This window comes from Nannobrachium achirus (genome assembly GCF_963921795.1).
Source record: "Nannobrachium achirus genome assembly, chromosome: 4".
NCBI lineage: Eukaryota > Metazoa > Chordata > Actinopteri > Myctophiformes > Myctophidae > Nannobrachium > Nannobrachium achirus.
The window spans coordinates 24,097,602-24,169,690 of NC_137813.1; the positions used below are offsets into that span (position 1 = coordinate 24,097,602).

The 72,089-nt window shown below is 41.0% G+C and overlaps 2 protein-coding genes across 4 annotated transcripts; one reads left to right on the top strand and one right to left on the bottom strand.

Annotated features, from left to right (window-relative positions):
- Positions 1-8,319: 8,319 nt before the first annotated feature.
- Positions 8,320-28,200, top strand: LOC308284372 (phosphoribosyl pyrophosphate synthase-associated protein 1). Of its 3 annotated transcripts, XM_080724969.1 has the most exons (12): positions 8,320-8,707; positions 9,301-9,353; positions 11,386-11,452; positions 11,598-11,770; positions 13,242-13,357; positions 14,432-14,487; positions 15,574-15,722; positions 17,090-17,131; positions 20,617-20,687; positions 21,695-21,841; positions 24,490-25,484; positions 27,199-28,200. In XM_080724969.1, exons 1-11 carry the CDS (start codon positions 8,625-8,627, stop codon positions 24,646-24,648), a joined length of 1,116 nt encoding a protein of 371 aa, XP_080581095.1. In that variant the 5' UTR covers positions 8,320-8,624; the 3' UTR covers positions 24,649-25,484; positions 27,199-28,200. The 3 variants fall into 3 exon arrangements, with proteins under 3 accessions (XP_080581095.1, XP_080581096.1, XP_080581097.1); XM_080724970.1 differs by lacking the exon at positions 27,199-28,200 and having other exon boundaries at positions 24,526-25,808; XM_080724971.1 differs by lacking the exons at positions 17,090-17,131; positions 27,199-28,200 and having other exon boundaries at positions 24,490-25,808.
- A 6,536-nt stretch (positions 28,201-34,736) lies between these two features.
- Positions 34,737-35,363, bottom strand: LOC308283688 (ras-related protein Rap-1b-like; the record flags this gene model as incomplete). Its single annotated transcript, XM_080724157.1, has 1 exon — positions 34,737-35,363. One exon carries the CDS (start codon positions 35,361-35,363, stop codon positions 34,737-34,739), a length of 627 nt encoding a protein of 208 aa, XP_080580283.1.
- Positions 35,364-72,089: the final 36,726 nt, after the last annotated feature.

Here is a 72,089-nt window from a genome sequence, read left to right on the forward strand (position 1 = left end):
TTTTGACCTCTGACCTTTAGGTCTCCCACAATTCGTAATTATATGAAAAACAGTAAAAATCTATCTCCTCCTGGGATTTTCGCGTCAAGTGCACAAAACTTTTTTCACATGAACTTTGGACCAATACGGTCAGATTGATCAACCAGATTTTTTTAAAAGTGAAATATAATTTTGTAATAATTCAATCAATATTGCGGTTTTATGCAAATTATTCTTCGGCCTCTAAATCATACATGCAAAGTTACACGTTCATGGCATTTGGCAAAGATGTGGAGGGTTAGTCAAAGTATCACTGAAACCAATTTTATTCCAATCGGCCAAAGGGGGGCGCTATACGAAGCGTTTGAAAATTCAAACTTCAAACGGGCATAAGTCATGACTCGTTTCGTTTGAAGACATGCAACTTGTTACACGCGTGCTTTGACTCAAGCGGAAGACATCTGTGTCGTTGTTAAGTAAGCTCCGCCCTTTGATTTTCCGCCATTTTGAGCAGTTTGTAAAACGCGTAAACCCGCTTTTATTCTGGAATTTTCGCTCCACGTGCACAAAACTTTTTTTACGTGAACTTTGGACCGATATCTAAAGATCTGTCAGATCGGATTTCTTTAAAATTGAAACATGCTTTTTTAAATTAATTCAATGAATATTGCAGTTTTATGCAAATTATTATTCTGCCTCTAAATCATACATGCAAAGTAACATGTTCATGGCATTTGGCAAAGATGTAGTGTGTTAGTCCAAATATCACTAAAACCAATCTTACCCCAATTGGCCAAAGGGGGGCGCTATATCATTTTGAGCAGTTTGTGAAACGCTTAAACCCGTTTTTTTTTTTGCAATTTGCATGAAACATTCTACACACAATCTAAGGACCTTTATCTAATATGCCTATGAAGTGCACACACACAAAAAAAAAGAAATGAATATAGCTGCAAGCAGCGATAAAGTGGCCAAAGGCAAAAACACCTCAAATCATGAACACAGCCTGCAATGTGCGTGAAATCTTGCAAGCACATTCCCAATAGGTCAAGGAACAGATACCACCCTTCTTACATTGGCCTGTTATAGCGCCACCAGCAGGTCAACTTTTGCACAACACATTTTTGGAACAAAATGGACCAATCTTTGACGTCAGTAACGTCAAAGAGAGCACTGCCTGCGATCTTGACGTTTTGTACTTTTATAGCCATTGTTTTCTGGCTTGAAGCGAGCCCACAATTGTTTCGAAGGAACAATATTTTTCTAGTTGTTTTTCTTTCTGTATGTATTTAAGGTTATTTTTCGGTCATTTGGTATCTTGCATTGTTGTTGTGTGTAATTTGTAAAAAAAAAAAAAAAGTCTAAGTATACATAAAAACATGTTCATGATAGGTAGCTCACATCACATACCTAAATGTGTTTAATTTAAAATAAATTGTTTTGAAAAAGAAAACAGAAAGAAAAAAGACCCATTTTCCATGGGTCTAACATGGAGTTTAAAGTTACAATGGCTAGCCTATACGTTTCTGATAAAAAATAAAGAGATGCTCATAAATAAGATCATTAATGGAAAGTCATTAACAATGAATTCATCAATAGTTGCTTAAGAAAATACATACATGGGATGTTTGCTGTGTGACCTGTTAAAACACGACAAATGCAAATGTCCTTTCCATAACAAAGTTTATTTTTCAATGCGCAATACCCTGCAGCACTACAAGTGAAACAAAATACATAACTTAAACCAATATTTAGCAAATAATAGCCTTTGTATACTTAAAATAACAACATTAAATGGAACCAAAATAAATTCATCAAGAGAAAAAGCTGTTCAACCGCCCTCCTCTGCTTCTAAATGGGCACTGGCAGCACGGAGGAGGTTGACTATGGTCAGCTGCATCTCTCTTCTCTTCTGCAGGGGAAGGCGGCGCAGGCTACGGCCCACAAACAGGAGAAAATCATCCAAATCATCATACACAGCCTCAGGTCTAGGGGTCACATTTAACCCAGTTTGTTCAAATAACTCCTGCTCCTCATTGCTGGGTTCTTCTTCCCCAGCTCTCATTATTGCTGGCTGCTGACTGGGTCCCCTGGCTGGTAGGTGTATCGGCTGCAGCGGCTCCTGGTGGGACCCCTCCGTCAGTGAGTCGTGCTGACTGGTCCCTATTAGGCAAGTTTCAGCCATGTATTACATTGAGCTTTATTTGGTTCTTTGTTGGAATTGTAAACACAAATGACTTGTTTTACTATCTTACCACTTTCAGCAGCTGCTGGCCCCACAGGCGGCTGACCAGACACTCTTGCTGGTAAGGGTCTCGGTCTCTGGGCAGCTGACAGCAACCCCTGACTGGGTCCTCCTGTCCCTGCCAGTGTTTGCTGCTGAATGGTCGCTATGAAGCATAAATAGTAAATACAGGTATACTATATATAGACTATATTCTTGTGTTTAAAAACACAAAACACATACATAACTAATGACATAATCAACCACAAATCACTGTTATTATATTTGCCTAGCTGGCCATTTATGTTCATGAAACTTGTGAACCCAACCAGCCAAAATAACATAGTTAAACTAAACAATGCGCGCGCGCGCGCACACACACACACACACACACACACACACACACACACACACACACACACACACACACACACACACACACACACACACACACACACACACACACACACACACACACACACACAGTCTGCACAAGGTGGGTAAGCATCTCAAATTAAACAACAAACCAGTAGGCTACTTACAACAAAAAGAATGCACACTGTGACTGGGGTGTGGAGTGGAGACTGTGGACTGAGAACTGAACAGTAGCCTACTGGTAGATTCAACAGGTGTTGTAGATTGCCCTGTATTAAGCTGACTGCTGAGTGGCTGCCCTTAATAAGCAATCTAGTCATTTCCCTGTGATAGTTAGGCAGAATGCCCCATTGCCAATTAACTGACCATCAGCTTATTTGGCTGTATGTCAGTCTCTTTTCCCAGGGGTCATATGGCACATTATGAGTCCACTAGTACAGTGGACAGTGGTTAGCCTACTGTTTTATTTATAAAGGACCGCTGTTCACTCGAACAGTGGACAATGTGTACACTCGAGTTAAAGACATGTATGGTCATTCATTCAGGGCTAGCTCTTTGTGTGTTTCTGTTAATGTTGTTATGCTCATTTGCTTGTCCATTGCATGTCCATGGCAAAAAATGTTTTTTTCCCAAAATGTCCACCACAAGCCAGATAAGACGACGACCCCTGCCCTTTACACAGCCCATTCAGGGATACTTGCATTCAGGAGCTGCAGGATGGAAGCCAAAGTAAAAACTATTCGCAGTACCTAGACACCAACAGCGGGAGGCAGCAATACGCCGACGGTCGTCTAGTCTGAAAGAAGAAGATCTGTTGTTGTTGTTCTGAGGTCCGTGAAGTCAGCTGCATTAGCGTTTCCGGCCTGCCAGCTGGCTGCATTAAGCGAAGCTCCAGCCTTCAAAATAAAAGTCAACTAAATAATGTTTATTTAAAAGACACAAATGTATTTAAGAAGTACGTGTATGATGTATGTCTCTATACTAGTGTACTTCTAATTGTCCTAACACATTTTCCAGGTTCTTTCAGATTGAAATTCGTGGTATGCGAGCCATTAAAGGCCACTTAACAAGTTAATTCCATTATTTCTATTGTAATCCATAGAAGAGCTTCAATTGGTTGTTGACACAAGTAGGCTACATCTAATGAGGTCCAGTTACTTAATTATCAATTTTACTTTATCTGTTTATTTAGATTGGGCAGATGTAATGTATGGTAGGCTATATGGGCTATATTAATGTAAGTAATGAAAATACACCGTGTGTGCATGTACACCAGGGGTCTTCAACAGGGGGTCCAGGACCCCTATCGGGTCCTCAGAATTACTACAGGGAAAGGCACCAAATCTATGTGTGATAGGACCATTCTTTTAGAATAAATGGACAACCCTCTCATCCCTTTTCTGAGGAGAACTTTAGCCAAAAATAGAAGATCTATAAGCTTGTAGATCTGCTATTTTTGGCAATAGGTTTGGTGTTGAAGTGAAAAAGCCGGAGACCAAGTACAGAGTGAAAGGTAAAATGTACTAAGTAAAAGATGGAACAAGGATGTAAGGAGTTCAATGTATAAAAAAAAGAAAATGCCCCCAAAAGCTCTAGTGGGCACTAGACAGGAGGCGGCTTTTTGTGTTGGCACTTTGAACACACGCAAAATAGTGACATTTTCAGACATTTTCAAACTCTAGTTGGCGCTGGAGAGCAGACGGCTCTTTGCGTCGGCACTTTGGAGACACGCACGCGTTCGGGGAGACCTCCTCTATCACTCCACACTCTCCGCTAAGCAGGAGAGGTGTAAAATCAATTTCTGTTGGCTGTCCAGTGCAGCCACTCGCTCAAAATAGTGGCATTTTCAGGCATTTTCAAACTCTAGTTGGCGCTGGAGAGCAGACGGCTCTTTGCGTCGGCACTTTGGAGACACGTACGCGTTCGGGGAGACCTCCTCTATCACTCCACACTCTCCGCTAAGCAGGAGAGGTGTAAAATCAATTTCTGTTGGCTGTCCAGTGCAGCCACTCGCTCAAAATAGTGACATTTTCAGACATTTTCAAACTCTAGTTGGCGCTGGAGAGCAGACGGCTCTTTGCGTCGGCACTTTGGAGACACGCACGCGTTCGGGGAGACCTCCTCTATCACTCCACACTCTCCGCTAAGCAGGAGAGGTGTAAAATCAATTTCTGTTGGTTGTCCAGTGCAGCCACTCGCTCAAAATAGTGACATTTTCAGACATTTTCAAACTCTAGTTGGCGCTGGAGAGCAGACGGCTCTTTGCGTCGGCACTTTGGAGACACGCACACGTTCAGGGAGACCTCCTCTATCACTCCACACTCTCCGCTAAGCAGTAGAGGTGTAAAATCAATTTCTGTTGGCTTTCCAGTGCAGCCACTCGCTCAAAATAGTGACATTTTCAGGCATTTTCAAACTCTAGTTGGCGCTGGAGAGCAGACGGCTCTTTGCGTCGGCACTTTGGAGACACGCACACGTTCAGGGAGACCTCCTCTATCACTCCACACTCTCCGCTAAGCAGGAGAGGTGTAAAATCAATTTCTGTTGGCTTTCCAGTGCAGCCACTCGCTCAAAATAGTGACATTTTCAGACATTTTCAAACTGTAGTTGGCTCAACTAGTAAGTAAGGCACAGGCCACCACCACAGATACAGCGTGTCCTTCCCCCACCACCTGAGGAGGGGTGGGATAAACCAGCACAAGTGCCGAAACAACTTAGAAAGTCTTTTCAAGTACGGCCATTTTCACGTTCAAAGATGTTCTCACAAAATGATGTCCCAGAAAGTGTGCCAGATAAATCAAAGGCACAAAACAGAGACACAAACATTGAAATATGCAATAGAATATGCAGGTTTGAGAATAATGAAAATAACTGCTGGCTCAATGCTACATTACAATCCATCCTACATCTGCAAGTAGTGCAAGATAAATTGAAACACTTGACAGCTGCTTCTATGGTTCAGATGTCATCTATGCCTGCGAATTTAGCAATTCTCATCCAGGAGTTTTTACAAGATCCAGGGCACACATTTGATGCTACAACAATCCATGGTGTCACTGAAGAATTAGTCAAGAGCATCTCAGCATTGTCCTTGTTAAGGCACAATGATCCACTAGATTTGATACAAAACCTATTAACCTGGTTGGATTTGTGTTCTGTCAAAGTAACTGTTAATGCAGAACATACAGACATCTGTAAAAAATGTGGCTCAAAAGATGAAAGCACACGCACTTCTGAAAGGACTACATTTTCATTACCGCTGCCACAGAAAGATGAATCCCTCACTTCTCTTTTCGAACAATCAATCATGGAAGGTGTAAAGAGATGTAGATGTGGTGCAGAAATGATGAGACAAACATGTTGGATTGAAGCACCTGATGTCATTACTATTTCTGTGTCCCGTGTTAATAATCAAGGGTTTGTACTCCACATCCCTATAGTCCCATCTGATATAATCGAAGTTCCCATTCATGACGGCAGTAAAAATAAGTATAAGTTAAGCTTCTTCCTTTGGGGTTTGTTTTAGTCAGATTTTTGTCAGTCTTACTGTGCTTACTGTGATTATCTAAAACAAATGTTAGATCACAGGACTATGTATTCGATGTTTGGACTGAGCTGCATGCTTTATATACTGTACGTACATCTATCTTTTGATCAATTTGTGTGTGTTTGTGTGTGTGTGTACTTTATTTATACATTTATTGCATGTTCTATGCCTTTTTACATTTGAGTGATTTTTGCACTTTGGTACAAAGAATGTTGTACTTTATTTATACATTTATTGCATGTTCTATGCCTTTTTACATTTGAGTGATGTTTGCACTTTGGTACAAAGCATGTCGCACTTCATATATTTATTGCTTTTTACATTTGAGTGTGTTTGCACTTGTTGGTACATTGCATGTTGCACCATTTTTGTGTGATTTGTGTTTGAATAATGTTTGCCATTATTAGCGCGCACACACACACATAGTAAATTGATCAAAACTGTGATTACTAAACTATTAAAGTAACCTTTCAGTCCAAATGTTATGTTTTCATTTCCAGTGAAAGTGTACACTGTTATTAACAATGAGTAATAAAAGGGTATTTTTTTAACTTTAAATCGTCTGTATTTGTTTATTCTCTGCTAAGCCGTATAAAGAAGCGTGGTGTATAAAAATGACTAGAATCTGAAAATGTCACTATTTTGAGCGAGTGGCTGCACTGGACAGCCAACAGAAATTGATTTTACACCTCTCCTGCTTAGCGGAGAGTGTGGAGTGATAGAGGAGGTCTCCCTGAACGCGTGCGTGTCTCCAAAGTGCCGACGCAAAGAGCCGTCTGCTCTCCAGCGCCAACTAGAGTTTGAAAATGCCTGAAAATGTCACTATTTTGAGCGAGTGGCTGCACTGGACAGCCAACAGAAATTGATTTTACACCTCTCCTGCTTAGCGGAGAGTGTGGAGTGATAGAGGAGGTCTCCCTAAACGCGTGCGTGTCTCCAAAGTGCCGACGCAAAGAGCCGTCTGCTCTCCAGCGCCAACTAGAGTTTGAAAATGCCTGAAAATGCCACTATTTTGAGCGAGTGGCTGCACTGGACAGCCAACAGAAATTGATTTTACACCTCTCCTGCTTAGCGGAGAGTGTGGAGTGATAGAGGAGGTCTCCCCGAACGCGTGCGTGTCTCCAAAGTGCCGACGCAAAGAGCCGTCTGCTCTCCAGCGCCAACTAGAGTTTGAAAATGCCTGAAAATGCCACTATTTTGAGCGAGTGGCTGCACTGGACAGCCAACAGAAATTGATTTTACACCTCTCCTGCTTAGCGGAGAGTGTGGAGTGATAGAGGAGGTCTCCCCGAACGCGTGCGTGTCTCCAAAGTGCCGACGCAAAGAGCCGTCTGCTCTCCAGCGCCAACTAGAGTTTGAAAATGCCTGAAAATGCCACTATTTTGAGCGAGTGGCTGCACTGGACAGCCAACAGAAATTGATTTTACACCTCTCCTGCTTAGCGGAGAGTGTGGAGTGATAGAGGAGGTCTCCCCGAACGCGTGCGTGTCTCCAAAGTGCCGACGCAAAGAGCCGTCTGCTCTCCAGCGCCAACTAGAGTTTGAAAATGTCTGAAAATGTCACTATTTTGAGCGAGTGGCTGCACTGGACAACCAACAGAAATTGATTTTACACCTCTCCTGCTTAGCGGAGAGTGTGGAGTGATAGAGGAGGTCTCCCCGAACGCGTGCGTGTCTCCAAAGTGCCGACGCAAAGAGCCGTCTGCTCTCCAGCGCCAACTAGAGTTTGAAAATGTCTGAAAATGTCACTATTTTGAGCGAGTGGCTGCACTGGACAGCCAACAGAAATTGATTTTACACCTCTCCTGCTTAGCGGAGAGTGTGGAGTGATAGAGGAGGTCTCCCCGAACGCGTGCGTGTCTCCAAAGTGCCGACGCAAAGAGCCGCCTCCTGTCCAGTGCCCAATTTGTAAAGGCTATGCACTCCAGTGAACTGCATTTATCCATTTATAATGTTTTTCTAATGTTAATAAAACTTTTTTTTTACCCAGAAACACAATTAGCATTGTGTGTGTTCGTTTTAATGCTTAATCTATATTTTGAATGTGCATATCATGGGACAATTACTCGTTTTTCAACATTTTTCAATTGCCTCAGGGGTACTCTTATTCTGAAGAGATCGGCACCGGAAGTCTTATTGCAGCTAACGCTAATGCAGCTGACTTCACATAGGCGTTGTTCTGCAATGAAGCAGACTAGCCGATTAGCAAGTTTGGCAGGTGTCGTGACTCGTGAAGCGTGTTGTTTTTAAGTCGTCTGTTTGGGGGGCAGCAAACGTATTATATATTATATATTAGCATTAAAAATTCACCTCATAAAAAAAGCCGTTCTCCTGTTTCTTCTAGCGTCACAGGTGTGAGGTGTCACACACAGACACACTTGTAAGCCACAGATAGGTTGTGTGCTAACGACGTTAGCTAACGTTGACACAGCTTCTTGTTGTCAGTGTCTGTCAAGCTCTCTCCGAAGTTATCTTTTAGAAACTCCCTTCAAGATCCAGAATGAATGTCGCTAAAAGTGGTTATCGTGTCTTCTCTGCAAATTCCTCGGCAGCCTGCACAGAATTGGCCAAGAGAATAACAGAGTAACGTACACATTATCATTATATTAATCATATACCCTACTATTCATTTATACATCATATCTTGTGACTGATGTCGCTTGGCGAAATGGAACAGATCAGCTATAACAACGAATGAATTGAATATACAGGACCCGAAATACCAGTGAGAGAGCGTGAACCGGAAGAGTGGGCCAGCACCTAAACATTGTAGTCAACACAGTGTCAAATTAGCTATTTTGGCAGAATTTAACACATTATAATAATTAGAAAAATGGTCTGAAATTGGGTAAAGTATTACATGATTTGAACACGCACGTTACACAATTATAAGCCCTAAATGTACCCTTCAAGGTCTTGTCTATGATCATAATGACTGGCTAGTGGCTATAGGAGCCCGGCCATCAGGCCATGGCATGGGTTTTGTAGCAACATTTGTTGACATATTAGGCCTTAGATGTCAAGCATGTATTCTTTACATTCCTTTTTTCTTTTTCTTTTTACATTTAGGGGGGAAAAGGCCAATTTAATATTGAGGTGCCCACAATGGTTACACTGTCACCAGAATTAGAGCTAATGTGTCACTGACTTGTTTCAATGTTTTTGTCATATCACAGGCGGTTGGGTGTGGAGTTGGGGAAATCTGTGGTCTATCAAGAATCTAACAGAGGTGAGGAGAACCTATGGCTTTTCTGTGGTTATCAGGTACTCTTAAAGGCTCATTCATAGTCCATGGTGGAGTGACATTACGTCACTAGAAAATATTGTTCCTTCGAAACAATTGTGGGCTCGCTTCAAGCCAGAAAACAATGGCTATAAAAGTACACAATGTCAAGATCGCAGGCAGTGCTCTCTTTGACGTTACTGACGTCAAAGATTGGTCCATTTTGTTCCAAAAATGTGTTGTGCAAAAGTTGACCTGCTGGTGGCGCTATAACAGGCCAATGTGAGAAGGGTGGTATCTGTTCCTTGACCTATTGGGAATGTGCTTGCAAGATGATTTAGAGGCAGAAGAATAATTTGCATAAAACTGCAATATTCATTGAATTATTAAAAAAGCATGTTTACATTTTAAAGAAATCCGATCTGACAGATCTTTAGATATCGGTCCAAAGTTCACGTAAAAAAAGTTTTGTGCACGTGGAGCGAAAATTCCAGAATAAAAGCGGGTTTACGCGTTTTACAAACTGCTCAAAATGGCGGAAAATCGAAGGGCGGCGCTTACTTAACAATGACACAGATGTCTTCCGCTCGAGTCAAAGCACGCGTGTAAGCAAGTTGCATGACTTCAAACGAAACGAGTCATGACTTATGCCCGTTTGAAGTTTGAAATTTCAAACGCTTCGTATAGCGCCCCCCTTTGGCCGATTGGAATAAAATTGGTTTCAGTGATACTTTGACTAACCCTCTACATCTTTGCCAAATGCCATGAACGTGTAACTTTGCATGTATGATTTAGAGGCCGAAGAATAATTTGCATAAAACCGCAATATACATTGAATTATTAAAAAATTATATTTCACTTTAAAAGAAATCCGCCGAGATAAATCTGACCGTATTGGTCCAAAGTTCATGTAAAAAAAAGTTTCGTGCGCGTAACGAAAAAAACCCAGGAGGAGATAGATTTTTACTGTTTTTCATATAATTCCGAATTGTGGGAGACCTAAAGGTCAGAGGTCAAAAGTTAGAGGGTAAAAGTTGTTCGGCATGAGGAGACGCATAAGTGTATACAGGTTTCATGGCTGTATGTATAACACAGCATGAGCTATACCTGTTCAAAGATCGCACTTTCGAAGGCTTCCTACAGCGCCACCATTTGGCCGATTGCTATAGAAAATAATAGCACACTTCGCCACTGTAAACTGAACACATTGATGTTTTTATTTTCATTTTCTCACTAAGTATGTAGGAGTAGAACGGAACCGAAGTTCCCGTCTACAGTATGCATGATAGATAAATAATGACAAGAACTAAAGTGTGCTCGCCTATAGGCGAGCCCACAATTAGCAGCGGTGAAGAGGCTTCGGCCCAAAACCAGACACATCTCCTCTTGTACTTTCAGACATCACCTAAAAAGGTGATAGCTCATCACCTAAAAAAGTGAAGAGCTATCACTTCACCTCTAGAGCATGCATGAGCCTTCAGTATTGTGATTAAGTAGTAGTACTACTATTATTGCCTCATATATATTATATTATGCTCACCTATTATGTCATGTTTAGTGAGACGCAAAAGCATCAAACTCCAAGCTTTGCACACACACACACACACACACACACACACACACACACACACACACACAGACACAAAATGCCGTACAACCGTTACTACAGTAAAATACTTTTATAGTTTGGACATTTAAGATTTTCTATTTTGACTTTATGTTTTGGAGCTCCACTTGAGTTATGTGCATTCATTCATTCATTCATTCATTCATTCATTCATACTAGTAGTAATAACTAATGCAAGTAAGCAAGTGTAAAAACAACACTAATGAATGACCATAGACCAGGATATAATATGAGATTATAGCTTTCTATCGATATAAAACCTTAGATATTTTGTTAATCTGCACAATGGCAGCTGCTGAGTAGTCAACCACGATCACTCTTTTCAACTAAACTGTTTTATCAACATGACAAGCTGTAAAAAAGTTATGATTAAAAAGCTAATTTGCTCATAAATTATCCTATGTATGACAGAGACTAGAGTGGATGTAAAGGAATCTGTACGTGGCCAAACTATCTTCATCATCCAAACCATACAGAGGTGAGTTAAGGAATGTTTGTATTCAATTCAATAAATGTTTGAACACCTTTCCTATGATACCATACATTTTTTACACCCTTTTACGAGTATACCGTTTAATCAAAGCATTAATGATTCTTGTGCAACTTTTGTTCTCTACATCCAGAGATGTCAACACGGCCATCATGGAACTCTTGGTCATGGCTTATGCCCTCAAGACTGCATGTGCAAAGAACATCATCGGGGTCATTCCTTACTTTCCGTACAGCAAGCAGTGCAAGATGAGGAAGAGGGGCTCCATAGTGTGCAAGCTGCTCGCTTCAATGTTGGCCAAAGCAGGTAAAGACTATGCCACACCACCACGTGCATCTCTGTTTCACGTCTCCTCATTTATTTGAATGGGAGAAAATTATCAATGCTGTTAAAGATAGAAAGTAACAAAGTAAGAGTTGTCCAGACTCCAGATAAGGCTTAATGATTTTTAAGCCATATATAGCCCAGTGAATGATGAAATTATTGTACCAAACAGGGGCTAAGATATCATACGTACAATCAAACTAAATAGTAGGTTGACCCAAAATCATTTACTGAAGCAGAAACAGCTGTGTAGGGTAAATAAACCTGGTGAGGGGTTGTGTTTAAAGTTGGAGTGTGTGGGTCTCTCTGCCATGTCTGTTGATATTTTTAGTCCCGCCGCTTCCTCAATCTCTATTGAAACTTTTGTAGAGGAAAAAGTAATTTATGTGCGACACTCAAAACATGAGGTACAGATCTGGGTGGCAAGAGGAGTTCAGCTTAAAATAGCTTGTCTTTACCATAGAAATACACGGCAGAAAGACGCAGGCAGCTTAAAAAATGCTTTCTGTACTGTGGACACAACCCTTGAGGAACAGCTATAATAAAGAATTAAGTCATTTTAATTTAAAAGTTAAATCTTAGTTACACCATGTGAGCATTGAAAAAAAAAAACACAATAAAACTGGGTGTTCCAGATGTGCAGAAGCACAAAGAAAGAAATGGGCAGGGTTCCAGATGAGCGGAAGGAAGCACACTGGGAAGGGTTGAAGATATGCATGGAAATGCAGGGGTCAGCCAAGGAAATTGAGTACTGTAATAAGCTGACTTCTCTTCACAACAAAAGATGTCCAGCAGCACCATCTGCATAGAACTGGCAGAAACCAGTGGGACCCTGGTGCACCCATCTACACTATACCAGGGTTTTCCAACGTTTTCAGGCCAAGGACCCCTTAGTTGAGAGAGAGATGAAGCAGGGACCCCCACAACCTGTTCATAGATTCCATATAGTTTCATCGTTTGACAGCACAATCATCAGTGTATTTTGGATTCATGTCAATTTGTGTTTTCAGATATTTAACAGCTTGAACCGTCAATACTTAATAAACTTGACCTTTCACTCTGTACTAAGTCTGCTCTTTTTACCCTCTACACCAAACCTCTTTGCCGAAAATAGCCGATCTACATGCTCATAACGCCTTGCAGCGCGAGGCGTTGTGAGCTTATAGATCTGCTATTTTTGGCTACAGTTCTCAGAATATGGACACTAGGGTTCAAGTTGTTAATATAAAAAGGATTGGAAGATTTGGAGGACCCCCTGTAGTAACTCTGAGGACCCCTTAGGGGTCCCGGACCCCCTGTTGAAGACCCCTGCCATGGGACGAGTTTGACTAGTTATGTTTTTTTGGCGCTGGATATCTTAATTGGCAGAAATATTGCACAGCTTACTGTTGCCAAAATCAACCACTGTACGTTTTAGAAAAGATTGGCCCACAACGTGTGTTTTCTTCACAAGGTTTAACACACATCATCACCATGGACCTGCATCAGAAGGAGATCCAGGGTTTCTTCAGCTTTCCAGTGGACAATCTGCGAGCCTCACCATTCTTACTTCAGTACATACAAGAAGAGGTGAGTCCCTGTCCCATTCTAGTGTCTACTCTGCTAGGCTAATCCACATGTTTTCAAAGTGAGGGCTAGCCATGGGGGCCAGAGAGAGGGGGGGGCACAATTGGAAAGAAGGCGTAAAGAAAAAAATCAATTAAAATAATAGCGGGAAAAAAGACAATTTTAGATTTACAAGAGCAGCTCTACAAGCCCATAACATACAGTATTGTAATGTGACCTGTTGACCATATTCACACTGTGGCCATCTTGGATCACATGACCACAGATATGAAAAGCTAGATACCTCCTCCGCCGCTGCAGTTCATTGGAGCGATGCGTCAAACTGGATAGGCAGAAGTACGGAAGTGCCAAAAGCACACTGCCACTCAAAGTGACTACTGGCCAATCGCAACGCATGTTTTCTGGGACTTCATTGGTGACTCCATGCCTCCAGCCATACAGTCTTGTACAAATTGCCTATCCTCCAAGACGCGCGCCCCAGAGCCGAAGGAGGCGTCTACCTTTTTATGTCTATGCACATGACCACATGGGGTGGCAACGCAGCCAATCATAAGCTTCCGCGGGCGGAAGCTTGCTTTACCCAAGAGCTTCTGATTGGCTGCGTTGCCACCCCATGTGGTCATGTGATCCAATGTGTGGTGATCCTTGCGTATAATATGTATGATCTGCAAGCTCATCATTACACATAAAACTAAATGACATCACGGACTGAACAGCCCATACAGGGAGATATGCACGTGTGTCGTGTTTGCACCGCTCACGTCGCACTGGTGCGATTTTTACTTTAACTTTATAATGAAAGTTAGGGCTCTGATCAGGTTGAAACCTTACCCTGATTTGGGGGAATACATGTGATAGATGACTGACATCACAGGCTGGCCACATGATATCGAGATCCACATTAAAGCGTTAATTGCCTTCCCAATTTCCATGTGGGTCCCGAGATCCACATGATTAGATTTTTCCTTTAAAGCCAATAAAAACAACACCAACGTTCTCACACGCACACACGCATTATGTCAGTATAGTGCAAGTATTTAAATCCACTAAATATGTTTTTTCTTTTTTTTTCTTCAGATTCCTGATTATAGAAATGCCATCATCGTGGCAAAGTCCCCTTCAGCAGCTAAAAGGTAACTTATGGAGAATACATTACTTCAATCTTTTTTGAAGTAATGCCTTATTTAATGGTACAAACAACTTTAGGCTTGCATATTCTTTGATACGTATTGAAGTTGTTCGATTATTTTATTAGAGAAGGTAAACATTAATGGCTGTAAATGTCTCCCATTTTTCACTGAATTGCATTTATTGAGGCCACAGTATCAGCAGATCTATCAATATCAGTATCTGTGTGTGTGTGTGTGTGTGTGTGTGTGTGTGTGTGTGTGTGTGTGTGTGTGTGTGTGTGTGTGTGTGTGTGTGTGTGTGTGTGTGTGTGTGTGTGTGTGTGTGTGTGTGTGTGTGTGTGCATATATTTATATGGGTAAGATAAAGACCATGTCTTTATGTAGTATTATGCCAAGTTACTTTTTTGTAGTCAGGAAACATCTGATTACACGTTGATGACTGAGTTCTGGTCAAGTGCTTTTTACTTTGATAACATAACCTTGTTTGGAAGGGCCGGTAACAACATGGCAGTTGCAGAGATTGAGTACACAATCGTTACCATTCATTAATGTTTTGAGGCAGGGGAAAAAAATAGATTGATTTATTTTCTTTAATTTCTTCTTTCGTGCCATAACTTGACTAAATGACAAGACTTATCTACTCAATCTCTGCAGCTGGAATGTTGTAACCGACCCACCAAGCAACGTTGTTGGCCTTTGAACCAACTAGTATATGAGATAATGGGGCTCAAGAAACACTATTGTAGCCGTACTTGGCGAGACAATTTCACAAAAAAACATTGACAAAACACCAGTATCGCTGGAGAATAATGTGAAATTAGGTGTCTTTACGACAATATTTTTACTGGCCCGAGCAGCGTTTAATGTGGCGGTCTGCTGGCCCAGAGTGTTAAAATAGCGCTTCTGGGCCAGTAAGGAATTTATAATGTCAATCCACGACTGAGGGAGAATCTCTTACATTTTTTACTGGCTCTCAATAATATCGTCACCAAGTAGGCGTCATTATATGATGCCACATATCCTTTTAAAATTGGAAGATATGAGGCAATGCCTTTACCTTTCTGGGTTTCTTATTATTGTAATTCACAGAGCTCAGTCTTATGCGGAGCGTCTGCGTCTGGGTCTGGCTGTGATGCATGGCGAGGCCCATTCCTCCGAGTCCGACATGGCTGATGGAAGACACTCACCACCCTGCGTGCGTAACAGTTCTTCAGGACACCCAGGCTTGGAGTTGCCTAGTAAGACCACCCATAGATCCTTACTAGAGCACTGTAGATGTGCTTTTAGGTTTGCCTCACAGCTTTGGTACATGCAGCAGACAGTAAATGCTTGGCCAGTTTTAAGTATTATTAGTAATATGTCTGTAGTAGAGGGTAGCACGGGTCTTCCAGGACCCGATAACCCGAGACCCGAACCGAGAACCGAGCCGCTTCGGGTCTAAAATATTCACTTGTCCCTCGGGTCAGGGTCCATGCCATACCTGAAGGCTGCATTCAAGAGAATTGTCCACCAAAAGGCCCTTTTAGAAATGTCAGCCCCTGCCTCTCTAACATTCTCTGCACATCCCTGCTGAAGTGAAAATCATGGATTGTTTTTTGCGAGGTTAAACGCAAACAAAGGCCACCTGGAAGATGCAGGTTGGAACGTCATTTAGCCTATATGGACTGGAGCATGTTTCTGGACATCATCTGCGGGGACAGGCGACATAAAGTCGGCGAAAATCTGTCTATCTGCAACACAAATGCACCGACGCACGCAAGCCGGTCCGGTCCAAATTCCCGCGGTTCCATTTCGGCTCAGCTCCCATTTTTTGGAAACGTGCTACCCTCTAGTCTGTAGTTCTTCGTTTTGGTTAGTTGAAATTGATTATCTTTTAAAGGAATTGTGTTTATGATTTAAGTAATTTTTAACCCTTCTGAACATTCTCTTATAGGTCCTAATTCCTCCTGTAAATCCTCCCTTATCGGTTGGGTATTTGCACTAACCTCCTTGAGCTGCAGTTTTTCTCACTTTAACACCCAGTGTTTTTGTTTTAGTAAAATCTCTCAGATTGTTGTGACTGCACAGATATACTGTCTCTACTAACACTGCAAGCCAAACCTAAAAAAGGTGAAACTCTTGACTTATCAAACAATTGCAGTGGGCATGAAATCAGCTTTCTCTTAAATATATATTAGCCCAGCTTGAATGTTAAGGTTTGTATTTTGAGTGAGGAATACTAATACGACCCTGGCTAATGGATTTCAACATAATACCTCCTCCAATCCTGGTAAGGCTGAATTTTAAAGTCAGACATGTGATCAAATGCTTGTGTCATTGGCAAATGACTCCAGAATATTATGTCCAATATTTGCTTTACCCCATATTATTTGATAACATGAATATTTCTTCTTACTTCATTTGGTACCATTGACTTAAAAAATCCTCTCATTTAAAAATATTAAAACCGTACTGCCAAATGTTTAACATTAACAGCCACAGAGTGACTTAGGTTAGACAAATCAATCGATGATGATAGAGGATTTTACAAGTCTTGGCATCATGTCTCTGTCATGTCAAGTATTTGTGTATTTCTGTTAACGTGGTGTTTATTTGTTGGTAATAGCAGGCAAACAACAAGCTCCATTCCCAGGCATTGAGCTCCCAAGTACGACCATAAACATAATCTACCTCTTTACTATGAATGAAATGACTTATTCTCCAAACGGTTCCTCAATGCGTGCATGTAATACCGGAAGGGTTTTGGAATGCATCCAGTGCAGATACAGTCTGGAGTCAAATGGGCTCAAGTGGCTTGTTAAAACCCCACCCAATGCTCAGATAAAACCATTGAAACACAGAAGAAAAATTCAACAGTATTTTCACAAGTCAATTAGGGCTGAAGTTAGTTCTATACAGCCATTGTTATTACTGTATCTGTGCTGATGAGCAAAAGCCCTCCTGTAAGTTGCTTTTATTTCAGGAATATATAAATCATTCAAAATGTTTTATCAATGTTTTATTTTAGTCCGGACTCATCTTGCCAATCAACACATCATTCTCCATTATTGTACAGTACCTGCTCTCAGAGTACCCTAATTAACAATTGGTCTTCATAATTGCATGTCATAACAATTAAGCACGTTTTTTTAAAACCTAGTATCTAATCTTAAGAAGAGATAATGTATGTACTAGGCTTTCTTCTTATTTTTTACAAGTGCTATGTGCGCTGTGGTTGGTCTGTTTGTGACAATGCACACAGCCGAACAGTAGCTATGCTTCCCTGCAGAAGGCATTCTGCTGCATTTTGCTTTTAGCCTCCTACGCTAGCTTTCCTCACTGATAGTTGTGTGCTTTTCTTCGTACCAAAAATAGTTATGTTAATAGTTAATTCAGTGTTGCAGATGTATACCATACCTACGATGTTTCTCTGCAATCAATGCAAGCAATATTGTTCGGTGAGGTCTGCCAACAAAGTTGTTAAAGTTTTAATTGAGCATTTCATGGAACAGGCTATATGAACAGCAGCCATTTTGGGGAGAAGTTGGGTCTCTTCTCTCACTTCCCTCACATGTTATATGTGTTACCAATAATACAAATGAAGGCTCTGTTCCATTCTGGTCAAACAGAGTCAGGGTGCTGATAATTGTGCATGTTGGCTCAGTGGAAACACTGCTACACCAGGGGGTCTCAAACTGTGGTCCAGGGACCCTCATGGTTCCTTGGGGGTTCCAAATTACCCCTTAAAGGTGTGTAACTCTGAGTGTGTACAAATGGAACCAAATGTATGTATTTATACACTCTCAGAGTTATGTGGGGTCCTTGAAATAAAAGGTTTGAGAACCACTGTACTACATGAAATGGAACAGACCCTTTATTAGTATCATTGGTAACACCTTTGAAGGAAGTGAGAGAAGAGACCCAAGTTCTCTCCAATATGGCTGCTGTGCACATGGCGTATTTGAGGCAGAACAGAGAACACACGCGGTGGAGATAACTTTTGTGAGAAGCGGGTATGCTGCTTTGCTAGCTACAGTCCATTGGCATACTGTATATGTGAGACTGACATGCTTTTGAATGCTGTGCAAAACAATGACATTCAGCAAAATGTTGAGCAAGGCATACCTCTGTTCTCTGCTGCTTCCCCTCCCAGTCAGCTTGGCTGGCTGATTGCTTCTTTTGCTGAGCGTGTCAGTGTTAATACCTTCCCCAGAGTGACAACCTTTACATGCACACCACTCTTCTTAATGCTAATACGTCTATCATTAATGCTTGTAATTACACTGAATGTAATTGTTATTTTGAATGAGGTCATGACAGAGTGCCAAGGACTATAATAGTTGCATTATTGGCAAATGTCTTTGAGATTCAGTCCCTGTAAGCCTATCTATCCTTAATTACATCCAAAAAAAAAACCATAGACATGGAAAAAAATCATGGCACTCCATCTTTAATAAAAGTTACATTTATGTTAATAAATAATTTGGGGAACCCCGCAGTTTGGGAACTACAGACCCCATCTTCAAAGGGTCACTTCATAGCCTCAACCGTATCATTCTATTCTGAGGAGGACTCGCTCTCAGAGCTGCTGGAGAATCTCCACCATCCTGTGAAGAAACGTCGTCATGTTTTGACGTGTTTTATAATTATATACAGTAGACTAGTTTTTCCAGTGGTTTTGAGATCTTTAACACACAGATACTCTACATTGGGAAGTGTTATGTCAGATTGACACTTATACCAAAATAAAACCATAGGATTCAGTTATATATATATATATATATATTAAGGCTGGGACTTTAACTGATTAATTGCGATTAATTAATTACAGAAAATTCACGCGATTAAAAAAATTAACGCATTTTAATCGCACTTAGTTTTTGCACCACAGAACCTTCTGTTTCGGGCATACCGATCATATCGATGCACCAACCAAGAAGAGACAACAAACACAAAGGGAGAAGTAGCCGATCAGAGCGCTTTGCTTGGCCCAGTGGATGCGAAATTTAGATTTAAAAAACAAACTTGTTGATTCACTCGTACAACAAAATGTGTTTTACTTGGAAAAAAAATGCTTCTCAGGTCAAATATCGATGTGCGATTAAAATGTGATTAATTGCGATTAATTAATCACAGAGCCTGTAATTAATTAGATTAAAATTTGTAATCGCATCCCAGCCCTAATATATATATATATATATATATACACTCACTGTATATATAAATGCATTTTTACAACTGCATTTTTCTCATACTGCAAGTGAATCAGACAATTGTATTTTTGTTATTTTATTAAAGTTATTTTTAAGGCCACATTCTTTGTCACAATATATGTAAACAAATCAATTGAATTGCCATAACTGAAACCAAAACAAGATAACTGGGTGTATGTAAAAGTAGTCACAGGCAGCAGTAATTGTCCATTTTCACACGGTGGGGGGACCCCTGTAACCCAGGTAACATGATGTAAATGTGTGACGAAAACCTCATCAGTGTTGGTCAGCCTTCGATGTTGTCTCCTGATGGTTTTGACATGAGATTAGATGGTTCATATTGTTCCTGATTTATACTTGCAGTGCGGTGTGTGGCACAAAGCGCTGCATCGCGATACGTGTGGACTTGTAGAGCTGCTGTTTTCGATGCGCGATACCAGTGCACAACTCAAGTATAAATCGAGGCTCCTACAGTATGGCTCCATGTGCCTGCAACAGCCCTAGGCACAGATTGTGTTGTGTTGGGGGGCAGTCACACGCTGGCCTCTGATTGGGTATGCTGGGTAAATGAAACCCTGTTGTTTTGGTTTTGCATGGCATGTGGTGTAATGCATTTGGCATTTCAGTTTAATTTCCTTGGGATAGGTGGGGTAGAATGGGGGGTGAAAATAAATACCCAAACACACCTCTTCCTTTTAATTGGCAGATTCAATTATACAAATATTATATTACTTGACGTTTTAATACTTTTTAATGGGAATAATTTAGTTGGTTTTCATCATTTGGGTCGCATATCCACAAACAACTTGGACTTACTTTAATTTTTTCAACCCATCTTACCCAATCTACTCAAAATGTGTACTGATTGGTTGACTTCGATTCTGTTCTGCATTCTCTCTGGGATGCTCCAGTAGGTAATCTGATCTCTGTTCCTTTCCAGTAATGATGGCCAAAGAGAAACCTCCTATTACTGTAGTTGGAGACGTAGGAGGAAGGATCGCCATTATTGTGGTAAAGACACTGGATGTCTCGAAGCTTTCCCTTAACCCTTAAATATTCGTCTTCTGATTCCAAGTACCCCCTTAACACGACTGCAACATTTGACTTAGATAGCTGCAAGAGAAACTCATGGCTATGTATCACTTGATGCTATGAATGAATAATAACCGACCTTTGGAAGAATATGACATTACAAATTATCAGTGGAGTGAAAGAGTTGCAATGGATCAGATCAGAAAGTGTGTCACTGTCAAAGCCATGAACCTTCTCAGGGGGAATTATCTGCTTTGCAAGCCTATGCTATTGGAATCATTGGATGTACACTTGCTTATATAATTTGACTATAAAACACCATCCAGTCTTTTTTGGGGATTATATCTCCGACAAACTGGAAATATTCTGAGCATTTTCATACTAAGCTGACATTTTGTCGATAAGTATAGCTTTTAATAACGAAGGCTTTGTGCAACTACAATGTATCTGCTAACGTCAAGTCAGATTACTTACCCATTCTGCATTTCTTGTTGACATTTCTCTTCCATTGGATTTATTGATAGAATGATTGATAGACAAGCACACTGCGATAGATACTGTAGATAGATGGATAGATATAAATACCTTGCTCTATTAATGCAACCTGAGTATATTATTTTCATCTTGTATATTGATATACGATTGCCGCGCTATGAGCTTGTAGATCTGCTATTTTTTTTAATCACGAAAATGTGTACCAATCTTTGAATATATATATATTTTTAAAGTTAACATTTTTAACTCAAATCTCAAATTGGTTCTGGGCGTCCCTGGAACAAAATATTTTGTGATGGGTGTCCACGGCCAAAAACATCATTCTAGGGGTCCTTGATTTTAAAAACGTTGAGAACCACTAATACAGAAACACAGGTTTTTCAGAAAACTGTTAGGATTTAGAAGACATTTTATGGAATCAGGTCCTCGGGTCTAAATGAGTTAATATTGTGTATTTGACCAATGAAAATGTCAACTGATTGTGCACACAGGATGACATCATAGATGACGTGGAGGACTTTGTGGCGGCGGCAGAGACTCTTAAGGAGAGAGGAGCGTATAAGATCTACGTCATGGCCACACACGGCCTGCTGTCTGGAGATGCCCCACGCCTCCTAGAGGAGTCTAAAATTGACGAGGTGAGGTCGGCCTTTGAATGGACTTTATCCTTTTCTCTTCTTTTTCTTTGTTGGGACCATTTCACCATACAGCTGATTTAATGTCTAAAGCATGGGTCTTCAACAGGGGGTCCTCAGAGTTACTACAGGGGGTCCTCCAAATCTTTGAGTGATAGAATTTTTTTTTTCTTTCAGTTTTTTATATTAACCACTTGAACCCTAGTCTCGAGAAAATAGCAGATCTACAAGCTCACAACGCCTCGCAGCGTGAGGCGCTAGGAGCTTGTAGATCGGCTGAAAAAAGAATTACAGACTAAGTACAGAGTGAAAGATCAAGTTTAAAGTATTGTTAAATATCTGAAAACACAAATTGACATGAATCCAAAATACACTGATGATTGTGCTGTCAAACGATGAAACTATATGGAATCTATGATAAGGTTGTGGGGGTTCCGCTTCATCTCTCTCTCAACTAAGGGGTTCCTTGGCCTGAAAACGTTGAAGACCCCTGGTCTAAAGGAGAAAAGGTTTACTCAGTAATTCAGCCAAAATGATTTGAAGGTAAACAGCAATACAATAAATTGCATTCTATAGATTATTCATCAGTGTATCATCTTAAGCAAGTGGCTTTTCCTCATGATCAGGGCTTTTATAAGAGCTTTTTTTTTTTTTTTTAGACATTCAGAAACTGTAATTGAATGGTGATTACATCGTTATTTATGTTATTATAGATACAAGTTTTGTTTCCCCAGTCCTGAGAAAATATCCAGGAAATGGTAAGATTTCGTTTGCAGTCCAAATATGGAAAATTCTATTCATGACCTCAGCCAACGTAGTTGAATGCGGGTTTATTTGTCTGTTCCCAGGATATCCCAAAAATTTTTTGAATGGATTTTCATGAAACTTAGTGGAAAGGTTCGTCATTAGTCATTGAACTGATTAACCTGATTTGCCAAAAGGAGGTTGTTGTAGAGGTGGGCATGCATCTAAAAAAATGTAACTTCCAAACAGATACGTACATGTAACACCACAAAACCTTGAAGAAAGGTTTGTCATTGGACAAGGAAGAACAAATTAATATGTCAGGCCAATTGGCAAAATGGGGGTGTGGGCATAAAACCAGAAAACTTTGAGGAAAGGTTTGTCATTTGGATAAAGGAAAAACAGAATACATTTCCACATCGATTGGCAGATCATATCCTTGGGCTATGCGCACTTTCAGTTTTTGGAAAGTCTGAAGGGGTCATCGTGAGGTCTCTGCTCATAGATACCAAATAGAAGGGTGACCTCACAAGGCCATGCCCATTTACAGTTTTTTCAAATGATAATTATAACACTAATCATGGTACATAGAGTGCATTCCTATAAGAAAAAATACTAACCCTTTTATGGAATAACCTAGTTTTGACACCAGTCCACACCAATGATTCGCAATGCAACAAGCTACAGTGACCACTTGCAACTATTATCTAACATATAATTTTCCGAATGTCTGTCTGTCTGTCTGAGTGTCTGTCTGAAACCGCGTTTCTCCTCAGTGGCTGGAGCAATTGTTCTGAAATCGCATCACCATCAGCATATGAACACACCTGACATAACTGTGAAGCCCGTTTGTCACTTTCACAAATCGTATGCTGTATAATTGCATTTTTATGGTGTATCTATATCTATTTAGCCTACAGTACCTTTTGTGACCACACATGTTAAGGGAGGGGCGCTGTTGTTCAGGCCATGCACAATCACACACAAACCCACCCACCCACACACACACACACACACACACGGGGGGGGGGGGGGGGGGGGGGGGGGAGTGTGTGTGTGTGTGTGTGCAGGCGGGCGGGCGGGGGGGGGGGGGGGGGGGGGTTCTGGCCCTGTTACAGATGTTGTCCAAAATCATGCAGATCGGTACACAGTATCTCTGTAGCCGTTAAATGGAACGGGTATTTCTTACATTGATGCTCCTACATATTAGCATGCAAGCACCAGTTAAAGTTACTTTCCATCCCTCATATACTGTGTGCACAGTGCACATCCCATAATCCACACACTGCACATCATTTCGGAGCTCATATCTTTGAACGGGTAAGGGCTAGTTGTTATTAACACATGGGCTGCCATTGTTTTGGTAATTCTATGTGCTGTAGAGCGCCGTCATTCACTTACGCTTTATTTTGAAGAGCCCTGGAAGCCATGTGCATGTTGTGTAATCGGTTTGTTTACATTCGGTAGCGAAATTAAAATCCTAACCGCGGCCTACTGTCACGGACCAGTGTCGCTGTGAAAAAGAGCGTCCCTCGGTCCTTGGCATTTTGGAAGTAGATTCCGAGATAGAGCCTTTTCTTTGCATCAGCAATGAACCGGAGCCTATGGAGAATAGACGTTCCATGATGCTGCCGGCCGAGTTGCATGATGGGATATGTAGTGTTTTCGCTCACCAGCAGCTACCGCGCCACCTGTTTAGCTGATAACCATGGCAACAGATATCTCGTCTGTGGACGAGATAACGGGGCCCTGACACAGCGACCCCCCTGCCCCCTTATATCCTGGATGTGTTAGGCACAGGAAGTGTTAACAGTTTGAATCCATCTATAGTATAGACTAGTCTCTGCATTGTCACCATGTCTGATTTGTGCCCCAGGCTAAAGTCTGTCTGTTGCACACACCACCAGGTGGTGGTGACCAACACGGTGCCTCATGAGGTGCAGAAGCTCCAGTGTCCCAAGATCAAGACGGTGGATGTCAGCATGATCCTGGCTGAGGCCATCCGCCGCATCCACAACGGAGAGTCCATGGCCTACCTGTTCCGCAACATCACTGTGGATGACTAGACAGAGAGAGTGGACAAGTGATTGAGAACCCAGCAGCGAGGGTTTTTTTTTGGTTTGTTTCATTTTTGTGAGAGGAATTGGAGTTTAATGATCTCAGTTCACTCCCCCTCTCCACTGTCCGCCACATGCTGTTGTCATGCTGCATTGCTCTCTGTAATTCAGGATTACGCCAGTCTTAGTTCAGATCAAGAAGCTTGGGAATAGATGGATGTCCTTGGCATCGCCCCACTGGTTTCCGCAGCTTGTTGTCAAGATGTACAGCTTGTGATTGTTTATCAATGGAAAATAAGTTACAAATTACATGAAAGTCATCCCAAATGTGCAGGTGTAAAGTTCCAACACTGTGTAGACTGGCTGGGGTTCGAGCCTCCGGCGTGGCCGGGCGCTCCAACAAACACAATTGGCAGTGTTCGTTCGTGGGAGGGAAGATGGGTGGGGAGGGGCGTTTTCTGTCACAGTCCCTGTATTGGCGACTCCTACAGGTTGGTCAGAGCAACTTGGAACTGTGAGGAATAGCGTGTTCTTCCGCATGTGTTATGCACTGTCGGGTGAAAAGAAGCAGTGGAGATGTCATGTGGGTAAACAGTGCCACAGTCTACATGGGGAGGAATTGGTATGACTAAATTGGGAGAGTAAAATAAATGCCATGAAATGTGAAGCAATAGACTTATTAAAATCTGATATTTTAATTGCGTTTGTCACGGCAATATATGTATATAAAGCCTAGCATTGTGGTTTCAGTCATAGCTTTAAGATCACGTAAGTTCTGATGGCCGCTGTGATATTCAACGTCTTTGTTCCTTTTATAGCTCATTGAGCTTACTGGTTCTTCCAATGTATACTCAACTAGAAAAGAAAATTTCTAAGAAATTTTAAGTGTGCCTGCAGCTCGCTAAGTCTGTGCAACCTTGTGTAGCGGTTGGTGTTAGCATTAGCGTTATTAACATTAGCATTTTTTTGCATAAACGTTAAACATTATTGTTCTTCATATGACACCACCCACATGTCTGTACGACAAACGGTTCACGAGAAAACGGGTCACTTCCTGTTTGGTGAGGGGCACTTCCTGTTGGCGAAATAGGCCCCCAATTAAGTTTAAGGACTCTTAATCTTGTCATTTGACGCAACCCGCGTGTCTGTATGACAAACGGTTCACGAGATCAAGGGTCACTTCCTGTTTGGTGAGGGGCACTTCCTGTTTGGCGAAATAGGCCCCAATTAAGGTCATGGACGATTAATGAATTAAAGCTGCAAGCAGCGATGACCGGGCCCTCGCAGCTCTACCCATGTCACAAGGCCAGCAGCCAATCAGAACCAAACAGGAAGTCAGCCATTTCGACTAATTAGTGGCGTTTTGGCGCATTTTTGGCCGTTATCACGGGTCGCACTTTAACGACAGTTTTGTGAGAAAAAAAAAGTTTTTTGATTTTTTGAGGAAAAAAAAATTTTGAGAAAAAAAAATTTGAGAAAAAAAATTTGAGAAAAAAAAATTTTAGAAAAAAAAATTGAGAAAAAAAAATTGAGAAAAAAAAATTTTTGAGAAAAAAAAATTGAGAAAAAAAAAGTTTTTTGAGAAAAAAAACATTTTTTTGAGAAAAAAAAATTTTGAGAAAAAAAATTTGAGAAAAAAAAATTGAGAAAAAAAAAATTTGAGAAAAAAAAATTTTGAGAAAAAAAAATTTGAGAAAAAAAAATTTTGAGAAAAAAAAAATTTTGAGAAAAAAAAATTTGAGAAAAAAAAATTTTTGAGAAAAAAAAAATTTTGAGAAAAAAAAATTTGAGAAAAAAAAATTTGAGAAAAAAAAATGTGAGAAAAAAAAAATTTGAGAAAAAAAAAAATTTGAGAAAAAAAGAATTTTGAGAAAAAAAAAATTGAGAAAAAAAAATTTGAGAAAAAAAAAAATTATGACACCAGCCGCGAGTCTGTACGACAAACGGTTCATGAGTTATAGAGGCACTTCCTGTTACAGAGGGGGCGGGGCTTAATCAATTTACAGCTCATCCCTATTGGCCGGAAAAAGACCAAAGTTGTGTGTGCATTTTAAAGTTTAAATCACGTTGCTAGGCAAAAGTATGGCAGAGTTATGTGGCGCCAAAGTTTCTGGGTTTTTTTCGGAGTCCCCCATTCTAAGTCAATGGGGTTTTTGGGCGTCGTTTTTTGCGAATTACATCGCAATCGTATCGCGGATCGGAAAGAAAAGTAATAGCACACCATTCCCGGCCGAGCCGCACGTTTTGATGTGTATATTGCGGGGGTGGCGTAAATCGTGCGGCAGTTATTACGTGCCGAAATTTCCCCCATTCTAAGTGAATGGGGTTTTTTGGCGTGGTTTTTTGCGAATTACGTCGCAATGGTAACGCGGATCGGAAAGAAAAGTAATAGCACCCCATTCCCGGCCGAGCCGCACGTTTTGATGTATATATTGCGGGGGTGGTGTAAATCGTGCGGCAGTTATTACGCGCCGAAATTTGCCAGAACATGACTTACTGACTGACTTACTTAAGTATGGCGGATTACAATAAGTGTTTTGCCATTGCATTGCATGGCAGGCACACTTAACTATACCTTTTTCCCATGGCTGTGAAAAAGAAGGGGGAAAAAAGGAACGGGAACTCTATTATGTCTCTCCTTACATGCATTTACTGTACTGCTTCCTTCCCTTTTCCGCCATGCTGTGCCCCTAGGGCCAGGCTTACTGAGCACTGTGACTGCAGCTTTGCATGTACTGTAGATGGGTTTGGTTGTATTGTATTGTACCAGCCATATGTGTTTGGGTACTACTGTAGTACGCACACACACACACACACACACACACACACACACACACACACACACACACACACACACACACACACACACACACACACACACACACACGCCTTCATGTTTTCTTAATTTATATTGGCTATTTTTTTTAATGGGGCTTTAGTGGTTAATGCATCCTTTGCCATGATGTCAAAATGGAAGAAATGGAAATTGTATCCCCTATCCCCTGTAAATATGTGCTTGATGTCTCTGCAATCTACATTGTCTCTGTGGCCATTGACTGAATATTATGGCACCAAGCATAATACTGTGCTGCTTTGAAGTTGGACTGAAGTTAACTAAGAGATTCATTGACATTGCATGATGCACATTGAATTTGGTTTCTAAGTACAGACTAAAGTTGAATTGTACTTAATGCTTTGGTGTCCGCTTATTGAAAGTTATGTCATTAGAAGTTGTTACCCATTGAGTCCTATAGGATGTTATAATGTATTCCTATTCTGTGTGAGCTTTAAGCTCAGGGGACATAGCTTTTTTTTGCCAAAGCACAAATTTGTTTTCCAAGAAGTCTGTTTCATAAATACAATAGTGTTTATTTAGTAAGCCCTTCGTTCCATTCAGCAAAATTATGTCTATTTATGTCTAACTTATTTCTGTTGTTTCTGTTGCTATGCAAACTTGAATCCATGTTTTCTATTAGCACAACTGTCTTCCATCTGTTCTGTTGTTGCTCTCTGCAACATTTATTTATGTGACTAAAAATAAAACCGTTTGGCTTTACTTGAGTTCCTTGCACATATCGAGTGATATTGGCCTTTGACTAGGTACCTTAGGCACTGTACCTCTGCACTGTACTTTATTTGGTGTTTCTTTGTGTAAAACCTGTGTTGTAAAGATAGTGTTAGAGAGTTACCAAATTAGAGCGAAGGGTCAGTTGGACGAGATAGAGTAGGTTCATCTACTGGAGCCAGAGGGGTAAATAATGAGACCAGATGCAAATCGCTTTGACAAAAATGTAACACTTGACATGTACAATAATTAAATAAATCAAAACACATTCACTAAACCATACACCACTAACCTGGCTATAAAATATTCCTGAAGATAAAAAGTAAAACTGACTCATAAGATGTTATAATGTATTCCCATTCGGTTTGAGCCTTAAAGGGATATTACACTTTCAAAAAACTTTTTGTCATTGTATGGTCTAATCAGGCTTGTATGAACACCCTGAACAGTTTTAGTTTTCTTCATTCAGTATTTAGATATTTGATGTAAAAGTTATCTGGCCCTCCAGGCCCAGGGCCTCTCCCCACACACACTCATTGTAACTTCAAACTCCATTTTAACCATGATAGATTCATTAAAAATACCCATTATTTTTTTCTGGTGACTCAAACTACCCTCCTAATACGTGAGCAGGCCGTGTTTTTTCCATAACGTTTTTCATGTATTTTTAATAATTCTTTGTGAAAATGGAAAAAATTAAATACAATAAAAATATATAAAAAAGACATGAAAAACGTTATGGAAAAAACACGGCCTGCTCACGTATTAGGAGGGTATTATGAGTCACCAGAAAAAATAATGGGTATTTTTTAATGAATCTATCATGGTTAAAATGGAGTTTGAAGTTACAGTGTGTGTGGGGAGAGGCATGGGCGTGTCGGGCCTGGTAACTTTTACATCAAAAATCTAAATACTGAATCAGGCTAATTGAAAACTGTTCAGGGTGTTCATACAAGCCTGATTAGACCATACAATGACAAAAAGTGTTTTTGAAAGTGGAATATCCCTTTAAGCTCTGGGACATGGTTATTTTAGCCAATGCACAAATGTTTTCAAAGAAGGCTTTCTTGGAATTATACAAGTTTGGCGTAGTGTCTCTCCTCTATGATTGGGCCACAGCTTGCTGTCAATCAAGGCTGATATAATGAAATGGTTGGATGGACTCATCTGAGGGGGTTTCTCTGTACAGTACGGTATGTATTTTAGTGTAGTGAGGGAATATGACAGTAATTAATTGTCACTTGAGGACATTTTAAACAGTTATTAGTTTATTATATTGTAGGATGTTTTAGCTAATTTATTTATTGTAAAGGGCAATTTAGCCCATTTTAACCCCTTTTCTGGATCTAGGTTACATTTGCTATGGATTTTCAGTCTTAAATGGACACATTGGGACTCAAAAAAAATATATTTCTATGGTAGTAGCATCTTTAGCATCATATCTGTTGCAGGACAGTGCATAATAAACTGCTGTACTGCAGTGCTTATATGCTGATGTTAGTAGTTCACCCCCAAAATGACCTTTTTCCCCCATATCGATTACTCCCCCCATGGACACTTGAATTCATTGATTTTTGTGTTGTTGTCGCATTCCTAAGATAATAATTTTGACCCCCCCCCCCCCCCCCCCCCCCCCCACACACACACACACACACACACACACACACACACACACACTTTATAAATGGGCGCCCCTGCCCCAAAATACTATTGAACTCAACTTAAAGGGGAAGACCACCCATTTTCAATATTGAACTATGTCATTAATATACCTTAGAGGAGTTGTGTGGAAATAAAAAAAAGTTCCCCCTTTTCTGTGTTGCCTAGAACTGGAGGATTGATTTTGGGGTTTGTATTGCAAATTACAACTTGATGACATCACACATTGTGCTTTACAATACAAACCCCAAAATCAATCCTCCAGTTCTAGGCAACACAGAAGAGGGGGAACTTTTTTTTTTTTCCACACAACTCCTCTAAGGTATAACATAGTTCAATATTGAAAATGGGTGGTCTTCCCCAAGTCTCCATGGGGTGAGTAATAATAAAAAAAAACTATTTTGGGGGGTGAACTACTCCTTTAAGACAAGGAAGCAGATGCATATATCTTTATAAATAAGACCTCCATGTTGAATGTCATATGATCATATTTCTTTCCTCCAACTTATAAAGAAAATCACATCCAAATATTTATTAATCAGATGACATACAGTACCATGAGAATAGCCAACAGTCAGTAGCCCCTTCCCAATCCGAGTGTTAGATGCCTTGCATTCTCTCACATGTATCATCTAAAAAGAGACACTGGACTGGGAAAGTGCCAAAGCAAATGATGCATTGATAAAAGTGAAATACTATGCATCAAATTGCATCCGTTCACATTTCTACTGGATGAAAGGTATTTGATGTTAAATGAGTTCAAGAAGGATACCATCTCTAGGAATTAACTTATATATATGTTTAAGTTAATATCAAAACCCTTTGCTAAGCTAAAGGAGAATAGTTGATAGTCTATAGACCTTTATTGATTGCATGAGGGGAATTTAGTTGTCATAGGAGTACGAACCAGGACAGATACAGATAGGTCCGGAGTGAATCAATAGTATACTTCAAAGGTAAAGACTACAAAGTTCAAACGGGTAGTAATGTACAGGAAGTAGCACTAAGATGCAATACACCAAATGGAGATTTAACCACTTCATCCATTTATACGTCCACCACCCAAGGGTCTGTACTAGATCCACTCCTTTTTTTCCCTCGACACCAAATCTCTTCATCGAAAATAGACGATTTGCAGGCTCACAATGTGTTGCGACGTGTTGTGAAGTTGTAGATGTGCTTATGTTCGCCTTATGTTGACCCCAGAATAGAGACAAAAGGGTTTGTCTGGTTAAGGTCAGGCCTGGCTGTCTGCACTTGGACTGACTAGGATTTGCATGATGTGTGAGCTATTAAGTAACAGTTTGTAAGAGTATGACAGTGGGTTCCGTGATTGGTTCCTTTTGGTTCCAATCAAAATGTGGATCCTACAAATCACATCACACACCGAACAATTACTGAAGCAGGAACTGCAATATTTAGGCTGTATCCCATACAAGTCATGCCATAATACTATACAGTAAAATACATAGTGGCAATTTAAATGAACACTGACACATTTACTGTGTAGGAGCCGGAGGTCAGAGAATACAATACGATTCAATTAATCTGGATTGAGAAGCATTGCTAAATCAATCAACTTGAAAACGAGCAAGAGGTGTAAAAAGTCCTAGAGTGGAACAGTCAGAGACCCTGTACTCGTTCCAAACTTCTCAGGTATCCATCTAACACTGAGGAGCTTTGACCAAGTCTAGGGTCAGAGACAGGTCACAGAAACGGCACAGAACAAAGAATTTGGTATAACACAGCTGATAATTGTGTATTCAGTTGATGTGCATTTGTATCTGTTCCAATAAAAAAAAAAAAAAAAAAGAATTACATCATGAGAGGTGCTTTCAATTGTAAAACCTTATCTGAAAAACGAAAAAGGACCAGACTCACCGCATTTGCCTCAAAACTGGTTTACTGTTTTGAAGTAGTTAAAAGTTTGATATCCTCTCTAACTTGTTTATAAAACGCCAGAGATTGTAACAGCATGTTTTACAAAACTTAGCTATCGATTCCTGCATGTTCCTTGTAGCCGCGGTGAAGAGCGTTCATTTGCACCAGGGTATCCTCTGCCACGCATCTCGGTCCGAGTGTGGAAGGTGATGGGTTGGCGTGTGAGTCAGGGTGATACAAGCGAACACAGGTGTGAGTTTAAACGGGACACAAAGAGGAACCAGAGAGATGATAATCATAGTTCACTTCCTCGTCTGAGCCAGGAGAAACAATGCACCTTGTCTCTTACTGTGGCTGGAAAGGGGAAACACATCTCTCTCTGTGTGTGTGTGTGTGTGTGTGTGTGTGTGTGTGTGTGTGTGTGTGTGTGTGTGTGTGTGTGTGTGTGTGTGTGTGTGTGTGTGTGTGTGTGTGTGTGTGTGTGTGTGTGTGTGTGTGCGCGTGTTGGCAGTTGGGAAGCCATTTGCAAGCACATATGCATCCATACATCCACCCCCATCAGAACTGTGATTTATTGTATGTATTTTTGAAAAGTCGTGAAAATGTGTGCAAATCTTTGAATGTATTTTTTAAGCGAACGTTTGTAACTCAAATTTTGCTTCTGGGGGGTCCCTGGAACTAAATATTTTGAGATGGGGGGTCTGTGGCCAAATACATATCATTTTGGGTGTCCTTCACATGAAAAGGTTTGAGCACCACTGAAACATAGGTTTTTCTATAAACCTTGGAAGGATTTGAAATATTCAAATTTCAAAAATAGCAGATCTACAAGCTCGCAGCACAAGCTTGTATATCGCGCTGTGAGCTTGTATATCGGCTATTTTTCAATAGTTAAAGCACAAAATAATGCGTTCCCAGTCTAAATGGGTTATCCCCCACCCTATGAAGAACATATGGGGTCCCGCAGTGAATTCTTGTACCCAGGGCCCAGAAAACTCCTAAACACTGGGCGAGTGGGATTTGTGGCGAGCGGACTGGTTACCTTACACTACAAAATGTGCAAATCTGAGGCGTTCATATAACACAACCATGTTGTGTAAGTGACCTTCTACTGCAGTAGCAGAGGTTTATCTTCTTTAAATGTACCTTTCAGAACGAATCTGTTTTGATATCATTTTGTGGTTATGTAATGTCCTATACATTGAACAGTGACCTTACTGACCAACTGTAACACACTGACAATACTACAGCCAGTGCCACCCAGTTCCCTCCTTCTCAACTATTCCTTATCTGTAATTGTATTTATTAGAGGAACAAGTTGGAACACGGTGTTCAGTTCATTTCCGATTAGTAGTCATCTTTTTTGGAACTCATGCTGTGGTTCTGTGGTATCTCATTTCTATTCAGATCCACCAATGCTCTTGCTTCCTCTATCATTGACCTTCATTATTGGTGAGTATTATGTGCATGATCTACCACTAGAGGGTGATGCAAGACAAAACAGTGTGAAGGTTGAAATGTTGCTCAGATTGATAATACTGTAGAAGCCATGCTTTTGTCATTGAAATTTGTTTGAATGTAGTAAAATGTTTTCAGCATGGGTGAAATATTAATCAGGATAACTATTTGTGTCAAGCACCTACAACCAAAAATAACCCATTTGTCTTAACCTGTACCTGCTTGTACTGTAGGTGGGAATCAGTCCAATGTTTTCCTGTTCAATGTGGCTAAAGCTAAACATTTAACAGGGTTAAGATGTATCTCAGAATCAACTTTATATGATCTGGGAGAGAAATCCATAAATCTTCAGAATGGAGAATATTGAGAGTCCTGTTGTTTCTGACTATTATAGATGTACTTTAGGTTTAGATGAAAAACAGGGTTGAGAATCAAGGGATATTATTACTGGTTCAATTCAGTTATTTTTCATGGCATGTGGATGTAAGGATTACATTGAAATGGACGGTGTAGTATGTCAATGCAGTGAAGGCAATAGTTGATTTCAGCATTTGTCAAATCTTCAGTAAACTTAAGTGGAAGAGATTAATTCACCTTTTTATAATTCAGACAAGGATTTTTATTTACCTTTAATGGAACATACTGTTATGAAAAATAAATTCTCAAAGGATGATAAAATGTTTTGATGACAAAACCACTTCTTGCACTCAAGCACATAACAAACAAAACAATCCAGAATATGAATATAAGTGCAAAATAACAATTACAATGTAAACTCAATGTGCATACAAAAGAGAATTCTAAAGAAACAGTTCAGAATGTGCGTTATAGGATTCGGAAATTGCTGTTGAAATAACCCTAACACTAGATAAATGCTTTGCCATTCATATGATTCATAAAAACAAACAAACATACAGAAAACATCATATGCACATAAGTTTCGTCTATGATCTCTTTCCAACACCAGTACAGTCACAATAGTCACCTTACAGAGTTAGATATGAGTCAAAAGAGAACTTAGGTGCTTCCGCACCTGTCACAATTTGCTATTGTACTACTGTACCGTATAGCTTTTTGTCAGTGATATACAGTATTCTGGCATTAAGAATCCTCACTGCAATTCAACTCTGCAGTGTCCAATACAGTTGTTCAGCAATGTGATTTCTTGTGTGCTTTCCTCTTCACAGTATTTCTCCGCCTCAGTCACAGTACCTGTACTTAGAATGGCTTATACTGGCTTACACTGATGTTGTGGTGAGATGTGTGTGTGGGTGCTAGGGGTCTGAAGCCATCATAGATTATTGACCCATTTAGTATTTTTTTTCCTTCTGAGCAGCAGTCGGTCAGTTGTAGCGTAGTAGTAATTCAACTGCATCTGTCTGTCACTGATTCAGCCAAGTCCACTCCTCGAACAATGTCTCTTTGAGTTGCTTCTGGACAAAAAACCCACTCTTTCTATCCTCTCTTCGTCTTCTACTCTCTCTCTCTCTCTCTCTCTCTCTCTCTCTCTCTCTCTCTCTCTCTCTCTCTCTCATTAAGATATGATGCAGCTGTTGGTTTTGTTCATGGGGGGTCGGTTGTTGCCGTCCTTGGGGAAGGTCTCCCTGCGGCGTCTCAGGGCAGGGCTGAGGTGGCTGGGCAGGTTGGCCTGCTGGAGCAGCCGGCGGAAAACCTCCAACACGTTGTCATTGTCTTTGGCCGAGGCCTCCAGGAAGCTGTTGTTCCAGTCCAGTTCAACCGTGGACAGCGCGTCCTCGCTGGACACCAGCCGCTCGTCCTCCCGGTCAGTCTTGTTGCCCACCACCACTATGGGCGTGAACTTGTCCTCCTTGAGCTCCAGGATCTCGTCGCGGAGGCTCTTCACCGCTGCCAGGGACTCGGGGTCGTCCACGGCGTACACCAGGGCGAAGGCGTCGCTGTTCTGGATGGAGAGCTTGCGCATGGCGGGGAAGGAGTAGCTGCCGCTGGTGTCCATGATGTGGATGGTGACCTTGACGCCCCCCACCTCGTACTCCTTGCTGTGGAGCTCCTCCACCGTGCGCCGGTGCTTGGGCTCGAAGGTGTCCTGCAGGAAGCGCTGGATCAGGGCTGTCTTGCCCACGCCGGCCGCACCCAGGAACACCAGGCGAATCTCTGTCTTCTCTTTCACTTCTAGGGACATTGTTTCCCTCTCTCTCATTCACCAAGAGCCTAATCTGACTTGTCCCTCTCCTTTTCTGTCTAACTAACTAACTCCTCCTCTCCTCTGCAGCTCTGCCTGTGACCACCAAATCACAGGGATGGATTTTAAACAGGTCTATCATAAGAGGAGGGGATCAGAGGAGTCTGCTGGCTGCTAGTGCAGGGATTGGAGATGTGTAGCGAGGGGGGATCAGCGGAGTCTGCTGGCTGCTAGTGCAGGCATTGGAGATGTGTAGCAGAGCGAACAGAAAGGATGCACGCATCTGTCTGTGTTAGTCTGGCTGCGCTCAGTATTTATAGGCTTTTCTGTCACAGATATTCCACACCCAGCCTTGGCTCTCTGCCAATCAGACTGTGATGTAGCTCCCTGAGGGAACTCTTTGGCCAATTGGAGAACGCCATGCAAATTTCAGGGAATACAACTGAAGGAGGAGAGGTGATAGGAATCAATTATGTGCTTAAGTCACTGGTCCCACTTTAATACACGATTAACAATCCATCTGTAAACAGATACAGTACATTATCTGGAATGAGCTATCTGTAGACCGCAGAACAAAAGCATTGTTGCATCCCTTTCACTATTAATATATACATTCACAAATGGGATTTAGAATTCAATATTTTGAGACCCGTAACTCACATACAGTAAAACTCACAAAATCACAAAATGATTCAAGATTCTACATTATTTTTCTTATTTTATTTTTTATTCAAAGACTTTATTCGTCATATTTCTCTGTACATTCACCAAACAAATTCCTCAGTAGGTCTTTTTCAAACCATGTGAGAAAGACAAATTCTATCACTGGTAAACATACAGTATGGTAACATTTTACTGGAACAAATGAAAAATCTCACTTCACAATCACCTAGGGTAGGCTACAGTATACAATTTAGGATCGCACCTTCCTTGAGATACTGAATACATAGATTTGCACCTTCCCTGGTCATTGAGGTAGGAATAATGTATGTCTGTGTCAGTACTCTACCCTCTACCGTCTAGCACTTCACTGATCCTGTATCTTCCTGCAACCTTCTGCATCGATTGGTACTACAATTTACAATTTAGGCCAGGGACGTGCTGGGCCCCTGATTCAGCCCGGGAAAAAGAGTTGGAGAGGCCCTCATTGCACGCTATAGAGAGAGATCTCTCTCTATAGTGCTGCTGCTACTCAAAGATTTGGGACAAAGTGACAAGCCAGTGGGCCAATTACATGAGTTATATTTCGTCGTTGTCGGGTGGAAACCTGTCCAAAACCGTTTGTTTTGTATTTACCATTTTAAAAATGATTTAAACTAGTGAAAACGGCCGATCTACAAGCACACAACGCCTCGCACCGCGTTGTGCTTGTAGATCTGCTGTTTTCACTACTTTTGTGTAAACAGTTTAATTTTTACTTTTGTGCAAACAGTTTCATTTTTTCCTAATGGCCGGCCTGGACCGGCCGGGAATGAACCGGCCGTTCGGGAGTTGTCCCGATTTTCCCAATGGCCAGCACGTCCCTGATTTAGGCAGACGCTCTTAATCCAGAGCGACTTACAATAAGCAAGGTAATACATCAATACATCAACATTAATACATCAAATTCATAGAAATATCAATCTAGACAAAAATAACGTAGGTAGACCGAGCACCTAGTCAGAAAAAAAGCTTTAAATAAGAAAGAAAAAAAGAAAAAAACATGCTATCTACAGTATATGGCTTCCATGCATGTAGACATATCTTGGTCTCTCATTCTCATGTTTTTGTTACTTAGGTCTGTTTTATTAACCACAATGTTAGAATGTCATTTAGATAACATATTATTTAAACTGTTGCAAGGTTCTTGGTTAACCTGATTCTAGTTTCTTGAGGCACTACGTACACTCTATGCATGTGATTGTGTTGCTTATTGTACGTTGCTTTGGATAAGAGCATCTGCTAAATGCCAGAATTCTAATTGTAAATTGTATGTTTCAGCTATAAAGACAAATACACAGAATATGGGCTATATACGGAAAACTAATGGATGAATAAATTAGTGACCAGAAGGATGAGATAGCGACTCATATTGCTAATAGCAGTCAGTCATATGTGAATTCCAACTGCCTTAGATACAATCTAAAAACATAAAATGTATGCAAGATAATGTCGACAAATACTGTATGTGAAACAGAAATTGACATAAATTGACACTGATGTTCTGTTTTATGCATTCTGTCGGTGCAAGAGTAGGGGGTGGTGAACTGTCATTCCATCTCACACTGACTGATGGTGTTCAGCACAGTCAAGATGGGTCAATCTACTAAATGTGCATTTGCTTTTTTATTGACTGAGAGTGCCAATTGATCTGGTTAGAGAGCTTTAATCATGCTTTTAAATATATTCTAGGTTGCATGCCACTGTTTTTGCACCCATACTGTTGACGCAAACACATTTAGTTTTTTGCAGCACCTTAAACAGTATCAATATGACTCAATTAGTGAGAATCTGTCCACATTTACATTTGAGCTGTTAAGCTTGGCCAATTTTAATCAAAGTGGCTTAAGTGCAGCAATAGCAAAATAAACGTTAACTAGACTAGTCGAGGTGCCAACTTGCGCCTTGTGAACTTGTTGCCATGTATGGCCTACTTGTGTGCCAACAGAGCACGCCTTGTTATTTATATCAGGTTGCACTTGTTGATGGTGATGTCACCAAGAATGCTGGTCCCTCATTGGCTGTTGATGTCACCAGGAATGCTGGTCCCTGATTGGCTATACAGGCGTAAACACAGATGTATTATTTATTCTCGAAATTACAACTGAGTCGTTAAACTCATTTACAGTGTCGTTGAGTAGTAACAGAAACACTGAACGCAGTACTTACACACTCTGCTGACGTAAGTAATAATTACTAGTTCATCAACATTATAACAACCAATAATAATACTGATATGTATGACGTTTAGAGCCATAGTACCTTGACAAAGATTCCTGAGATCTTCCGATTTCATGAAGAGAGCTGTCATCTGTTTATTTATTGCCTTTTGAAAGACCATGAAGGTTTTCTTTATCAATAAATAGTGATTTTTCAGCGGTTCTCCTGGAACAGGAGCTATAGCTCCAACATCTGCCTTTGTCCGGTCAAAAAACGATGGAAAAAACATGCGTAGGAGTAGTTCACCCCCAAAATGACTTTTTTTCTATTGATACTCACGCCATGGAGACTTGAGTTCAATAATATGTTTAGTTTTTTGTCGTATTCCTAAGACAAAAATTTGATTACAAGAAATGTACCCCCATTGATTCCGGATGGGGACCCAATAGACCGTTTGTCAGCCTTCTGATTGGTCCCTGAGACTCCCTGACTGGCCAACCAGAAAAAATCATTCACTTTTTGCTATCGGGGGTGGAGTTTGTGCAGTGGAGAATGTTGCTTCAGGCTTTCAAAAACTGTCCGCACTGCGCGACACGGAGATCGGCCGGTACGGTGATAGCGACGGCAAGCGTCAAGCGATCTCGCTCATCATAACGAATAAGCTTCAACAAACTAGTTCACATGTACCTTATCAATGGTCTAAGAGTCACGATTGGGTACATATAATTTAAATGGGCAGAATTACGAAAAGCCAGCCTATTATGTGAGGAGAAACATTCTCTCTGTCCTCTTCCTAGTACCCAAGATGCAATGCGCTTCTCTTTCTATCTCTGATCCAGAGGATTAAACTAATTAAAACATTTATTTTTCGGGGGAAAACTACTGTTTTGCTATGTAATTACTGTACCTTTTTCTTCTCTTTTTATTAATATCACGTAGATGTGTTTTTTGTGGTACTTTATATAGCTGTAATGAGGCTATGAAGGGAAAAAAAATCGCATCCACTACCACTATAAAAGAATCTGCAAAGAGGATTCTGTCCCACTGGGATTAAACAAATTAAAACATATATTTTCGGGTAAATCCCCTGTTTTGCAATGTAACTACTGTACCTTTGTCTTCCCTTTTTATTAATATCACCTAGGTGTTTTTCCTTTGGTACTTTATATAGCTGTAATGAGGCTATGAAGGGGAAAAAAAATCCTATCCACTTCCACTATAAAAACAATCTGCCCAGGGTTAATGTCCCATCATAGTAACAGGGCAGAATGGGGCGGGATTTGCAAAAGGGTTTATTGCATTCGGGTCCCATCCAGAATCAATGGGGATAAATGTACTATAATCCATTTTTTGTCTTAGGAATACGACAAAAAACAAAACATATTATTGAACTCAAGTCTCCATGGCGTGAGTAATCAATAGAAAAAAAGTCATTTTGGGTGTGAACTACTTCTTTAAGTAAACTGAAGTGTGGCTTACGTCTGACCTAGATATGGCCTACATCTTGGCACAAACGTCTCAAAGTTTGTTATTCTCCCAGGGTCCCATTGGCTTCGCAGGACGCGCTGTGGTTGGCTAGCGGGACACTTGATAAAATTAACTCATAAATAGCACCGCTCACTTCACACTAGGTGTGATTTTTACGTGTACTGTATGAGAGTTACATCTCCCTCCTTCCTGATGTACTTTGTGTTTCACCTCCTCAAAGGAGGCCATACAGTACCACTCATATGAGAGAGACACACAAGGCCCTCTCTTCAGCAAGTCAAGTCCTATCTCCAGTACGCTTTGTTCCACCTGATTACTTGTCACGTGCAGGATTCAGTCTTTATGTAAAGCAGCTCCTCTCAGGAGCAGGCAAACCTTCTCTCTTCCTCCCTCCCTCCCGTCGAGGCACAACCGTGTTTGCATGAAACAGTTTGTCCACAAACATAATAAGTCCTCGTTTCTATATGAGGGCAATTTGAGGCTCATAATCCATAGGTCAGTGCATTCAAGCAGTCCACGGTGGACTGCCCAGTCAAAAGAGAATTATGCCAATATTCAATCATTTCAATGTCATTGTCGTCCATGATTGAACAACATCTGTTCTGCAAACACAATTTGTCCCTGGATGTTAGTTAATTCATTCATTCATTATTACACAGGTGTAAAATAAACCTTGCCAAAAAGGTGTGCAGAAATCTTGCTAAAGCTAATCACAATAACCAGTCTGAGGCATATCATTTACAAAGGTGCCCTTGAGATACCCAATTCCTAATACCTAATGTGATACAGATTGAAGCTGATTCAGGCTGTAATAGATTCAGACCCCAGTGGGAGGTTTTTTTTGTGTGTCGTATGACAGACTGATCACAGAGGGAGCCAGGCACGGGCACACATAGACATCAAAGGGGGCTTGAGCCCCTGCCCTTTTATCTGTCTGTAAAAAGTGCCCTCTCCAGACCATAAATGCAGTTTTTACAATGGTGAAAGAAATGCAAATGCCCTCTTTCCATGCCATACCTGAAGGCAGCATTCAAGAGAATTGTCTTGTCCAAACTCTCCTGAAAGCTAGCGTCTTACAGTATGTTGAAAGAATTGTCCTTTCTGTTGATTATGCTTATAGTTCAGTGTGGTATTACACACCGAAAGTAGCCAACCTCCAAGCTCACAAAGCGCCAAGCTTGGAGGTCTGCTATTTTCTATATTTCCACCAAAATGCCCTTTTAGAAATGTCAGCCCCCCAGGGGCCAACCCTGGGGCGTCCGCTGGCCTAGTGGTCCAGCCATACCACATACTAGTCTATGATGCCTGCTGGCGTCGCCGGTTTGATTCCCAATCCGGACAACCTTTGCCACATGTCATTCCCATCTCTCTTTCCATTTCCTGTCAGTCACAACAAAACAAACAAACAAACAAAAGAAATGTCAGCCCCTGCCTCTCTAACATTCTCTGCATGTCCCTGGAGGGAGCTCATCAGCATCGGCTCATAATGCCACAAATGGGAAGCCTGGAGCCTCCTTGCTCATATATTTGGGGGCAGAGGACTCAACTGTGAGCGGTTCTTTCATGTCCGTCTCTATCTTATCGCTGCTCCGGGTCTGAAGTGGCAGGGGTTTCTTTCACAGCACTCCTCACGACCTCAAGTGTTTACTGTGTGGGTGGCGTTCTCTAAACCAGTGATCGATCACTCCATAGTTCAACGAACTATATAAATGTTTTACGCTTGCACTATTAATCTGACACCAGTAAATCTGACAATCGTTTTCCCATAACAAAATATGAAGAATATAGAAATGTAAGCTTACAAGAAATGTAACATTTACAGAATTTCTAAGGGAGAGATTTCTTCTTTTTTTTGTGGAAAAGCAAATGGCTGAGCCACCAGGCACCCCAATTGTTTCATTTATTGTGAAAAAGCCCTCCCCTACACATTCTGTAAACTTACTAGTTCATTTCCAGTACGTACAGTATGTACGTACTGTATATATACATTAAGTATTATTAGCATGTATATTAGCATCTAGCATTTTTCTGTTTAGGCCCATTAGTGTAGTTTCAGTGTAAGTGGGAAGTTCAGGGGAAAACAACATTGAGGTGTAAATGACTAGTGAGAGATGGTACAGATTATGTAACAGTTTTTCGTAATGGAATCACTGCATTCAACAAAGAGGACCAAACCACCCTGTTCCATTGAAAACTATAATGCAGCTCCCCTCACAGGACATTTGAATATGTGAGCATGGAATCTATTAGGATAGCGTATTTAACACAGTTACAAACATAACATTTTCAATTTTCCTAGCAGACACAATACTGGATATTGGACAAGACATTGTATATTATCATCTGTCTCTCCCATGTGTCTCTCTGTGCCCAGACTGATTGTCAGCTGTTGCTATGACACCACTGAATCTATTTCCTTGGCTCAAAGGGCTTTATGCGGCACAGTCCTGCACCCTATTAGTGGAGCCATGAAAGTACTGACCAACATTCTTCCCTCCAGGTAATGTAATGTACGGGGCAGACCTCTATTCAGAAACATCCCCACTTAGAAACATCCCCATTCAGAAATACCCCCACTAAGGTTAGGGTTAGGGTTAAGGTTAGGTTTAGTTGACACCTCCATTTAGAATAATGGAAGTAAATCTTCTGAATGCTGTAATGTAATGGGCAGTAACATTAATACAATTCCCAGTGCATTATCTATTAGTGTGACCTAGATGTTGTGCAAGTACCGTAAGTGATTTTTAGACTAGTGCACTTGGATAGCGGACTAAAGTCAACCTCACAAGAGGTCCTCTCTAGTCATCCTCCTGTAGTGAAAGAATGAAACTAGAAAGATTTCATTGAGTAGAGAGTGCATACCTCTGCCAGCACCGTGCAACTCTCAAGATATGCCATTTCCACCTAAGATATATCGTCACTGTCGGGCACAAACCTCGTATCTCCAGTTTCAAATTTGTACGTTTCTGTCGTAAAGTAAAGCCCTGCTTCATCATACAAGACTGTCGCACAAAACTAGTGAAAATAGCAGATCTACTCATTCTCCAGTTATTTTGCTAACAGACAAACAACATTGTGAGAAAACATAACTGCCGGCCGACTCCATTGATGGATACGAATCGTTGTGAATTTTGTTTTGTATAATTTTTGTATTTCTGTGCACAGCGGATTCAATGATACTGATACATTCACTAGTCCTCTGTGAACAAAAATGAATTACAGTATATAACATTATTATCATTATTGGCTTCCTTTGATACCTTAAGTCTTAAGAGACATTTCTCCTGTAAAGTAGACTGTGATCCTTTATCAGTGTTTGTATAAGCTATGTTGAGGAATAATAGGCCTACACAATTTCTTTTTTATGGTAATTTATTATCCGATTATTTAAAAATTAACAAACACAATCAAGATTGGGTGTAGAAAACATTGTCATATACTATCATATTATGGAATGATCTTTCTCTCTCTCTCTCTCTCTCTCTCTCTCTCTCTCTCTCTCTCTCTCTCTCTGTCCAGTTTATTAAAACAAGATAGCAAGACAGTATTGGCAGAGGCAAAGTTTATTGGCTTTTTTCCAGGTCATCTTTATCCATACAGTTGCTTTACTCCAGGCTGACATACCGGTTCATGGCTGACAGAATACTGGGTCTTTCCTCACACCAGGGGCGTCTTTCTCCCCATTATTTTGCCCGAAAATGTTTGTTAAGTGTAACATGTTCACAAGCATGAGTTATTCTGTGTGTCTCTGTCTATGTTTGTGTATGTGCGTGTGTGTACCTATGATTATTTCTGATGCAATATTGAACTAAGTATTGAACAATAAATAATAATACAGTTCATGAGAGTTGTTAGAACGGCTAGTACGTTTATGCTATGAATCAAGGATCTGTTTCCGGAGGTGGTATCTCAGGACATTTACTTAGGTTATGCAACACTGTTTGAGATGTCAAGACCATTAGTGATCTACAAAGGTCTATTAATATACAGTACAGTAACTGTGTAATAGCGATATACTGTGTGTGTGTGTGTGTGTGTGTGTGTGTGTGTGTGTGTGTGTGTGTGTGTGTGTGTGTGTGTGTGTGTGTGTGTGTGTGTGTGTGTGTGTGTGTGTGACTGTGTGTGTGTGTGTGTGTGTGTGTGTGTGTGTGTGTGTGTGTGTGTGTTAATATGTTGGCACACAATCTGGAGAGTGTGCAAAATGTATGTTTGAGCAGTAGGGTGTGTGTGGTTATTAGCAGTCAGTGAAACAGTATGTGTTTGACACAGTCAAACTGTGTCTCTTTGACATACCGGTAACTGTCATGTCTCAGTATATGTGAAATTGAGAAGCTTCATGTTTGGTCATTTGACCCCATTCTGAAAAGGCTTAATGCAGGGATAGAACAGGTTACACATCACACAGGGAGAACACAAGATACAATCAATATGGAGATACAGTATATAAATATTTGCTCATACCTGTCCCATATTAGCAAAATACAAATAGAAAAAGGGCAAAAATCTATTACATATTGGTTTATAGGCTATAATTCCTCTCGTACCAGTCATTTTTAAATCATCCAGAAACCTTCAGGAATTGGTTTTACTGCTGCCAATTGCTGCCCCAATTGTCTTAGAGTGGCTGCTTGAGAAAAAAATCTGTCTGGTTCTCCAAATTGTTACTGTCGATTGAACAAGACACCGAACCCCGACTGTTCCTTGTGTGGGGAGAAATGCACGTTGTAAAACGCTTTAGATAAAGGCGCTGTATAAATGCACCATTTAGTATTATTAGAATCCTGTAAACTCCGATTTTGCTCCTAATATAAATCATATTCTTTTGGACTGAAACACATCATCGTTCTAAAAGAGGACAAATTCCTATAGGATTTTTCGTATTGGATTCCATAATACTGTATCTACCGTATTTCAGTGTGCCATAAGTTACTATAGAGTCTGACCCATAAACCCTGTAGTGACATGACATGCTGTAAAGTCATTTGGTTTTTACTGTCGAGATAAGTGGGCAATTTATGGTCTTGTTGCTTTCTAATGATGCACCAGAGTATGATCAGAGACAATATTTGCATGGTTTGTTTGCCTAGAGGGAAGATGAGGTATGATGATTAACTTAATGTGAAATATTGTAAATAACAGTAAATAAACCAACATAAAGTTTAAGTGTAGGCCTATAGATAGAGGGTATCTCTGCACATTTCTAATGTGACAATTAAAATAAAATTGACAAATTAAACATTGGCCAAATTGTCAAATATTAAAGGCAGAAATTGTGAAAATAGCCCATCTACATGCTCACAACGCTTTGCAACAAGATCTGCTATTTTCACAATAGAACCGTGTGTATTCAAAATGTAATGCATCAATTCGTAGTGCTCGTCAGGGTCACCAGTTAGAATATAATTATTTTGGGGGTCGCAACCTGAAAAGGTTGAGAACCACTGCTTTAAAATAGCTAAAACAGACGTACCTACATGTATGCAAACAAACAACCTGTTGACATGAAAAACACCAAATGACACTAAAACCCACAGGTTTGTCATCGTCTCTCCTAATCCCCCCTCCCCCTCTCCTCTGAATTTGTGGACAGAGTGAACAGCGTGAACAACGGTGCACATGTGGGTCACTCACAAGAGAGAGAGAGTGTGTGTGTGTGTGTGTGTGTGTGTGTGTGTGTGTGTGTGTGTGTGTGTGTGTGTGTGTGTGTGTGTGTGTGTGTGTGTGTGTGCGCGTGTGCGTGCGTGCGCGCGGAACAACCTCCCTGACGGCTCCTTTACCATTGGCTCCTTGCCATTACGGCTCCTTTGCCATTGGCCTTAGAGAGGAACATCATGTCCTATATTGATGGGGGTGTTGGGTGTTTAGTGTCATTGCACCTCATTGTAAGAGATTACACCTTATTGTAAGAGACTGTGCTCTCTCTGCGCTGTGTAAACACTGTCGTAAAATCACATAACCGCTTAAACCTTATAAGTATAATAGTCCCCCAGGGGTCTCTATTTGCCCCCCCCCCTTTTTTCCCATATACACCAGTGGTTCTCAAACTTTAAAATTTGAATGTCTCCCCTTAACTTTGACAGTGTACAAATGGATGGGGTGTCAAATGGATGTGTAGTAGGATGTGTCAAAGTTATAGACTTGTAAGGGTTAGTTTAGACCCCCATAAAGGAACCTAGAGACAGCAAAGACGGCTTAAATCCACTTTGAGAACCACTGCTATACACTAACCAGGTCTTTTAGTTGAAAATAGACGATCTAGAACTGGAAAGCCCCAAGAACCCCTGTTTTTAAAGAGTGGAACGAGGAGATGATCAAAATCACATCGTATGAGTACATGCTGGGAAGAGTGAATGGTATGGGAAAGATGAAAGAGATATGGGATAGTTTTCTAACATATATGACACTTATTTGAAGATGTGAAGAGGTTCCTACTTTTATTTCTTTTGTATTCTTATTTTTGTATTATCTTGGACTGACTGTATATATATTTGTACCTGTTGTTGTGCTGCACTGTACCACCCATTACCACGTTTTGTATTAAGAATAAAAAAATAAAAAACATTTGAATTATAAAAAAAAATAAAAAAATAGACGATCTACAAGCTCACAACGGGTCCCAACACATCATGTTATGAGCTTGTAGATCTCTATTTTTTTCAAATGTGCACTAGGATTCATGCAGTTGAGTTTGTTTACATTACAGTATATTATATTAAACACACAACAGGATGGAATCAGTTGTATTATTGAATGTTTCTTTCACAAACACTATGCTTTTTTGGTTTGCCTGAATGTTGTTCTGTTGTTCTAGTTCTGAGAAGAACAGTTTTCTCTTGAAATGGTGAAGAAAGCTTTCTTGTGAGTATAGATCCCTGTAGAGTTTTTGTTTTGTTTTAGAAGACTTTCCGAAAGAGTATGCAATTGATATACCACAATAACAAGGAAGAATATTACATTCCTAGTATATAACAACAAAAACACGGCCTACAGACATCTCTCTAAAACTTTAGCAGGTTCAACAGATGCTCTCAGTGAGTGAAACTCATTTCTGGATGAATGCCAATGTTTTGGGTGAGTATCTGTTAGTTTTTCGATTTCCGCAGCGTTGACTAATACATTAGCAAACCACACTCCCACACAAAGACAACATGTACACGCACACATTGTACACACCTACGCACCGACACGCACGCACACACGCACGCACACACGCACGCACGCACGCACGCACACACACACACCATCCAGTCTAGCCTCTGGGACAGATGGATTATATGGCAACAAAAGCAGAGAACGGCATCTGGAGTGTTTTTCTTTTAGTACTTCAACTTTAACTTTAACTTTAGTTTATTGTTTATTGTTTATTGTTACATCATAAGTTGACAGGTCACTGCAGGTGTACAAGAGTGGGTGAAATTAGTTTCTGTACAAGTCTCTACAAATTGCAGTTTCACAAGGACAATGTCAAATAACAAAACAACAATGTGAAATATACATACAGTAATAATGTAATTTAAAAGAAAAACTACCTCAGTCTCTTGTGAAAGTAAGAAACATCACTTAGCACTAGCATATCAAATATATAGGGAATGTAGTATTCATATTCATAGCCATACATAAGAGACTTAGACTCGGCTAACTTCATGCTGGTAATACTGTAGATTATGGGTGGGCAACTTTGATGATGGCGAGGGCCACTATATTTCCACCTTCACTCCAGAGGGCCACATTGCATATTGCGAACGTTCTACTTTGTCATTCTAATAGTATCTCATACAAAAGAAGGAAAAATACGCATCGCAGCTTTTGAGCTTGTAGATCGGCTATTTTTGCTTCTTTTGAATTGGAATCCTGAATTATTTTTTGTTATTTCTTAATTGGAATCGTGAAATGTAACATTTTGATTTAATTTCAAACGCATTTAGTTATATACTCATGTTAACTTTATGAACCTGAATACAAAAACAATGGACATAAAGAAAATACATTTTATTACTACTATACTAGTCATTAAGCTACTAATATAGACCGCAGATCATGGTTGTAATTGTAACAGCTGAAATCAATAATATATCAGTATTCTGGTTAGGGTTAGGGTTAACCTGTGGCCGCATTAAGTGAAGGTGGGGGCCGCATGTGGCCCCCGGGCCGCCAGTTGCCCATGTATGCTGTAGATTATGGTGATATTCTATACACATGCACACACCTCCTGCTCCTGTATGCTGGACACAGTGTGCCAAGGTGCACAGAGGCTTGTCACCAACTGCAGCGTATGAATCTCAAACACATTATTCTACCCTCTGAGGAGGCTGCATGGCCCTTAAGCACTTTAGGCCTACGATTATTGACTGCTTTAACTATTGAAAAATAGCAGATATACAAGCTCACAGCGCGGCACCGAGTGCCGCGCTGCGAGCTTGTAGATCTGCTATTTTTGAAAAATCATGATTTTTTTTTGCAAGTCTTTGAATATGTCTACTTAAAAGCGAACATTTGTAACTCAAATATTTGCTTCTGGGTGGTTCCTGGAACAACATATTTTGAGATGGGGGTCCGTGGCCAAATACCTGTAATTTTGGGGGTCCTTGACATGAAAAGGTTTGAAACAGCATGATTTAGAGGAAGGATTTAGAAGTCGGGTCAAAGATCGGGTCAAAGATATTCAAAGACTTGCACTCATTTTCACGATTTTTCAAAAATAGCAGATCTACAAGCTCGCAGCGCGGCACTCGGTGCCGCGCTGTGAGCTTGTATATCTGCTATTTTTCTAAAGTTAAAACATAAAATAATGGTTAAAGTGGTTAAAATCTAACGCGACTCGGGCGCGTTTCAGGTATTTGAGAGTTAAGCACTTTAAACCTGCTGTCCTTATGTTGAGAACACGTCTCTAAGCGTCTCGTTTTCTGCTTGCACAGCCTATTATGTCAATTTCAACTTGTGAAGGGGAGCGAGAGGAGAAGGGACAGAAACCTGGACATGCTGATTGACGCATTGTCAACGCATTTTCACTCTGGAAATATATATACTTGTACAAAAACAACATGGATACTGTAAATAACCTGCTAGAACTCAACTAATTGATGGTTATAATTAGGTTCAACTCCCATTCAGCCAGCTCTAAATGGAGGACTAGAAGTTAACAATAGAGCTAATCGATTTAAGGCTTACAGGTAACCAATTTATGCTGACTTGTAATGTCATAATCGATGGTGAGCTTGTGATTGCGACCGAAGGTCACAGTTTACCATGAGAAATGTCAGAGCTTGTCTACACATTTTTACGGTCTATGGGCAAACCCATAGACCGTAAAAATGTGTCATCATGATGTCATCATGCTCTGATGTCACTGTGATGTCAGGGGAACCACTCTACCTTGCCGCTCTGACATCACGTTCTGGCTTCACTGTGATGTCACACTAACAGATACCCTTGTATGCCCATATATGGAGTTCCCTGATGTCATCAATATTAATGATGCCCTGTTAGAGAGATCCCTGTGATGCCAGGGGGAACAAATACCTTTTATGCCCATATATGGAGATATGGAGATCCCTGTGATGCCAGGGGAACAAATTCCTTTTATGCCCATATATGGAGATCCCTGATGTCCACGTCCCTGATGTCCACATCACTGTGGCGTGACCTCGCCCTTTAGGGTGAGGTCCCTTGTTGCCCTGAGGCATCTTACTAGTATATAATCGGCTGAGATGTTGCTGCCTGTTACCACTTCTACAATTAAACATGGAGATTTGCCCGTATCGTTGCTGTGCCATTGTTCATCGTAGGATTGTGATTTGTTACCCAATTATTTGTGAAATTCATCTCAGTGAGTGGGAGAGAAGCAGAAGGTCACAACTAGGTTGTTGTTTTTGTGCACAGACAGGATAATGCTGCAAGTTTATTGTTCTGCACTCTTGGCCAGATCCCTCTTGTAGAAGAGATTCTATATTTCAATGAGGCGTAGCCTACCTGGTTAAATAAAGGTTTAATAAAACATTATAATATAATACATTTCACAGTCACTTTTGAATGGCCGTCATCTGTTCTCTGTGTTGTTCTTTTGCTACAGTACATACTGTACATCTATTCTGAAAACAGCACATAAATCACAATGCTTTTCTTTGTGTTTTTGAAGCTGACCCAGTTTGACTTAAAGGGGAAGACCACCCATTTTCAATATTGAACTATGTCATTAATTTACCTTAGAGGAGTTGTGTGGAAATAGAAAAAAGGTTCCCCCCTTCTGTGCTGCCTAGAACTGGAGGATTGATTTTGGGGTTTGTATTGTAAAGTACAACTTGATGGCATCACACCGTTGTACTTTACAATACAAACCCCAAAATCAATCCTCCAGTTCTAGGCAACACAGAAGGGGGGAACTTTTTTCTATTTCTACACAACTCCTCTAAGGTATATTAATGACATAGTTCAATATTGAAAATGGGTGGTCTTCCCCTTTAACAACCTTCACCACAACCTCTCGTACAGTATAAACATACAAAATGAATCTACTGCACTCTCATTAAAAGAACTTGCGGTTCGGTTTTCCAGTAGAAGCCAGTATTCCGACACTGAGGTTGGCCGTATAGAGCCTTGTTCTTTTTCTCTCTCTGTGACCCACTGGGTCAGTGTAATTAGGCTATACTTGTGGAGTTATGAATAGAATTATAAATCATATCATTAGGCTGCCTGCCTGGCTGATTTCAGTGAGCTGTCTACACCCACATTGCAGCTATGGGGGAGCTAAATAACCCTGACATGGCAGAGCAAAGTGCAACACACCAATAATTGTGTGTCAGCTTCACCTATAATAACATTAGATGTGGATGGGTTTGTCTTGGGCTGCATTATACTGTATTTCCTTTCTTTGTCAAGATAGCTAAAACATCCAAGGTTCTACATGTTTTTGCTGTCGGGGAGAAACTTTTATATACATATTTAATATTTTTATGTTATTTTTTCCCCCGTAAACGAATGCCCTATTTTATACGTGTGAAAGAACATAACATAGCCAGTCTAGCTGCTCACAACAGTCGCGATTCGGCATGTTTTGAGCTTGTAGGCCCTGCTGTATGTTTGCTATCTTCACCTTTTTGGAAAAACTTTACCTATAATGACATGCCCCCAAGTTGAACCCACAGTCTGTCTGTGGGGTTTATAAAGTAATAACAAGAGCTTTTGACTAAATAATGACGGCATTGGATTTGGCTCCATTGGAACACTTTATACATTTACCACATTTCCTGAAAACAAAGCGTTTTGGACATACAGGGTTCCACAAGTGGAACACAACTCCCCCACACTGCCCCCGGTCACCGTGTTCGTACTAGTGACGTGGCAGGTCACGCCTTTTAGATGTGATTCTGACCTTACGCCGGATTGATAGAAGACCCGGGGGGAAGCCAGCAGGGATTGTATAATGTCCCTCATTATCTTTTTATATATGAGCCCGTTGATTACAGACTGGCTGATCTCCTCACGAGGAACACATGTAATGTATGTTAAATGCCTGTGGCGTCTGGGTGGCTGATTAGGAAGAAATTAGCATAGAGAGCTATAACTGTGTGTGCGTGTGTGTGTGTGTGCGCGCGTGCATGTGTCTGTGTGTGCGCACAAATGTGTGTGGGCGTGTGTTTGAAGTTTGCTTGCAGGCTCTTAGTACAGCTCCATGCGTGTCCAGTGTGAGAGGTCGCTCGTTACTTCATGGAGTGGTGGTGGGTTGCTTCTGAAGGTGTGTTTGAAGACAGACATAATGACCCACTTTTTGTGACATAACAACCCTGCAGCCCTATACGTCTGTGGATATGTGAAGTGCGCGTGGGTCCGTGCGTCCGTGCGTGTGTGTGTGCGTGTGCGTGATGGACGGTAGAGGGTAGACTTCATCAGTCTTCTGTATTATGTGTTATGTCTGTTGACTGGGTTTGCTGCTAAATGAATTTGGCCTTTGGAATAAATCTGAATTTGAAATCAGAGCACATGGGGGGAGACAGCTGTTCAACACAGCAATCATGAGACACAGCAGTGCAACTTTACTTCATACATACACACACAACTCTACCAGTAAGACTCCCTAATCGGGAGATAAGCGACCGCCAGGTTGGCAACCTCATGGTGGCGCTAGAAGAGGGGCATGTGAGAAATCAGGGGGCGGAGGTTGTGGTTTGCCAGCCAAGGAGTGTGTGTGCAAAGTTTGGCATGGATTGCGGCAACGGTGCTGGAGATAAGAGCAGGGCCAAAAGTGTGATGTGACGGACAGACAGACTGACTGACTGACTGACTGACAGACAGACAGCCGGTCGAGCTTTTCATAGTAACTTGCGACCTGACGTTTGCAATTACCTGGAGTACTGTATAATGACACAGCTTTGTGCATGGATGTTTGCATGCGTGCGTGTGTATTTGTTTGTTTTGTAAAGAAAAGTATTTATTCTGTTTAACAGTAAAGCTGTGAACTGTTCGCTTTGTGTGTGTGTGTGTGTGTGTGTGTGTGTGTGTGTGTGTGTGTGTGTGTGTGTGTGTGTGTGTGTGTGCGTGCGTGCGTGTGTGCGTGCGTTCGTGCGTGCATGTGTGTGTGTGTGGAAATGACTGGATTCAGTGTTTGAGTGGGCAGGCTCCAGATGGCACTGGTTTACATGTAGGATAGAAAGCAGGCTTTCCGCAGGTAGTTCTGTAGACAGCCTGGAGGTGAGGTTAGTTAAGTGCTAGGTTAGAACTGTGGTTTTCCATGTGTGGTCCGGGGATCCTCAGGTGTCCTTGAGGCTGTCCCAGGGGGTCCCCAGCTTACTACTTTTAAACCCTGCTAATGTTATTGATTATTGATGTGTTTATTGTCTCCACCAGCCGAAGGCTGAGGGGAGAGTATGTTTTCCCCTCCGTCCGTCCGTCCGTGCGTCCGTCCGTCCGTGTGTCCGTGTGTCCGTCCGTGTGTGTGTCCTCGCAGTTTGTGTGCAGCTAATCTCAGTCGCCGTTGGCCCGGTCGCTGCCAAAGTGAGCACACACATTCCCTGGATGCCAATCTAGAACCTCTGCCCTAAATTTTTCAAATGGGCTTTTTCTAGCGCCACCTAGTGGCCGATGTTTCGCGTCCATGCGTCCTCGCAGTTTGTGTGCAGCTAATCTCAGTCGCCGTTGGCCCGGTCGCTGCCAAAGTGAGCGCACACATTCCCTGGATGCCAATCTAGAACCTCTGCCCTAAATTTTTCAAATGGCCCTTTTCTAGCGCCACCTAGTGGCCGATGTTCGCAAGACACATTTCTGTGCACTACTCTTACAGATTTGTTCCAAAAATCCTACAAATCGGTAGGCAGTATCTCGACAGTCATGTGATCGACACGGATCTGTCCGATTTTTCATATTCCATCCTGATTGGCTAAGATTGGCTTCCAAAGTTTGTAGGATTGCGTGCGTCCTCGCAGTTTGTGAGCAGCTAATCTCCGTCGCCATTGGCCCGGTCGCTGCCAAAGTGAGCGCACACATTCCCTGGATGCCAATCTAGAACCTCTGCCCTAAATTTTTCAAATGGGCCTTTTCTAGCGCCACCTAGTGGCCGATGTTTGCAAAACACATTTCTGTGCACTACTCTTACAGATTTTGTCCAAAAATCCTACAAATCGGTAGGCAGTATCTCGACAGTCATGTGATCGACACGGATCTGTCCGATTTGGCATATTCCATCCTGATTGGCTAAGATTGGCTTCCAAAGTTTGTAGGATTGAGCCGTTTTGAACAAAATGCCTCAAATCACAAACGCAAAGTGCAATTATCATGAAATCGCGCACACACGTTCCCACTAGGCCGAGGAAGAAATGCCACATAGTTTTTTTTTAAATCATCCTCATGGTGGCGCTATAACAGGCTGATTTGTGGTTTTACCTATAACTCCACCGATCAGTTCACCAGGACGCACGGTCTGGTGGAGACCTGTGCTCGGAAGAGCACTGCTTCTAGTTCTGCAGTGTAGCGCTCTGAGATTCCTTGAATGAAAAGTACATTACAAATACATATTATTATTATTATTATTCCCCTTATTGTCTCCACCAGCCGAAGGCTGAGGGGAGAGTATGTTTTCCCCTCCGTCCGTCCGTCCGTGCGTGCGTCCGTCCGTGTGTCCGTGTGTCCGTCCGTGTGTGTGTCCTCGCAGTTTGTGTGCAGCTAATCTCAGTCGCCGTTGGCCCGGTCGCTGCCAAAGTGAGCACACACATTCCCTGGATGCCAATCTAGAACCTCTGCCCTAAATTTTTCAAATGGCCCTCATGGTGGCGCTATAACAGGCCCATTCGTCCTGAGTTTGTGTACAGCTAATCTCCGGCGCCGTTGGCCCGTTCGCTGCCAAAATGAGCACACACACTCCCTGGATGCCAATTCAGAACCTCTGCCCCAAATTTTTCAAATGGCCCTCATGGTGGCGCTATAACAGGCCGATTCGTCCTCCCAGTTTGTGTACAGCTAATCTCCGGCGCCGTTGGCCCGGTCGCTGCCAAAATGAGCACACACACTCCCTGGATGCCAATTCAGAACCTCTGCCCCAAAGTTTTCAAATGGCCCTAATGGTGGCGCTATAACAGGCCGATTTGTGTGGCCTGGTGGAGACCTGTGCTCGGAAGAGCACTGCTTCTAGTTATTATTATTATTATTATCCATTTGCACACTCTCAGTTACATTAACAGAGTAGATTGGGGTTCCAGAGATAAAACAAAAGCAATCATATCAAATGGGCATCCATGGCCTATTGAATATCAAACTGGGGGTCCTTGAAATTAAAAAGGTTCAGAATCACTGCCAGATGATTTAATTGTGAAAACCACTGTGTTGCCATGACACAACTACAGCCACCACAAAAGCAGCCACATTTGAAGAACATCTGTTTTTTCAAAACACAGAGTCTAAAAACAGCATGGCCTCCTTGTCTATTAACACAGATCACGATGTGGTGTTCAGTGTTGAAGCTGCTCCACTTTGTATGTTCTAGTAATATTTCTCCTGCACGGAAGCATCTTGTCTGTTTGTCTTCAACAAACAGTTGAGCTCTCTCCTCTGATCGCTGATGATACTCATTCTGAGGTGGGGCTGGCCGAGCGTATCTGAACATGCCTCACCACATCTCTGATCCCTGCTGTTGTAAATGTGAAAGGGTTTATCCCATAGCTTACAGAGACACATACTGTGGCTTCATCATTGTGAGGATACAATCTGTCCAACGTGTGTTGAAACCTAAATAGTCACACCATGGAGCGGCTGATCTCTTTCCCAAGAGCAATGCTGTTCATCTGGAATTAATTTACAGACCATTTGGGGTCCAGGATTGTCTTCCTGTGCATCACCACAAGCCACACTAAAAGCAACAATCTGTATCTATGAATAGTAAGGCTAATTATTTTTATTTTTTATAATGCATAGCATAGCTATATATATTTTGTAATCTCTTACACGCCGATGAAGGAAGGAATTCTTTGATGGGCATAACAACTCTGCATCTGTGTCACTCATGATGAGTGACACCTGATGAGTGACTCCAGCCTGTGACAGCTGCAAAAACAGCAAGGACAGAGAAAGCTGAGGATAAAAGGGAAAGAATAAAAGCCTGGCCCTTTACCCAGTTTTTGCTGTTGTCTTCTGTTTGGAATGGAACACTGCTGGTTGTATTACAGTATTCATCCAACAGTCGAGTCCGATACAGAAACGAAAGCAAAGAAAGCAACAACAAAAAGCTAAAAAATGAAAGTGGTCCTTTACAGTTTCAGGGAAAAGGACAGTGCAATCCTCTATAGACCTACTTTCTAACGGCCACACAGATACTTGCATATTCCTTTGTTGTGTATTTTATCCATATATTATCTGCTCCTTTGTTGAATCTATAGCTGTGTATTCAAAGGTAAAGCACACGTACGGTATGCTTGATATGCGGGAACAGTCCGGACTATGAATTGAAAATGAGCTTGACAGGTCAACCCCGGTGCATCCTGGGACCCTCATTTCCCTTTAGCACCAATTTAGTGTATGAAGACCCAGCTCTTTTATGCTTGTCAAGCCCTGGGTTGCCAGCATGCATTACTGCCAGCTGTATAGATATGCTGTGTGTGGATATAGGCAGACCTGAACTTGTTTTCTTAGGATGCCCTTGATGATGAGGGAATTGTTAATTAGGGGAGGGAGCTATTGTTCTTGTGGCATCAAGGTCTCGGAAGGTCCCTATAGGCTGTTCCTGCCTGTTGGGTATGTACGTAGATTATGATGACAAACTGATTTTATGTGTGTTGATGACTCGGAAGGTCAGTTCCCCCTCAGTGTTGGTTTTTAAAGTTACTTAAAGGAGTAGTTCACCCCCAAAATTACTTTTTTTATATTTATTACTCATGCCATGGAGAGTAGAGTTCAATAATATTTTTTGGTTTGTGTCACATTCCTAAGACAAAAATTTGATTCGAGTAAATTTACCCCCATTGATTACGGATAGGGACCCGTTTCGAAACGGGTCCCCATCCGGAACGAATGGGGGTACCATTTATTGTTATCACATTTTGGAATGCGACAATAGAAAAAAAGTCATTTTGGGGGTGAACTACTCCTTTAAGTTAAGTCTCTCATATCTTCACTGTTCATGTCTGTTGACATTTCCAGGAAAAGAACAGTAAATACAGAAGAGTTGAAACGGCACATCTGTATGTTTCAGTTGAATTCATCCAAGACGATGGCTATTTCCATTGCCTTCCCCTACACTAATGAAAAGTTATTGAATTACAGATTGTGCATGCAGTAAAATCCTCAGTATTCATTCATTTATGCATTTGTAAGTCTCAGGTAAATGAACACAGAGGATTTGCCTGTGTAATCATATCTATGCTAATATGTCTTGTCGAGGTAGCTCTGTGATTCATTGCACTGATGAAGTAATGTAGTCATGATATGGTATGCCATGCCATGCATGCATCATCTGCAGATGCGATACCTACCGCTCTCTGCATGCTTATTGAGCCAGGCCATTATATTTGAGCTCATTAATGAAATGAAACAGCTAAACCCTGTAACCTTGCAAAATAGGTTCCTTGGCTGAATTTCAGATAATGTATTGTTGATTTAGCAGGGACCTTTTTTCCCAACAATAAAGTGACAACAATAAAGACTAAGTACAGACATCAAATAAAATGATACTATAAATAAAGGAAAAAAGAATAAAATAAACAGTATCAATCCAAGACAAAAAAACTAAAGAGTTCAAATAACACACAGCTCACACAGTCTCACTTCCAACCCAGGACAGGGAAGAAGGTGAACAAGAAAAGAAGATAAGAAAAAATAAATAAAAATGCACCAGGGATGCAAACTAGTGGTTTATAGACAGACTACATGCACAATGCGCTCTGTAACACTAGTTAGTGTACGACATATGACTCCATATTTGAGCAATGTTTAAGCCTGATCTGAAGTATTTCCTGTGTGCAACAGTTATCTATCAGCCTAGCGGTTTGCAAGATAAGTTCCGGACTGACACCTTTCGTGAAACTGCTATGATGAAACCTTTACAACAAAGAATTTCACCCACGCTTTTACACCTTTAAATCTGTGATGTAACAATAAAGTGGAGTTGAGTTGAGACACATCTGTAGATGGCTTGCCTCCTAAAAAATGTGTATTGTCTTGTTGACATAATTGTGTTGTTGTGTTAGCACGCTCTCTGTGGAACATTTGCCATTTGTATGAGTACATGACAAATAAATCCTTACTTCTCAGCTACTGATTATCAAAAAAATGGCTCTAGACAGTCTCTGTTCGTCACTCTGACACTTTGCCTTAGGTTTTGGTAATCCTTGGTCATGGCGTGCACACCTACGCTTCGGTATTTGAAGCGAGACTGACTTAGACTCCAGAGACTTGAGAATCATCCATTTGACATTTTATGTAACAAAGATGCCTGAGGGAAATGGTGGTTACTGACACCAATGAGACTTTCCTGAAAACTGTTCCATCTCATGTGTTGTCTTCTTGAGGCATATTCTGGCTACCTCTTGCTGGATCAACACCCACATAATATCTTCTCATCTGCCTGTTATGTATGAACCCCTTGTTTTGTCTCTGTATACCTCCCTAGACAATAATCCCTTTGTTATTGTTATTGTATTGCTTATTGTAACTCGCTCTGGATTAAATTGTAAATTGTTAAAGACGGGGTGCCATGAATTCCCCCCCCCAAAAAGTGTACAGAAACTGTTAAAATTATGTTTTTATGTGGCCACGCACCTGTTTATTAAGTATAGCTGGTTTGCACCGTAGCACCACCCACCTTGAGTTGAGTTGGAAATTGGTAAAGTACAACATATTATTTGTTCTCTTAAAACAATATATTTTTAAATTGATAGTATACCAACAGTGTAATGATATACTATTGAAATACTATGAACTGATAGTATAGTGCTTGGTCCACACAAAGTGCTAGTATTATAACTACAGTAGAAATATATTGTTTTAAAATGTGTTCTAACTCAAGTCAATGGCAGAGTCCACACCAAAACTACAACGATGGCACGGTGAACGATATACAGTAGTAGTTATAATTATAGTTCTCTTGTGTGGATAGCTCTTGAATTCTGTTTAGTAACCTGCCACATGGTTCCTCAGTTTACACTAGTGCTCAACGTCTGGTCACATGTAGCAATGCTGGGGAATATTTGTATACAGAGCTTTCGTCGAATCAGCATTGACGTAGGCCGAGCTATACAGTCAACGAGTTCACCTGAGTTTATTGAGTACTCACCTGACTTTCCAGCACACGGTCTTATCTTCCAGGCGTAGCACTACAAACACAAAGACATGGACACTAGGAACACACACACACACACACACACACACACACACACACACACACACACACACACACACACACACACACACACACACACACACACACACACACACACACACACACACACACACACACACACTCTCTCTCTTTCTACAGCGGAAGTGTGGTGACTATGAGTGTAGTGAACTTCATTTAGAGGCCATGGTGGTTTCTTTTCTGTGTTTGGGTTCCCAGTCATCTGACCTGGGCCTCTGTTTGGCTGTCTAATGTAGCGAGATAATGGACAGTGATGCAGTTAGTGAGCTTTCCCCGATTGACTGTGAATCAGCAGTATAGTTCTCAAAGTGGGGTCCGGGGACAAAATGAGTTAATATGGCATGAAAATCAGTTTACGGTAACCACTTTATTAGTTCATTTGTTAACTAATCGATTTAATCTATCTTTTGGGGGGGAAAAGTGTTGCTTGGAGATCAGTTATTTTCTGTATTTTTGCATTCCTTTTTTGTCAGTACAACAACGTATCTATAGGCCTTCAGACTATTATAGATTAAAAATATTATTATTTGTTTCTCTCTCCTCTCTGACTCACTCACTCACTCACTCACTCACTCACTCACGTCACTCACACAACACCCTTTGTCACTTGGTCTTACTGCTCCTTCTCTGCGTTTTATTTCTGGGTCATACTAATGTGTCCGACAGACAATGGCTCCTCCATTATATTGCAATCACGTTCCATTTTCATGATTGAACAATTATTACATATAGAGAGCTCTGCCAGCCTTACAATGGCCAAGCCCACAAAGTCGCCTTTTAGCCCAGGAATACAGCCATTTAGCTCGCCATGTGTGACTGGTTATCGTGACCGCAGACCTCCCCTATGATTATGCCTACTTTGGAAGCCGTGAATCGAGCTGACAGGCCCTTCTTGATGTCAATCAAGTCACCTTAATTCAAGTGACAGATACCAAAAACCGACCTAGAGTTTTGTGATTATTGTTTTATAAATATATATATTTGGTATATATTTTAATTATATATTTGTTAGGGCATATCAAGTGGTCTACCTAGTACCTGCACAGCTAGGCCCTTCTTGATGTCAATCAAGTCACCTTAATTCAAGTGACAGATACCAAAAACCGACCTAGAGTTTTGTGATTATTGTTTTATAAATATATATATTTGGTATATATTTTAATTATATATTTGTTAGGGCATATCAAGTGGTCTACCTAGTACCTGCACAGCTTTTGTGATCTACTGGTAGATCACGATTTATCTTTTGGGCACCCCTGCTCTACACTCCACAGTCCTCACCTTAAAATTCACCATTATGCATCAAAAAAGAAACAGGTGCAGGCTGATATTTTTAATAGAAGGCAGTGGTGTACCGTAGCCTACATACAGGATTTTCTATTGTTTATAATGTGTGAGACGGTTTCCTGGGGTTAATTGTGGTAATGAATTGTATTACTTTGGCTTTTGTTTGGTGTACCATACTGTATCCCTACAGTATATAGTTTATTGTACCATGAATATAGCAATCTACAAGGTCTGAGCTTATAGATGTTTTTGTAATGTTTACATTTTGTTAAAATTTTAGAAAATGTTAAAATATTAGTTTGTTTAGTTTTCCCTGTCATGGCACACACAATTTATGGGTGCCATGTTGCAAGGGGTTGAAAAACACTTCATGACACCACAAACCTAGCATTTGTGGAAGTATGGAAGTGTCAAGGAAAGGGAAAAGCTGGTGTTTAACGAGCACAGATGGAGAGAGGGTGGAGCACCACTAACGCTGTTATATAAAATAATCGGTGGGTTATATAACTGTCCATTTTTAATGCCTGACTTTCTTTTAATGGTCATCCTGAAGTAGAACATCAATTATTCTGTCAAACTAAAGCATTCATATGCAATGGGCCTCACGCCACTTATATTTATGTACCTTGTCATTATGACTCATAAAATACTGCCTCATCACTACCTAACTCTGTTGAGGGCAGAGGTATTCAAAACACCCACAGCAGCACTGGCTCACGAATACTTAATACTGTACATACCCTCTCTCTGTCTCTGTCTCTGTGTCTCTCTGTGTCTGTCTGTCGCTCTCTGTCTCTCTCTCATTCTCATTCTCTCTCCCTCTATATTAATGTTTAGCTTATAGATTTCAAGGGTCAGGGGTCTTGCTATTGGCTAAAGGGAAATGATCTGTGAGTTCACCTGATGAGTCGAAGCTTCCAGACCTGTTTCCTAGAACTACATGATGAGCTAATCGATAAAGGCATGAGTGGGAGTCTCGATGGATGGATGAGAAAAGAGAGAAGGATTATACCAGAGCCCCTCACATGAGATTGGTGTGAAGATTGAGAGAGAGAGAGAGAGAGAGAGAGAGAGAGAGAGAGAGAGAGAGAGAGAGAGAGAGATAGAAAGAGAGCTAAGACTGTGGGTGTGGGTTTATCTGGTCCATCCAATCCTGGAGCTTTATCAATTTCACTATGTCTACAACAAGTATCGTATTCCATTTAATGTATACAGGTACAGTACAGTATACATAATGTCTTAGAATATTAGAATGAAATAGAATATTGGATAATAATAATATTTGCTATTCAAAGGCAAAGTACACTTTGATGACATCATAATCTCCAGTTCTAGGCAACACATAAGGGGGGGGGGGGGGGTTCTTATTTCAACTCCAAGGTATATTAATGACATACAGTTAAATGTTGAAAATGAGTGGTATTCCCCTTTAAGTACTTCATGTTGCTGTGGCCTAATTGTAAACGTGGACAACAGACGTAAAAAATAAAGAAGACTGAGTCAAACCCAGTGTAGGCTGGAACTATGGGCAATGTGTGAAAGTGCGGGCAATTTCAGCGCCTACATATTTCTCATGTTATGTCCCACTTATTACCTAACAAATTGTCCCTCATTTTGAAAGTTGCAGTAAATAAGAAAATTTAAATCCCACTATCCTGATGAGAACACATGTATACATGCGCATGCATGATTAGTGTTATTTGTTCAAATGCAGAGCACAGACCACACTTATCATGGTAAAGTAATGAAACAAGAAAACAGTCATCTCGGGACGGCTGTGGCTCAGGGGTTAGAGTGGCTGTTTGCCTGGTTCGATCCTAGCTTTATTTCTGCTCCCAATGAGGGTGGCACCTTGCATGTTGCATGGGTGAAAATAATACACATTGTAAAGCGCTTTGGATAAAAGGTGCTTCATAAAAGCATAGCATGTACCATCTCCCATTAGTAATAAATGGCACTGTTTCAAATCTTAAAATCGTTGGAGAAACAAAAGTGGAACATTATGAAAATGTTATAAAAACAACTTGTAGTGGGTAGCCTACTTCCAGTCCAACTCTACAATATGATAATTCTACCACGTGAAAGAGTACAAACTTTTCTTTGCATGAAGAGTACAGTTGACACATGATTGGTTGTGCAGCTGATATGATGTGCTTGTGTCATTGTGTCAATCACTTTCTGCACCGATGGTTGGGCTGTCACTTATGCAGGGTTAGACTAGTGTGGGAGGGTAAAGTTTACCTCCAGCTCCATATACAGTAGGCTACTTTGTGTGTGTGTGTGTGTGTGTGTGTGTGTGTGTGTGTGTGTGTGTGTGTGTGTGTGTGTGTGTGTGTGTGTGTGTGTGTGTGCGCGCGTGTGTGTGTGCGCGCGCGCGCGTGTGTGTGCGTGTGTGTGTGCGTGCGTGCGTGTATGCATGAGGGGTGGCAAAGAGTTGACACTTCTTATCCAAGATGATGAACTGGAAAGTGAATGGAGAGAAATTAAATGGAGATTTTAATAAAAAGCAATATATAGGGAAATTAGGTGACCATGTTGGATTGGTGCTCCCAGTTCTAAGCTTTGAAACCAACAAGTGCCAATATTTCTGATCTTGAGATGCATGGCGGAAGCAGGATAGGATTTCTATTGTGTGTGCGATTGTGAGTGCTATTCAATGCCTGCATCAAATGGTGCATCAAATCAGCACCATCTTAGAGACTTGTAACAGCCTTCCCTGTAGAGCTAGAAGACATTTACAAATTAGAGAAGATTGTCTTCTTGTCTTACCATGCTTTGGCAGCTTTAAGCGCACCATGGCAACTGGTATCAATTATCACAGGGTGGCGATGTAATGGGGGTGCATGCTGCGTGTTCTTATCACACAGCATGTTCCAAGTACTCCAAAGCCTGAAGACAGAAGGCCCAAAAAAACAGTTAACATTAATGAAAAGTGGTCGTTTTTTGTCCACATTTGCCCTTAGTTTACATCCTGGCGAACAGACAGGCTTTATTGGTCCATGTCTAGTAATGGAATTGGGAAGTCACTTTCAGAATGTAATATTAGTACATATTAGGGCTGTCCTCGACTCGGGATTTTTTAAGTCGACTCGAGTCGAGGGGTTCATTCCGACGCGTCGACGGATCGTTTTATAGTCTACTTTGTGTATATATATAAAAAAAAAAAAAGTGTTGCTTTAAACGTCCACATCAACATAACACAATAATACATTAAGATGAATTGAATACACGGTGATTTCGGTGTTTTCGGTGATATCGGTGCGCGAGCGTTATCTGCATAGCAATGTACAACACACCGTTAAAACAAATAAAACATCTCCACTGTTTAACTCTGCCCCGTCTCGGCAGCGCGCACTGCCGTGCAGTAGAGATGAGACATTCGCGAACGATTCCGCTCTCTTGAACGGCTCTTTTAAATGAACGATGGGATCCAGTCCGCAGTCGCGGGACACCGAGCACTGACAGAGTAATGAGTCGGTGTTGAGAACGGATTCATTTCAGAAACGGATCATAAACAGGTGGAGGCACAGCTCCCAGCTAGAGCCCTCAGTGTGGACATGTCATGGACGCAAACACAGCGAAACAAACATCATCATGGATTACTTACAACACTGGAACAATTCAGAAGCACTTTAATTAGAAAATGAAACTAGTAGCCTACACTTGTGTATGTTAATTTGACTTTAGTAGATTGTTTAATTACTTCGTGGACGTGCGTTTGTGCTGTGGCAGGTTATTTAATATGGGATTTTGACAGCGTGCTTCTCTTAACGGAACACCGTCCCGGCTCCGAATGTTTTAACGAAGCGGCGGTTCTGGCCGTTCCGTCTCACTTTCACCCCTATGCTGGTGCGAGACAACTAAATAACTGTTCGCCAATTGCTACTTCTCTCAATTGGAAGTACATGACACCAGTCCAGCAGTGCACCGCAGTAGTAGGCTAACTGATGATATAAAAAAATATATATTTTCGACTCCTCGACTTAAACAATTGGCGTCGATTCCCGGGGCTTAAAACGACGCGTCGATTCGTCGATTTTTAGAGGACAGGCCTAGTACATATTACTTTCAATTAAAATTATAATTCATATTACAATATAGTTTTCGTTAGTCACGCACGCACACACACACGCACACACACACAAACATGCATGCACAATGCTGTGTCATTATACTACTGCATAAATAGAGTAGTGTGTGTATGTGTGAAGTAAAGTTGCACTGCTGTGTCTCATGATTGCTGTGTTGAACAGCTGTCTCTCTCCATATGCTCTGATTTCAAATTCAGATTTATTAAAAAGGCCAATTCATTTAGCAGCAAACCCAGTCAACAGACATGACATAGAGTTTGTGTCGAAGAGTCCTTGAGCAAGACTCTGAACCCCTAGTTGCTCCCGGTGAGCAGGTTGGTGCCTTGCATGGTTTTAATTTTTTTTAATATGGCCCCACGCCTTCGGGACTGTTTATCACAGTACATTTGCACATACGTGAAATTTGTTCTCTGCATTTTACCCATCCTATAACAACTAGGAGCAGTGAGCAGCCATATACGGCGCTCGGGGAGCAATTATGGGTTAAGGTCTTGCTCAGGGACGCATTGACACATTGCTGCCTGACCGGGAATCGAACCGGGGACAACCAGGGGAACTGGTTCCCCAGGCAGGCTCCCTAACCACTCAGCTATGGTCACCCATAGCTGAGTGGTTCCCTCCGCCATCGGTGTGTGAACGTGTGTGTGAATGCATGGGTGAATGTAATGCACAATCTATATACCGTAAAGCGCCTTGGATAAAGGCGCTATATAAATGCACCATTTACCATTTACCCATCATTATGTGGAAGTGTACCTGAAACAGTCAGTGGTGGAAAAAGTACTCAAAATGTTTATTTACTACTGTAAAAGTATAAATACTGAAATGTAGAAATACTCTGTTTAGTAGTAAAAGTCCGGAATTCAAAATATACTTGAGTAAAAGTACAAAAGTATTGGCATCAACTTGTATTTAAATTACCAAAAGTAGAAAGTAAATGTCCCATTTCAAGTTTTCAAATGTATACAAATATTTGGAAAATAGCTGATCTAGAAGCTCGTCAAGCTTGTTGATCGGCTATTTTAAAATGGTAGAAATGTATACAGAGCTAAAGTTGTTAATGTATGTTTTGTAATGATAATCAAAATCTATAAAGTAACTAGTAACTAAAGTTGTCAAATAATTGTAGTGGAGTAAAAGTACAATATTTGCCTCTGAGATGTAATGGAGTAGAGGTAAAACTACTGGAAATTGGAAATACTCAAGTAAAGAACAAATAAATGTACTTAGTTACTTTACACCACTGGACACTTGACCCCTAACAGCAACCCACCATGTGCTCATCAAAACCATCTGCAAATCATCTGCTGGGTGAATGCAGAACACATATTTCCCCTGCCCTGGGTCTGTACAACATAATATTTCCCCTTACAATATTTGTGGCACAGCCCTTTACACAAATATATATTATTACCAGTTCAGTCAGATCACACTCACAAATAGATTGAAAATATGTATTTTATAAAATGTAAATACCAGTGTAAATACTTCAGAATCAGAATCAACTTTATTGTCACATCGCAGGTTTACAGGCGTAAAGAAGTGGGTGACATTTTCTTTCTGCGCTCTTCCTTTTTGTTATCGTGAGAGGAGAGAGGTAGAGTAAGGTAGAGGTAGAGTAAGAGCAGGAGAGAGAGAAAAGAAACATACAGGTATACTGTACATTGCCCACATAGTGTTGCATATGCATATGAACCTCTCGAGTCTGAATTAGATCGCAGGCTTCAGTCATCCTTGTCAGTGTTCTCTCAACTTTTTCCACGCAACCCATTCTGTTATTGAGTTGAATTGTGTTTATCTGAAATGTTGGATGGGAACCCACCTTTCAAGACGGGAAAACCTTTAGGTGTTCTAGCTGCTATGTACAGTATATAGTGCAGCAACATGTTTTTGTAATACATATTTGACGTTTTTTAGAAAACTTTTTTAGAGGGCATTTTTAGAATCTGTCTCAGTCGAAAAGTATTTCAAAACTAAAAATGTTTTAAACAAAAGCAAACAGTCATTTGTTAGGAGATGACAAACCCTCTCCTGCTCCACCCAGGATGTTTCCCTCACCATCAATGGCTCCATTGTCAGCCCCTCCAGCCTCCACTCAACCACTGTAACACTGGGATCATCCTCGACCCCGCCCTCTCCTTCCTGCCTCATGTCAAAACAGTCTTATTTCACCTTCATGTTTCTTGTCTCTGACCCAGTCTGTCACTTACTGCTGCAGAAGCCCTCCCTCATGCTTTTAAAGCAGGGGTCTTCAACGTTCTCAGGCCAAGGACCCCTTAGCAGAGAGGGAGATACAGCAGGGACCCCATTGTATAACATTGAGTTGCAGATTTTCACACATTTAACCACTTAGATCGTCGATACTTAGTAAACTTGACCTTTCACTGTGTACTTGGTCTGCTCTTTTTTTTTTTTACCTCAAACACCAAACCTATTTGCCGGAAATAGCTGATCTACAAGCTCTCAACGCCTCGCAGCACGAGGCGTTGAGAGCTTGTAGATCTGCTATTTTTGGCTAAAGATCTCAGAATAGGGATGCGAGGATTCAAGTTGTTAATTTAAAATAATTATCCTACTGTATCACACAAAGATTTGGTGGCCCCCCGGTACTAACTCTGAGGACCCCCTAGGGGTCCCGGACCCCCTGTTGAAGACCCCTGTTTTAAAGCATCCTTGAACACTACCCTCTATGGCAGTGGTTCTCAATGTGAGTCTGCATGGGCTTGGGGACCACCAGGGGACATTGAGGGGGTTCCAGAGGGTCCCCAGCTAAATGATTGATACTGTAGTTAGGAACTAAATGCACCCTTACTGTAACTCAGAGAGTGTACAGTACAAATTCAACCGTTCCATTTCTACACAAATTGTGTCACATGGACAGTAAAGAAGGCAGGAGGAGTCTAGTTTACTAGGCTAACACTTTTTAGCCTGTGACCCAAAAGAGAGATTAGATATTTGCCCGGGACCCAAACTAGTGAAAACAGCAGATCTACAAGCTCACAAAATGTTGCTTTGCGCAGCGTTGTGATCTTGTAGATTGGTATTTTCACTACTTCTTAAACATTTGTTTTCTAATTCATGGAATTTCTTGGATTTTCTTTTATTTATTCATGAAATTTTGCTTTTTTGGGGGGGCGAATAAGGTATTTTGAAAATGTTTTGAAATTGGGAACCATAAAAATGTGTCTGCGACCCACTTAATGAGTCCCGACCCAGTGTTTGTGAACCGGTGGCCTAATGCATATGAAACGGGGAAGTGCTACTCTAGCACTAACAAACTCCTCAATCAGTGTACAGAACTCTGCTTTCAATCTGCTTCCAGCACACTGTCATGTCATGTCATGTCACATCACACCACACCACTCCTCCAGACCTCCACTGGCTCTTGTTCAAACACAATAAACTCACAACAACCGTTCTCCATCTCCCTGACCTCCACCAAAGCCCCCCACATGCCTCAGCCAGGTCTGGTGATGATGCAAACCTCCTGTAAACCCCAGAACCTTTTCAGCTGTCTCCCCCATCTCTATGGAACACACTTCAAATCCATATTAAAGAGACCTAGTGTCATAATTCATAAAGGGAATTGTCATCATCATTATTAGGCTATTAATAAACATTCTGCTCCCTGTTGTTAAAATAACTGACAGGTAAGATTGTGAAAAGAATACCAGCTACTGCTGGGACAACTCCACTATATGTAGCTTGTTCTCATTGATGGTGAGACTGCGCCTCCCTGTGGCTGACTGAAGGAAATGAAGGCAGAGAGGACATTTGCACAGCCCAGAGGACACTGACATTGGTTTACCGGAGTGTTGAGTCAACAGCCATCGCCAGCTTTGTGGGTAGGGAGGCAGTCTGCTAACTACATTATTTTATTAACAAAATAGCTGCAAGTGTTGAGTCAACAGCCATCGCCAGCTTTGTGGGTAGGGAGGCAGTCTGCTAACTACATTATTTTATTAACAAAATAGCTGCAAGTACAAATATGAAATATAAAACATTTAAAAGGACATTATATGACATGAAACGGTATTTTTGAAGTATTTTAAATCCTTATCTTTGAAAAATATATAGCCTACTTCAGATCAATCCGAATCACTTTATGGTCAGGTGTGAAAGAGTGGGTGAAATTATGTTTGTGTGAGCCCTCAATATTGCGGTTACAAAAAAAGAGACAGAATAGGGAAGAGGTATTATAGAGAGGAAAAGAACACAACACACAGCAGGTCAATAACAGGAAATACACAGACTAATCATATATACAAAGTCCAATATACATAAGGTGCATGATTTAAAAAAAAAATATATACAATAGCACTGGAAGGCAGAAATGCTTCTGGTGCAGGTGGATAACATATCCAGCATAAAAATAGCAGCAGGTACGCAATCACAGTTTTTGTACAGCTGCAAGTTCATAAACATGTTGAACCTCAGCATTAAGTAATTAACCCACTCTGTCAGACTCCACTGTTTAGAGACGATGGCAACAACAGTGAGCAAGGTCTGCCATCTAGGGCTATTCCAGTGTATTTGAAACAGTTTGTTTGTACAGTGCATGGATGAAATCAACCCTCTCCGCTTGATGGCAGTATTGTACAGCAAAGCTCATTCAGTAGCTCAAATAAAAACCCCACATTGCAATAAACATGGCTGAAGTTCCACTCCCCATGAGAAGATTGTAGCCTCATTGGCTTTAGTTTCGTGTTTTGACTTGTGTCTTCCCCGGAGCTGTGTAATTCTTAAGTGATGGATTTAACCACAACGAGTCCCACCATGATAGGGATCCACAGCAGTTTGTCCGCCAGTGTGGGTGATGAATCTGCTGGGTCAGGGGCCACTTGGGTTTGGGACACTTGAATAATTTCGGTGGTGAGATAGGTCCTTGTGCCAGGTATCCACAGTGAGCAATTGACAGGCTGATGTGTTTCGTGGATTTCCAGTGTACTCTTGATGGTAAACAGCCTGTTCTGGTCCTCCTCTGTGTCTGTGGTGGCATGGTGTGTCAGGTTGGCAGTGCCCTGGAACCAGTGGACGGTACCCAAGGGGTAAATACCGTAGAAGCGACACTCTAGCTGAGACTTGCTGTTGGAGCGCGTGACCTCGTGGTTGGAATTTTCAAAGCATTCTGGAAGAATCGGGGAAGGGTTTAGAAAGAGAGATGATACAAGACAGTAATATGTTACTGCAATTTTGGTAACCATATGGTTTTCTGTGAATAGTGGGGACCTGATGATCTGTCTTGTGATGTTTTGTATTATATAGTTTTGTGTTGTTTTTTGTGTTGAACAGACTTGTGAAGACAAATTTCCCTTCGGGGACAATAAAGATTATTATTATTGCACTTGTGCTTGTATTAAGGCAAGCACAAGCAGGCAGGCAGCAATAATGCTTCTTGCTTGTGTAACCTTGTAATAACCTTGTTTGCTACTTCAAGAAAACTCAAACACAAATTAATCTAAACAAGAGAGTTATCTAACTGCACTTGAAGGCTTTCAACTCCAGAGATGATTATGTATTTTCTAAAAAAATGTAAGTGAGTATGCTCACCTTGCAGTGTTATGTTGGCTTTGTCATTACGTATTCCAAGCCTGGAGCGCAATTTGCAGGTGTATTGTCCTTGACTGTCCGGCATCATGTTCAGGAGAGTCATGGTCAGCCTGTGTCCAGTTTCAGATCCTGTACTTTCACACTTGACCCCGGGGCCTTCGTGAAGTGGTTCGCCATTTTCAAATTTACACAACTCTGTCACTGTATTCACCCAGGACATTTCTTTGATTCCGAGTTCACTGTCTGAGCTGGCATCACACGTCAGAGTTACAGGTTTACCGCACTGAGCCAGAACCTCAGGACTGGTCTGAAGCTGCACCTGTCTTGTGCCAGCAGCACGGCCACTGATCATTGTACCATTGGAAGGACTGGTGCCTGATGAGAGACAGAGAGAGAAACCTCAGTATAGTAAATACAATGTCTGTATTACAATTCTTGGTTCGTTTACTTTGATAGATGGAGCATCATTGGCCAATGCTGTTTGTTTTTGTTTTTTTCATTGATATTTGTATTAGATGTTTAGGTGCTAATGCTGTTTTCATGATTCTTGTTTCCTCTCTGGTAACACTTTAGAATAACTATACCAGATAAATAGTCAATGGATCGTTCACAAACTGTTAGTTAATGAGTTATTAAATGTTTGTTAATAGTTGTTCATAATCATAAAAAAATATACCTTATAAATAATGTATATACTAGTGTAGATCATGAACAAGCTATTAGAACATGTTAAGTTGATTAATAACTGCAAGTAAACCTTCTCTGTTGCCAAATCCGATACTATTCCACAATCATCAGTACTGGAAAAGGCAACACCAGAGCCTATCTACTCAGCCTGTCACCTACTGAAACCACACACAATAGGGGCAGTTCCCGAAAGGTTCCCAGTTCGATCCTGGGCTCCCCCAGAGTTAGTGTCGAAGAGTCCTTGAGCAAGACTCTGAACCCCTAGTTGCTCCCGGTGAGCAGGTTGGTGCCTTGCATGGTTTCCTACGCCATCGGTGTATGAATGTTTGTGTGAAATCTGTGAATGGGTGAATGTAATGCAAAATCTATGTAAAGGCAAGCGCCTTGGATAAAGGTGCTAGGCCTACTGTATATACAGGTAAATGCACCATTTACCATTAATTTACCATTTACACACACCCTCTCTGCACTGGTATGACGGTGTGCATTATAACTAAGTCTAACCCGAACCTCAAAGGGTTGTTTAACTTCTGGTGTCATTTTAACATCTACTGTACTGTACTTAGACTTATTCTTTTCATTTTTAAGTTGCTTGATTCAGTATTTAGATATTAATCAGACACAGCAACCTATATAAAGACTGGTTCTGGTGACATATTGTCAATTGCCCTTTTCAATAATTGTATTTGTATTGTATTTTTTTTATATAGAAAGTAAGGACAATATCAATCACGAGAACGAGAACAATCACAAAGTCCAACATTGTTCAAATGGAGCTTGAAGTTCGATGGGTTTAATGGAAGGGGGCGTGTCTAATGAATATCAAATTTCAAAATATCGAACCAAGCAACTTCAAAACTGTATTTTTGCACACAAAAGCCAGAGTGGACGTTAAAATGACCCCAGAAGTGTTTTACGGGGAAATACCCTTTTAACCCAAAGAACTATGCCTAACCCTACAGACAGCCACCCAGCACTTTCCCTGTGGCACTACTATAATGGTGTTAGAATACATGGTAGGAGGAGTTGGCAGAAGAGATGGTTTTCTTGTACTGAACAACTATTTACAAATACAAAACGTAAGTCATCATTAGTAAGTACTGTAGTATAAATAGTAGTTTGTGAATGATATTTAATTTTTTTTGCATAGTATTGTTGTATATTTGTCTGTCACAATGAAATAAGTACAATGTAAACAAGCTATAGTGCTTTCTTGGCTTTAAAACCTATTAGTAGACCTTGTATCTGAACTGTACTGTCTTGTGCTTTTCCTATGAGAACTGCAATAAAGTATTCAATGAAAAAGAAGGTGTACCTCTTACGGAGGACAAGACACAACATGAGTTTCTTTTCCGCCACGCGGCATTGCACATGGTTGAGCACACCTTCTTTTCCCCACTGAAACAACAATAGAATCTACAAGATGCTGTCAACTATGGTTTGTTGGACTGCACATTTTTCACATTTTGTCCTTTCTGTCCATACATTCCTCCTCGTCTGATCATAAAGTGACACTCACCATAAATGTCGGTGCTGCTAACTAGTGAAGCCAGCCAGATGACGGACACACAGCCATGGATAAGCTCTGTTCTCACGACCCAGGACAAACTCAGTCCTCTGGTCTGTATCTAAAGGAATATTTGATAAGATAAGATGTTTATTGTTATTGTAATCAGAATACAACCACATTGACACTATTTATCACTTTAAACATAAAAGTAACAATAAAATCAAAGGCAAAACATTAAGATTTCGACACAACAATGTGTTCCAATTTTGTTTGTACTGTACCATAGTGTCCTCTTAATCCAATGCTGATAGATTTGTCTTGTAGTCCAGTTAGAGACCTATCTCAGTAGAGTGAACACATGTAAACTTCAAGTATGTATAAGTAGGAAGATGATCGTGCATGCAAGAGAACCTGACTACAAA

Coding starts and splice junctions, on each gene's coding strand:
- LOC308284372 (XM_080724969.1), top strand. CDS start 8,625: ATGAATGTCGCTAAAAGTGGTTATCGTGTCTTCTCTGCAAATTCCTCG. Junction 11,771..13,241: donor TTCAATGTTGGCCAAAGCAG/GTAAAGACTATG, acceptor TTTCTTCACAAG/GTTTAACACACATCATCACC. Junction 15,723..17,089: donor CCCAGGCTTGGAGTTGCCTA/GTAAGACCACCC, acceptor TGTTGGTAATAG/CAGGCAAACAACAAGCTCCA.